Source organism: Petaurus breviceps, unplaced genomic scaffold, assembly GCF_028583685.1.
Source record: "Petaurus breviceps papuanus isolate PSGF00001 unplaced genomic scaffold, PetGlider_PUasm1.0 151, whole genome shotgun sequence".
NCBI lineage: Eukaryota > Metazoa > Chordata > Mammalia > Diprotodontia > Petauridae > Petaurus > Petaurus breviceps.
This window is the reverse complement of record NW_027185712.1, coordinates 19063876-19123672: the sequence shown is the minus strand read 5'-3', so window position 1 is coordinate 19123672 and position 59797 is coordinate 19063876. Positions and strand designations below refer to the sequence as shown.

The 59797-nt window shown below is 39.6% G+C and overlaps 1 long non-coding RNA gene across 2 annotated transcripts; it reads right to left on the bottom strand.

Annotated features, from left to right (window-relative positions):
- Nucleotides 1-6481: 6481 nt before the first annotated feature.
- On the bottom strand, nucleotides 6482-55526 carry LOC138153784 (uncharacterized). Of its 2 annotated transcripts, XR_011166452.1 has the most exons (4): nucleotides 55263-55526; nucleotides 20005-20185; nucleotides 16694-16815; nucleotides 6482-8350 (listed from the first exon to the last, which is right to left on the bottom strand). It is a non-coding gene; the product is annotated as an uncharacterized lncRNA (long non-coding RNA). The 2 variants fall into 2 exon arrangements; XR_011166451.1 differs by lacking the exon at nucleotides 16694-16815 and having other exon boundaries at nucleotides 6483-8350; nucleotides 55263-55516.
- Nucleotides 55527-59797: the final 4271 nt, after the last annotated feature.

Below are 59797 nucleotides of genomic sequence, written 5' to 3'. Positions count from 1 at the left end.
AGAAAGAAAGAAAGAAAGAAAGAAAGAAAGAAAGAAAGAAAGAAAGAGAGAAGAGAATATTTTTATTGTTGCTTGCTTTTACCGTGAAAAATATGCCATCAAATGAAGAGAGTTTAAGCAGAGAACCACCGTCCAGAACCCTCCAAAACCTGCTTCTGGCTTATGCCTTTCTTTTTGGAGCATTTGACTGGGGCACATCTATCTCATGCCTCATACAACTCCCTAGACTTATCTACTAAAGTCATAAATGCCTAACTGGGTGAAGGGATTTCTTGACTTTTTCTCCTTTGACCTTCAGGTTCTAGGATTTAGAGCTTGGTGAGAACTTGGAGATCATCATTTCAGTGGATGGAGGAGGGAAAGGGAGGTCATCAGTCTTTGATCTCTTTGGGGTATATACCTAATAGCAGTATCACTGTGTCAAAGGGTGTATGCGGTTTAATAGCTTTTTGGGCATAGTTCCAAATTGTTTTCCAGAATGGTTGGACTAGGGATGTGTGTGTGAGTGTGTGTGTGTGTGTGTGTGTGTGTTTGTGTGTGTAATAAAGCTGCCAAAAGAAAAATAGCAACACTCTCCTCCCTTCACTGAACCCCAATCTCAAGTCTTAGTTCAAAATTCATTATATTGATATCTATTTCTTCTCCTTTAAAAAAATTCTACCTTCTGAATTTATAGCACTTATATTTACCTTCTCCCTCTCTCAGAGTAAAAAAAAAGTGAGAGAAAAACAGTTTATAAAAACTAACCAATACATTGAAAAAGTCTGACATTACCTAGAGTGTTTGACTTCTGCAAAGAAGGGAGGCTGGTGCCTTCTCCTTTCTCTTTTTGGGGGCCAAGCTTGGTCACTACCACTTTATTGGCTGTGCATTTGCAAAGTTGAAGCTACTTACCAGTTAATTATCATCCCTGGGTGGATCTGCAAGCTGAAAAAAAGCCCAATGTGGAGCTAATAGTTGTTTTTCAAATTGAAGATGTGTGAAGTCTCTCCTTTGATCTGTTACTATGGCAACCATCCCAAGTGTCACTATTGATGACACTGTCTTCCTGACTCAAAGTTGTCCCGAAGCCTTTGTTCAACACAAGTAAGCTCTCTTTTTCAGACCTGTGGTTCTCAGTTCTAATTAAAGCTTGTCACAGGCTAACAACTGAGTTCAATGACCTGCCCTTATACCCCACTTCTTTCCCTCCCCAGAAAATTTGCACCCCCCCAAAAAAAAAGAAATGGAACTTGAGTGAAAAAAGAATCCCCTAACAAAGCTGGGGCTTCTTGGGTGGTATTTCCAGAGAAACTAGAAAGATTGAATCTGATTTTTTTAAAAATAAATTTGTATGTGACTTTGAATAAAAGATATTACAAATTTTAGAATGAGAAATATAAATAACTATTCTAGTACAAGTACTCATTACATTTGTGGTCTATAGAGCATTGATAATTGAATGGAAATGTAAATAGATTCCTTATTCTCGTTGGTGTTTAAGTATAACCTGATTGTCAAGGGCAAGATAGGCATACAAAAACAGCTTCTTTCCTGATGGGTCAATGTTTTTCTTTCCAACATCTGACTTCCTAACAATGGGTCAAAATTATGATGTGGACTAATCACAGCTGACTTCCAACACACAGGGCTTTCTTTATCTAAATGTCTTCCAGAGAAATTACTGCTGAAAACAATTAACCACTGCATGGGTATCTATTTATAACTGAATTAAAATGATTACAATATGGGATGTTAAAAAAAAAGAAGTCATAATTAATTCTTGCGTCTTAAGCCACTGAGTAGAGGAAGGGAGGCAGTTATGTTGGCAGAAACTCTTCTAATTAGCAACTGCTGGCAGAAAGAAACCAAGGAAAATCTCTCTACACATGTCTACGTGGCAGAAGAAAATAAAAAAAAAATTTTTAGGAGAAATTAAATGGTATTTTTGGTTCCCAGAGAGTGTCTTAACAAAAAAAGAACATATTATGTGCAATCATCAACAGATTTTCTCACACTATGGTAGAGATTGAGGTCTTTGTTTTCTGTTGATATGATGTTTAGCCAAATTGGTTAATTAGTATTCCCATGAGAGTTGAATAGATCTGACCATGTGCATGGTGCAAATTCTATCTGATTGATAAGCTTCTCTTTGTTCCTCACTCTTCAAAATTACCATGAGTTCAGTCTTTGAGCTCATATCTGAATAAATTTGATATTCATCTCATCTTGGACTTCTCTTGATCTTCAAGTAAGAACAGAAAAGATTTTTAGACAAACTCTGCCAACAACTAAGTAATGACCTAGTGTTTATAAACAACAATGATTTTGTAGATTTTAGTATCTGTTACTTTCTTTTCACCGAGGAGGCCTCTACTTTTTTAATCCAGGCCCTCATCACTTTCCCATATGACCTATTGCAATAGCTTCTGAATTATTTGGGGGCATCCAGTGTTTTCTCTTCTCCAGTCTGCCTCCAAACAACTGTCAAATTGATATTTCTAAAGCACAGGTCTGATTGCATCACTTTCTCTGTCCATAAAGTTTCATGGTTTCATATCTCTTCTGGAACAAAACACAAAATCCTCAGTGGGTTGAACTGGCTCATTTGTTATTACCGTACATAAATTCTCGTCTCCTCTCCATGTCTCTGAAAGGGGTGAGCCCTGTCGCTGAAGCATCCTGTCTTCACCTCTTAATTCGTTTTCCTCCCGGGATCTTTACTTTCTCTTGAAGATTCAACTCAAGAACGGGTCATAGGGCTTGGCTTGGGTGTGTTGTATGGCCATTTCTCCTGGTGCACAGGCCAATAGGGATGCTTTTCCCAGGCCGTGTGGATACACCCAGCCTAGGTTCTGTGCTGGTTTATGGTACTATGTCCTACATGAGGTCATTCCTGATCCCCCTGGCTGTCAACACTCCCTTCCACTGGGATTCATCTGGTATGGAATTGTAAATGCTGTCCATTTATTTGTGGACATTTCATATCTCCCTCCCCCACCATAATAAAATGTAAATTCTTTGAGGGAAGAGACTTTCATTTTTGTCTTTGTTCTTCCCCCCAGTTCTCAGCACAGTATCTGGCATATAGTGTATATTTAATGAATGCTTGTTGAATTTTCTGTTGAATGAAAGTCTTCCTTGTTTGACCCTGAGAAGATTTAAGTGCCCACAACCTGCTCCCCTCCTCTATGGCTCTTAGTCCAGTGCTGGGCACATAATAAGTGTTTAATAAATGCTTGGTACCTGTCTACCTGTCTCCACTATCTGACTGTGCTCCACACCTTCCTTTCTTTACAAGTAACAACCAAGATTCATCAGTGAACAAAAGAACAAAGAACAAGAGGGAGAGTGGACACAGGCACTAAAATATACTTAGATCATTAGCCAATGGAAAATTTCTAATGGAGCAGTTTAACATATGACCATATAACAAGAAATGCCATTTACCCAGCTGCTCCTGAGTAAATAGTTTTGATCAGTACTTTCTAAAGGCTTAGGTTGGGGTCCCTCATAAAATCTGAGTCAGTCCCATGGGCTAACCGGTCCAGTATTCTACTTCTCACAGTGGCAAAGAGGATAGCTTTAATAATAATACTAAGTGCTTGTAATCATATAGCACTTAAAAGCCTTGTGTGAAGACCATCACTTTGCTGTGACATCAGAGAAAACCACCATATGTTCACATTTGTTTTGTTTAAGTTCATCTTGAAGGCATTTATTTGTTCATTTATTCATTTATCAAGAGCAAATATTTCTTTGAAAACATTTTTACTGATGCCTTTTTATTTTTCCTTCACATTTATTTCCAGATAGATACATCCCTAGGCCAGTGAGCTATCTCTTGTAGCAACAAAAATGAGGAGGGAGGTGGAGAGTTTAACCAAACCAACTGATGTCCGAATAATCTAAATGCATACATGATATTCTACATCCAAAGGCTCCCCACCACTACAATGAAGGGGAAGGTACATCTTTCTAACACTTCTCAAGCACCAAATTTGGGTCATTATAACTACAAAACAACACATCAATATATATTTTTTCTAAGTACCAAGAAGTGAGATTGGTGTTTACTTCATATCTTCCTGTCATTTGTCCTAAAACATCTTTCAAATTTCTAGGGAGCCTATGTTTGTATTTAAATGTGAGCGGTTGCATGGGACAGTAAAGAAAACACCAGAGGATCTGGATTCCAAAGAACTGGGGGTGAATCCTGACTTTTCTCCTTAGCAGCAGCATGATCTTGGACAAGCCACTTGATTCTATGAACCTCAGTTTGCTTATCGGCAAAATGAGCAGGTCTGCTTCCAGAGTGCTTCAGATGATGAATCTGAACAGCGTTTATCCCTTGGTTGCTAAACATTTTCCTTGAGATACATCCTTCCTGTTTCCCAGTAGGAACACCTGAGAAAAGTTGAACTGACCAAGCAGGACTTGGCTACACTGCTTGAGAGAGGAAACAAGAAGGGATGAAGGGGAAGAGGCCCAGGCATCACCTGGGCTCATCACTCAGGGCCCAGGTAGGCTCTCAGAGGTCATCTGGTCAACATTTTCACATTACAGATGAGGAAACTGAGGCCTGTGGAAGAGAAGGGCCTTGATCAAGGTCTCACAAGTAATAAGTTTCAAAGATGGAAGTTGAACCCTACTCCTCTGGCCCCAGAGCAGAGGTATGGTGGAAAATATTTAATAAACATGCTCTCTAGAAAAAAATACCCAAATAATTATTAACATTTTCTCTATAACTTCCTTAAGTTTAGACAGTCAAGGAAATGATAAAAGTAAATCTTGATTTGTAGCTTATTCATTGCCTAGGTGTAAATGTTGATGCTGAAAATTTAACAGTCAGCTCTCCAGAACTCTTCTTGAACTATTTCCAGCACAGCCCTGCCCCAGAGTTACTGCTCTGCCTGACACACCAAAATAACTCTTTAGGCAAAGGGACTGTTAACCACCTATTGGTAAGTTTAACTAGACCTGACAACTTAGGGCAGTTTAGATTGTTCATAGGATGAGAAGAAGACCTAGACAAGCCTCCAAGTTTCAGAAAAGGTGCCAAAGCATTACCTGGGTTTCCCTGAAAAGAAATTCTCTTGATATGGTCCTATTCTATGCCATATCTATCATTTCAGAGAGGTAGGGGTGTATATGTGTGGCATGTGGTTTGTGCATGTGTGTGTGTGTTTGTTGTGTGTGTGTGATCTTTTGCCTGGGTATTGGGGTCCTACAGCAACACTTATCCCTGATTCCACTTTCTGGTAAGTCTGTGCTAAGAAGATGTTGCAGGGTTAGCCTTAGTTGTCTCCATCACTTAAATTGATGTAATATCAAACAACTACTATTATGGATTTGGATACCAAGGACAGTATAAAACAGAATGTAGAAAAAATCCTCTGTGTTGGGGACATTACAACTGCAAGTCTGATGGATTGGAAGACCCCAGAGACAGAAAGAGAAAGGTCTGAAGTCAGAAGGATGTGAGTTCAGATCTAATTTCAGACTCTTACTTGCTGCATTACCCTGAACAAGTTGTTTAACCTCTGCTTCACCACAAGCCCTCCTGGACTATTCCCCAGCTTTTCAGTTTTGGAGCCGTGATCACATCGGTACTACCATGGCCACTGGAAAGGGTGTGTTAGTCTACTTCTCTTTGCCTCTATTGACCTTTCCTGTAACTTTCCAGTGGAAGATCCTGCTTCCTGGTCACCTCTCCCTCCATACATGTCATCTCCCTGTACTGGAATGTAAGCTCTTTATGTCAGGAGTGATCATTGCTTTTCTATTTGTATCCTCAAATCTTAGCATGATGCTTGGTACATACCGTGTTTCCCCGATAATAAGACCTATCCCGAAAATAAGCCCTCCCCTTACTGTGTAAGATTCCTCTAAAATAAGCCCTCCCCCGAAAATAAGCCCTATTGAGATTGCTACTGTAGAGAAGGTGATCCCCTGCGCTACACACTACGTTATGGTACCCTCTGTATGCACCGTTCCCCCCCCCGGGTGAAACGCACGCTGCGCTCCGAGCTGCATCCAATCAGAGCTGCAGCAGTGAGAGCGTCATCCTGTTCTTCCCCAGTGATTTGCTTGCTGGCGCCATTGAGAGCAGTGCCGTGGAGGAGAGCTGAGGCAGGACAACATAAGCCCTCCCCTGAAAATAAGCCCTCTGGTGTTTTTCTTTCCAAAAAAAATAATAAGGCAGTGTCTTATTATTGGGGAAACACGGTAGTAAGCACCTAATAAATGATTTTTCATTCATTCATTTCATTTCATTCAGTAATTCATAGAAAAACTATATGACAGAACTTTGAATAATTGTAATACTGGAACTTGGTACTGGAGTGCAGATAAGACATTTCTTCTTGGCAGAGAGGTGAACTATGGGGTTAGAGTGTCACATACATTATCAAATATAGACATTTTTCATCAATTATTTTTGCTTAACTATTTTTTGTCACTAGGGAATGTTACAATGGAAGGGGAGGGGGAGAAGATGTTATATCCAGAAAATAATGCCATGTTAAAACAAAGGTATCAATAAATATTTTTTATAAGAAAAACCATATGGATTTCGGTAGCCCAGCTAGAAATTTTGTATATCTAACAAAAATAAATTGTATAAGTACACTTAGTGTTGTTAATTGTAATACGAAGACTACTTAACGGGTATTTCCCCCTATTAAGGATGAAAAAGGAGGCAACTGGTAGACCCTGAGTTCTTGGTTCTCACTTTATCATCCCTCTGTGAGCATTTTGACTTTCTGCATACTAATCGGATAACTAACCAACTGACCACAACCTGGATAAGACATCTTCAGCAAGTGGGTACCTCTTGAATTTTTTTTCAGAAAAAGAAAAAGATTTAATTGAATTAGATAGTACATGCAATGAAGACTTACATGTTTCCAGTCTCATGCAATAATAAATATTTCTCATTAAATCAGCAGAACTTGCAAGGGGCCTGAGGCCTTTGTGACGTGAGGGTTCCTTGATGAGATCCCATATTGCTGTGGTCATGACAGAATTCTATTTGCATCAGAGAAGGAGTCAGACATCTTCTCACTGGAAAGGATGGAAACGTCTGCAGAATTCTGACTTCTATTTACACTGATGAGTCCCCACAGAAGCATCCAGCCTCATCATGGTATTGGCAAATAATTAAGGTATTCATGTCATTTGCTTTCACTGCTTTGGCACCTGATATTGCTTCAGCAATCGACTTTGCATAAAAGGCAACCTTGCTCCTTCCTGGCAAAGGGGCAGCCAAAGTACTTTAAATATCTCCTCTTCTTTTGGCCTTCTCTCCACCTTCCCTTCTCCTTCCCCTCCCTCTTCTGATCAGATCAAAAGAATTCTTTCTCTAGGCCTAAATATACTTTGTGGCTTTGGAACCAATTCTTGTTTGTGTCCTGCTCCACTCTCTGACTTGAAACTTGAACATGGCACTCTTAGAATGACTAGACAAGCAAGCAGGCTGAAAATGCTTGGCTTGTTTCTCTTCAGACACGGTGACGACAGCTAACAGCACTTGAGAGTCCTTGTTCCTATGCCTTAATTGGGGAACTATTCCTTGTATCCTATACTGTGCATTTCTATTGGGAACCGTCATGGATGTTACTGGAGCAGGATCCCTATAGTCCAATTGGACTTGGACCTGGAAAATTAGGTCTGTCCAATTTGCATGCTGTCATCCTGAGTAGGAAGACTTCTATATCTAGGCTCCCTGTTTCTATATTAGACAAGTTGTGGAAAATGGGATGGATAAAATTTTATAGCATGGTCCAGTTCAGTCATGCTCATAAGAAACATGACCCTATTGTAAGAGTTTGTCTTTCTTCCCTCCCTTCCTTTCTTTCTTTTTCTTCTTTCCTTCCTTCCTTCCTTCCTCCCTCCCTCCTTCCTTCCTTCCTTCCTTCCTTCCTTCCTTCCTTCCTTCCTTTCTTTCTTTCTTTCTCTCTTTCTTTCTTTCTTTCTTTCTTTCTTTCTTTCTTTCTTTCTTTCTTTCTTTCTTTCTTTCTTTCTTTCTTTCTTTCTTTCTTTCTTCCTTTCTTCCTTTCTTTCTTCCTTCCTTCCTTTCTTCCTTCTTTCCTTCCTTTCTTCTTTCCTTCTCCCTCTCCCTCTCTGTCTCTGTCTCTCCCCTCTCTCTTTCTCTTTCTCTCTCTGTCTTTCTCCCTTTCCTACAAAACTATAAAGCTTATCCTTAAATATTAACCATGTGAAACCTTTGTTGACCATGCTTAGAGTTTTCCTGATCCAAGCTTCAAAGTAGATGCTAAGCTCTTCTTCATCTTTAGTAGTATACTAAAGCAAAATAGACCAATCAATCATCTTTGCTTTGAGTCTGCAGTCTTCAGATGGCTGATAGTGCCTAGATAGGGATGAAAAACACAACAGTTATAAGACATTGAGAACCCTGTCTTATCACCCTGGTGCAAGAAGATTCTCAAAACATCCATGCTGACCCAGGATTCCAAAACTGTTCCATATAAATCTAATCCCTGAATAGCTGGATTAGAGGTTAATCAATGCCTCACTGACAAAAGCCTGTTATTATATGCCCTCATATTGTCCTCAGGCAGATCTTGTCATTGGACTTAAACCGAAAGTGCATTTGAAAAAAAGATCCTGATCTTCCAGCATCTGTCTGACATAATAGCATTATATTAATTACAATGTTTTAAGGAAATTTTGTGTTATGTGGCTTAGGTTCAAATCATAGCCTTGTCACTATCTGTGTGACCTTGGGAAAGTCATTTAATGTCTCTATTGCTCACTTTTATCACCTATAAAATGAAAATTACAATCGCAGAAACTCAAAATTTGAAGGGAGCTCAAGGGTCATCTAATTTAACCCACAAGTGACTAAGAATTCCCTGCTCCTCATTCTTGAAAAGTAACTATTCAGAATCTATTTGAAAGCTTCTCAGGGATGGGAATTTTGAGAAAGCCCATTCCACCTCTGGGCAACTTGAATTATGAATTAAATGTTCTTACATGAAGCTTAAATCTGCCTTTGCCACTTTCAGTACTCCAAATTCTTTCCTATCAGATCATCTAGGGGAAGTCTGAGCTCCTGTCTCTATGAAAGCTCTCTTCTCTTGGGGGAACATCTCTGGTTTCTCCTGTGGAATAGTCTCCATTTTCAGTACCATTCTTGTTCTCTGAATGAGCTTAAACTTGTCATTGTGTTTTATAAAGGTAGTATCCAGAACTTAACAATCATTCTAGATGTGGTCTCATTGAAGTAGAGTGAAGGAGGGCTTCTGCTTCCCTCATACAGGACAGTATGACTCACAATTCAGCCTAATGATCTCTAGGCTTCTTTCAGATCTGAAACCAATGGAACAAGAAATATTTACGTAATAATTTTCCAGATTAAATTGTTTTCCAAGTTGTCCTGCAGAGTCAATATTTGGTACAAACTTAGAGCATGTAATATTATATTTGAAACAGAATTCATTATCCATTTCTGCTCTGGGCAGTTCTCCAGCCACCACCCCAGATAGACAACTGACTTAATGATTCAGAGAGAAAGGCAAGTTTGGAGTCAGGGTGGAGTTGGGAAAGGAGAAAACATCAGGAATGGGTTATTGGATGTGGTACCTCTGCATGGTGGTACAGTGAATAGAGTGCTGGGCCTAGAATCAGGAAGACTCATCTTTCTAAGTTGAAATCTAGTTTCAGACACTTGTTAGCTGTGTGACCTTGGGCATGTCATTTAACCATGTTTGCTTTGGTTTCCCCATTTGTAAAATAAGCTGGAGAAGGAATGGCAAACCACTCTAGTATCTTTGCCAAGAAAACTCCCAGTGGAATCACAAAGAGTCAGATATGACTGAAATGACTGAACAACAACAACCTCTACATAAGGGTAACTGGTTTTTATCAGGTGACTAGAATACTTTTAACCCATGTATTCTTCTAGATATATGTAGACTGGCTCTGAGTCATGGCATTGACCCATAGTTCAGTCGATAGTGACACAAAGGCTCGGGGGGGAGGGGAGTTTTGGTTCATGAAGCAGCAAATTAAAAGATTCAAAAAAGCAGAAGGAAAATGTGCTTGGCTTTCGGCTATCCATCTTACTTTCTACCATCTTTCTTCTGAAAATTTCCAAAATTATAATCATATCAATGATGGCACATATTATCATAGTCTCAGAATCATAAAAGACCTTAGAGATCATATTGTCCAATTCTGTTATTTTGATGATGAGGAAACCGAAACCCAAAGGAGAGAAGATATTTATTTGAGGTCACACCAATAGTAAATTGCAGAGTCAGGATATGAACCCAAGTCTCTTACTCTACTGTAACAAGCTGCCTATATAAATTCTCATTCCCAATCTCCCTTCACTAGAGGAGGAAAAAAATACTCGTGTTTTTCTGTCTCATATGAGTTGCCTTTCTATATTAAATCACAACTGTGAGTCAGGGAAGGTTCTTTATGTCTGCTTTCTTGTTTTCATTGTTCTGTGGGGCAGGATGATGTGGAGTGTTTCTCTTCTGATGATTCAGCTTTCACTGTTGGAAAGGCAGTTGTATTCCCAGGGGAGTGCTAGAAAGAGAAATGCCATTTCCATGGTGCCTCTGACAAGGGACGCGGTCCTACACTCTGCTATTGTGCTCTTTGATCATGCAAAGTGGGTGTGCAGCAGAAAGAACTCTGGGTTCAGACTCAGGAAACACTGAGTTCAAATCTCTACTCTCAAAACTTACTAGCTAGGAAACTGCAGGCAATTTACTTAACCCCTGTGAACCTCAGTTATTTCATTTGTAAAATAAAAATAGCTTTTGTCAGCAGTGATCTCATAGGGTTATAAAGAGATGTAAATAAAATAAAGGGAGTCAGAAAGACCAGAGTTTGAATTCTTCCTCAGGCTCCTGTTAGCTTTGTGAATTTTCTAGGGGCGGTTAGGTGGTGCAATGAATAGAGTACTGGCCCTGGAGTCAGGAGTTCCTGAATTGAAATCTGGCCTCAGACACTTAACACAAAAAGTAGCTGTGAGACCTTGGGCAAGTCACTTAACCCCAATTGCCCTCCAAAAAAAAAGAAAGAAAAGCTTTGTGACTTTGAGCAAGTCTCTTAAGCTTTCTGCCTCAGTTTCCTCATCTGCAAAAAAGGGATAATAATATGCAACTTGCCTCAAAGAATTGTTTTGAGAATCAAATAAGTTATGTAAAGCACTTTGTAAACCATAAAGCACTATATAAATTCTAGTTATTATATGCATGTCAGTAATTATATAGACTAAACCTTTAATTGAATCCACTTTCTCAGTGGGCTTTCATTATTGATATTAGAATTCAACGATGTCCGCGTTGGTGAAAGATGAGGTTTATCTGAGAGGCATAGATCTTAAAGCTACAGAGCCCTGTGGGACAAGGGGGGCTAGTGGGCGTGATTTGGACCAGCAAAGGATGCTGAAGAGAAGTGATAAGGTTTGAAGGAGGAGAAACAGAAGAGAACAGCGCCATGAGAACCTGGAGAGAAGAGGGAGTCAAGGGAAGAGAGAGACCGTCACCGTCAGAATCTGAAGAAGTCAAGAAGGGCTAAGAAAAGACCATTTATTGGCCTGTTAAGAGACTTAATAACTTGGAGAGAGCAGTTTCAGTTGAATGATGAGGTTAGAAGCCATCATGAGCAAATCACCAATTAAAGAGGAAAACAGAAGGACAAAAGATATAAGAAAAATGATGACGATCTCTAAAGAGACACTTGTCTCTTACTAACAATAGAGTCACTACATTTGAACTCTAATGTCAGAGTTCCCAATATACTACACCAGAAAGTTTACATGATACTGAAGAAAATAAAAATGGGAAGAGATGCTTAATTAGATAGAGTATACACAGAAAGTCTGTGTTGGAGGCAAAGCAATTCTGGTGTCACCAAGGTATTGATTTTCAAGGTTCTTAAAAAAAGTAGAGGCTACCAAAGGCCTGGGAAAGTTCTGAACCTCATTACTGCCTCCAAAAGCAATGGAGAGAATACCAATAAATTGCTGACCCTTATGCCTACTTCCCAATTTCTACATAAGTTTTATGAGATAATTATACTTTTTGCCCCATAATTTAAAAGTTTATTAAATACAAGATATCACTGTACCCATTATTTGTTGATTATTATCTTTTTTTTTTGAGGAAGGTAGGGCAATTGGGGTTAAGTGACTTGTCCAAGGTCACAAGGCTAGTTTGTGTGTGTGTGTGTGTGTGTGTGTTAAGTATCTGAGGCCGGATTTGAACTCAGGTCCTCCTGATGCCAGGGCTAGTGCTCTATTCACTGCACCACCTAGCTGCCCCTGTTGATTATTTTTTTAAAGTATTTGATCTGATAAAGAAATGCTACCTTAAAGACTCTTCCAACAAGATATTTCTCATACATATGCTCAAGTCAGATAAAATTTCTTGAAAGATCTAACAATGATAAATTTTTTAGATGTCACTGTGATTGCCAATATTGAATCAGGCATAAAATAGGGAGACATATATTCACCAAATATATTTGCCACTGTCTTGGAGAATTTCCAGTATAGACTCCATATTAGTGAGGGAGTCCTTAAAAATGGTGGGGCTTTCTAGATGCTCCTGCCTATGGATGGCAATATATTATATCAAGTCTCAATTTCCATGTTTTAATGCCTGCCTTTTAAATGAAGAGCTTCCTAAATGAGGTGATTAAAAAAAGAATTTGGCTTAATGATGAACATGGGAAAAACCAAGTGGATGGAGAATGCCCATTGTCTAGATTGTATGCACAATCACACAGATATAGCATACACCTAGTTCATCAGTATATGCATATATATGTATATACATGTATATATACAAACATATATGTGTATACTTATACACATATATCTGTGTATGTTTATATATAAATATACAAAATTTTATATATGCAATATTTAAATATTTTTATATATGCATCTATCTTAATTGCCTAATCTAAAATATTTTCTTAATCCCATCCTTTTCCACCTTTCTAGACATACACTGCAAATGAAAAATTAGCTTGACCCCGGATTGAAGAAGAAAAAGAGAATGGGCTAGGTTGCTTTTGTGAAATGACCTTGTCAAGCTTCTCCTTGACACATTGGCAACAATATTATGCCAATAACACTGTATATAATCAATCCACAGAATACCGCAGTTGCCAAAGAATTAAAGTTGAGAGTCACACAAAAAGCGATGGAGATTTGCATGGTATGATACATTACACATAAGAAACTGATCAGAAGGATCAGCATCAAGAATGTCATTAGAGAGATGCATGCTCAAAAAAAAAAAAGACAGACATCATGATATAAAAAGAGCGAGAGAGAAACTGCTGGACTACTTATGTGTTTCATTGGTATTCACCCAATGTCAGCTAGTCTAGGAGAAACAAACTCCTATGTTGAGTGGTTCCTCTAAGAAGAATTTATAGGAGGGCATGAACAAAGGTGGCATAATGTTCCCTGGCATGAATAGGTGCTTGTTGTGCTCCTGGAGGGAGTGCTGATGTCAATGAAATCAAAGACTCATTGAAGAAGAAGATATTTTGAGATGGACTATAAAGGGGAGAACCTAGATCAAGTGGCACAAAGGGGAACTTTCATGTACATATTCTCTACATATATACAAACATATATGTGTATACTTATACACATATATCTGTGTATGTTTATATATAAATATACAAAATTTTATATATACAATATTTAAATATTTTTATATATGCATCTATCTTAATTGCCTAATCTAAAATATTTTCTTAATCCCATCCTTTTCCACCTTTCTAGACATACAATGCAGATGAAAAATTAGCTTGTGTATATATGTAGAGAAAGGAAGGGAAGCGACAAGCATTTATTAAGGGTTTACTATGTGCCAGGCACTGTGCTAAGCAATTTGAAAATATCATGTCATTTGACAGACCAAATTATAGATCGATTGATCCATTTAGGAATGCTCAGGAGAGAGAAAGGATTTCCAGAGTTGTTGGACCATGGGAGATAATTTGACAGGGTAGAATGAGGAGGACATTTAAAATTTATGGCATAAGATCAAGGGTAGAAATGTGAAGACTGAATAACAGGAAAATTTGACCAAGTATATTTCAGATAAGCAAATGGGCTGAGTCAAAAAAAAAAAAAGAGTCAAAAGAAATTGGGTCATCTGGTGTCTCCTCATGAAGAATTTTGGGGCAGTATATGAGAATCTTGGATCTGGCTCACTCTGTAATTGGTAACATACAATCACCAACTTATAAAGCATCCTATTGAAAGAGCCTCTGTTCTGGAATTAGTGAACCTGAGTTCCAGTTTTGCCTTGGATGCTTTTACCTGTGTGACTTTGGGCAAGGCACTTAACGTCCCCCAGCCTTCGTAAAAGTGAGGGGATCTTTGTCAGAGCTCTAGATCTGGAGCTCTATAAAAACTTAGACATCATTGAATGGAAACCTTTCATTTGACACTCAAGAGGAAACTGAGACTTTAAATTAAAAGAAATCTTCTTGAAGTAATATATGTCAGTGATGAAGAGGAATTTGAGAAGATAGTCTTGGACCTGAGAAGCCAGAAGGAGGCTATCATTGGCTTGGTATAAGTGATGAAGGTGGGGCCTAAGCCTGGGTTGGAGAGGTGCAGGTGACTGGAATGACTACTAGGAAGGGAGCAGAATGACAGCGGAGAGAGAAACAGAGGTGAGTTAATGGTGACTCCAATGTTTCTTGCTGGTGCTTTTAATAACTTGACCCGACTGATTGCCCTAACTGAAGACACATTCTCCATGAGATCAGAATACAATCTGCACCATTGTTTGATTTTATAAGCTAAACCTGTGTTTGTAATAGGAAACTGAATGTTAGTGACTGTGAGATGAATCACATTAGAACTTGATATGCCTCGTGGAAGGGACTCTTTTAAGGATCACTGGACGAGAACTTTGGTTTCTGAGGCTATGTGTTCAAATTCTACCTCAGACCTTATAAGGACACGAGTCTAAGGACATATTTTTAGCAGAATAACCTGGAGGAATCACATATTGCATGGGACTTAGGGCTGGAAAGAACTTTAGAGGTTATTTAGTCCAACATGTCCCTTTGCCAGAACAGAAAAATGAAAGCCTAGTGAGGTTGAATGAGATGCTCCAGGTCCCACCAGGTGGCAGAGTGGGTATTTGAACTCAGGTCTTCTGATGCCAGAGCCAGAGATCTTTCCATGGTATTGTAATGGAAATGCAAATTTAAAGATCTTCCCTGCCCCTAGGCTAAAGTGCACCTGGAGCCTGGGGTGGGAGGCTTGTTTTTCAGTAGATACTTTTTGATTGGCCTGTGGGTCCAGAAGGTTGGTACATTCTCTGAGCCAGGAGAAGTCTATATAAACCCTGATTTGAGGCTTTGTTTTGGGGCTCACTGTGAGAAGTGTTCTGTGATTTGATCAGATGAGACTCTGGGAAGCTGTTGTTGAGAGCACCCCGGCTTTGGAAAAACCCAGATGTTGATTTGGTATGGGTGTAATGGTTGGACAGTTTGGAAATCTTGTCTACTTGATCTGTTTCTCTGTCTTGATAATTCTGTCTGTATACTCCGAAGTTCAGGGTGGTGATCTTTTTCCCCTGAACTAGGTAAACAATACATATTTGACATTAAAGTAAGCTTGTTAACCCATTTTGCGTTGCTTTCCTTTAACAAAGCAGATCTAAGAACCTGTGTTGGCAGACACCCTGGGGACGCTGGGGTGCTTGCTGCTACAGGTACTGTGTACTTAACCCATCCATCAGACTACAGTTTGGGATTAGAGAAGAATATAATGACTCTATCTCTGATGCCAAAAGAGAAAAGCTGCTTTATGAATGAGGACAATAGTCATCAACAAGGCAGGACATGGGAAGGAAGACAGACCCTACTATTGTTTTCTCTCAGCAATGACGGTGGCTTGGTCACATCTCCCTCATCATCTGCAATCGCACCATTGCTGCAAAGTCATTAGCAGGGCGTACTTCTGCTGTTTCTCTTTCATCCTCTTAACTTTGACAAGTCCAACCTGTATCAAGATATCTTTTAAAATTGCCTCGACTAGAATCCCACAAAGGATGTTAAAAAAAAAAACGTCATGGTCTAACCCAGAGGTGGGGAACCTATGGCTTTGAGGCCACATATGGCCCTCTAGGTCCTCAAGTGCAACCCTTCGACTGAATTCAAAGACTTAGAGGGCTGCCTACTTGTGGCCTGCAGGCTGCAGGCTCCCCACTCCTGACTCAGTTCAGTACTCCACATTGTTGTTGTTCAGGTCGTATCTGGCTCGAGTAACTGGAAAACATTTAAAGAATCTTAATGTTATAGTTCTATTTTCCTTTGACTTTTCTGAGGGTTTATGGAATTCATAATTATTTATGAAACCATTAGACTAACTGCCTGGGGAGTAATATGGAAAGTAAACACAATGAATGACTTTTCATCTAATTCAATTCAATTTAAGAATATTTGTTAAATGCAGATTTATCCAGCAAGAGAATAGGGACATGGAGATGAAAAATGACAGTTCCTGACCTTAGATGGAGTGTAGTCTAATAGAATTTCTATGGATTATATATGAATAAGTATAATCTGAGGCAGAGAAAGACAAAGAAATGGAGAGAGACACAGAGAGAGAGAGAGAGACAGAGAGACAGAGACAGAGACAGAGAGAGACAGAGAGAGATTTAGAAGATGAAAACATCCTTGTCACCTGAGGGGCAGAGGGGGATCATCAATAATTATGTGGAGAAGATGGCTCCATAATCTGTATGAAGAAAGGATTCCAATGGGCACAGGTAAGAAGGGTATACGCTTCAAACACAGGAGGATGTTCTATGTGAATATAAGGAGGAAGAAGAGAGAGGTTGATATTAAAGAACAGTCAGGTGGAGAAATACTTTGTAACTTCTTGACAAAATGCTGTAAATACCTCTTTGCACAAGTCAATTGATGTTAATAGATTAAATGATAGTGAGACACTAATCACTAAATCAATTAATATAGGAAAGGTACTAACTGTAACTGGTAATTGGTATTTGGAAGAACACATGGGAATGAGGATTCAAGCTTATAACTTCTGAAAGACTCCACCCCCCCACCCCTTCAGGGTTACTTCTAGAACATTAGGGAAGATACAGCTCAACACCTTCTGGGGACTAGATTTGCTAGTGTGAGTGTGAGTGTGAGTTGAGATAAGGGCTCCCCAAGTTTATAGAGATAACAAGTGCATTTTTGTTTAGCCCAAATGATGACTTGTTTTTGAAGGAGGTAAGTCTGGATTTTCAGCAAGACAGCAAGCTCTTTGGCATCAGAACTTTGACCTGAATATATTCTGAAGACCAAAACTTTTCCTATAGAAATATGGGTACATACAGGGAATGTGTGGGACTAAAGCACTTGAGAGTGCCTCATCTCAAGATGTTGAGAATGAACACTAAGACATTTTAGAATGTAATCTATTCATAACTGAAAAACTGAGTCAGCCAGTGACCAAAGAGAAAAGCTCTGGGAGATTAGGAGGTCTGAATTACACAGCTGTTATGTGGTTTCCATTTTATGCTTCTCTAAAATGGGTTTATGAAAAAAAATTAAGAAAATGAGTTTATAAACCCATTGCTCAAGATTCAAACTTGGTTTGTAGATTTTCAATATTGTCTGATGTTCTTATTACTACTATGTTATTATTGCTAATAATAAAGAAAAGGAAGCTCTTTGATCTGGGCATATTTAGATGATTTTTAAGCATAACTAAGAAAACATAATGATTATTTTCAGTTTGAGAGGTAACTCACCCCATTTGCAAGGTTCTGAACTCATGTCAGTAGATGACTAAGTGTAATAGAGTGAGACTGATCTGGGACTGCATTTGTCTTAAAGTTGCAGCTTCAGAGATTTTTCTGTCAATCAAGACTTATACTACAAGAATTAAGCTCTAATTGTAGAATTTTAGTTATCAACCCCTGAAATCAGTGCTCCTGATGACATGGATAGCTGCATATTCATGAAAGTTAGTCCTGTTACCATTAATTTCACACCTTACCTCACCTTTTTTATATTTGAATCTGGTGTTTATCTGCCATGACTCCATTTTTCTTCCTTTTTTCTCCTTCAATATTATGAAACACCTTTCTTTCAAATTTTCTGCTTAGTTTTTTATGCATTTTCATAATAGCTCCTGGCTGGTCTCCCCCTTCAGAGAAGTACAACTGGTCTACTAATGACGAACTCTATTTCAGGCTAGGGTCTCCTAATACCTAGGCATCACTTAGCTTGCCAAAGTAATGATCCTAATGAACAGTTCTGGTCATGTCACTACCCAGCTCAAAGCCTTTGATGACTCCACATTGCCCATGGGATAAAGGAAAATCTACATATATAGTGTGGCATTTAAGATTTTCCACAGTCTGACTCCAACCTGCTTTTGCATACTTATCACACAAACTTCCTTCATCTACTTTATGGCCCAGACCAACTCAGCAATTATCATTTCCAGAATATGGTCTATACTTTCCTCTTTTTGCTACCTAGTTCTAGAATGTCCTGCCTATTCTTCAAAGTCCAGTTCCAAAGACAACTCTTCAAAGAAGCTTTCACTGATCTCTTAAGCTGTAGTGATTTTTCCCTCTTTGAAATCTCATTGAACTTTGTAGCACACCCTGGCTTGAATTGTAGGAAGCATAATTCCCTGTTAAGATTGTAAACTACTCGAGGGCAAGGATGGGTATCTTATCAGAATCTTTCTATCTTCCTTAGGGTCTGTCAGTCACCACATTCCAATAAATGCTTACTGAGTTGAATTGAGTGGTGGTTGAATTGAGAGCTGGGAGCTTTTAGTAGTGTGGTCTGAGACAAACATTACTGTTCTCTGTTGGCTCCTGTTCTGAATTTAGTAGTGTTCACAGAGTTATCCAAAGAAAAGATATGACAAACTCCATTCTCTCCTCAGGATGTAGTCCAAACTAGACCTGAGGTTGATATATTTCAGATGGGGGTAAGTCCACAAAGACTAATGAAATCAGTGAAGTTTGTTCTTGGCATTCTCCTGATTCCTTTTCACTTCTCTCCCTATAGAGAGGGGCCTATGTCTCCTTATGACTGGTCCTTGCTCTCAGCTAGCTATTACTTTTGAAAAGCATCTGGTCAATGTAGCCTTTTCTTGGGGAAAATTAGTATTTCATAGGGGATTCCTGTAAGTAACCTGTGGTAGAGCCTTCTGAGCTCATATTGGTCTGATCAGCCACAGTCAGACACCCAGAAGATGAGGTACAGGCTCTGGGAACCCCTTGAGCTCTCCTTGAATCTTCCCACTGTACGGCATTTGCCTGAGACCATTAAGTCTTTCTTTTTTTTTTTTTTTGGAGGGCCATTGGGGTTAAGTAACTTGCCCAAGGTCACATGGCTAGATGTTTTTGTGTGTGTTAAGTGTCTGAGGCTGGATCCAAACTCAGGTCCTCCTGATTCCAGGGCCGGAGCTTTACCCACTGTGCCACCTAGCCACCCCCTGACCATAAGACTTTCATTGTGACTCTGCCCAAACCTTTGCTACTAGCTTGGCCCTCCATTATTCAGCTAGCCCCCCACCCTTGATCCTCCCCAAATATCTATACCCAAATCAACTGTTATACCCTTGAACTGGCCTAGCCCACCATAGTCTGTTGGCTCCAGGTAGCCTCCAGCAACTTCCCACCCTTAATCACTCATTTACTGGAGTCTGATCTCATTGACTCCTCCTAAAGAGCCTCCCCAAACTCATTACTGGAGTCTGACCTCATCTGATTCCTCCTGAAGACCCCTCCCTAAACTCATCCTCTAGACCACCCCTAGATTCTTCCCACAATCTTTCTGTATATAAGACCCCATCTTGCCTCCCTGTGGTGTGAGAGCACTATAGAATTTTCTAGCCTCCATGAGGGACTTCATTCTGTGACAGATGATACTGTCCTGCTTGCCCAATGCAAGTGTCACAGATACCGAGGCTGCCTAAGAATCTACCCAATATGGCAAACTTTTAATAAACTTTACTTTCTTTGGCTAAGAGAAGACTTGAGTCGAATTCATTGGACAGGATCCGGTGTGTTGGTATTCTGGGGTCTCACGTACCCCCAGCATAAACCTCATCATTTTATGATGACCTTCTTCATTGAAACTTGCCTCTGGCATCGTGATGTCATTTTGGTTCTCTTCAATAACAAAGGAAAACAACCTGAAAGCAAAAAGGAAAGTTTTTGAAGTAAAAAAACAAAAACAAAAACTGCACTGTATCTTACAATATAGTTGTTGTTCAATCATTTTTCAGTTGTGTCTGACTTTTTGTGACCCTATTTAGGATTCTCTTGGCAAAGATGCTGAGTAGTTTGCCATTTTCTTCTCCAGCTCATTTTACAAATGAGGAAACTGAGGCAAACAGGGTTAAATGACTTACCTAGGGTCACACAGCTAGTAAGTGTCTGAGGGTGGATTTGGACTCAAGTCTTCCTTAGTCCAGGGTCAGTACTCTATTCACTGCACTACCTACCTACCCTTACAATGTAGTAGGCACTTAATAAATGCTGATTGATCTATAAATCAATTGATTAATTGAATTTCAGTTAAGATAAAGGTCCCTGAGGGAGCTGTTTTGGCCAGGATAACTTCCTGGCTGACCATACATCATGCCATGTCAGTAGACACCTAATCAATCTGCTTACTCCAGAGGTCAGTCCTGATTTTAAATTCATTATTTAATATAGAATCAAATAGGGACTCAATAATGTCATCATTCATAAAAAAAATTGTTGCCGTTCAGTCACTTTTCAGTTGTGTTCAACTCTTGTGACCACATTTGGGGTTTTCTTGGCAAATATTCTAATCTACTTCTACCTTGGAATTCACATCTGGGGAGTACCCTCTGCCCCTGCAGCCCCTTCCTAGTATCTCCATTTAAGGAGGGCACCCAGGCCAGCCATCTTTGCATTTCCCACTCCTACAGACTTCTCAGGCATACAGTTGGTACCTTCTCTTCCCCTCCCTCCCTTTTCATATTTCTTTTTTAGGCTATCTTCCCATTAGAATGTAAGCTCCTTGAGGTCAGGGCTGTCCTACTTTTTGCTTATATTTGTACTCCTAACACTTAACAGAGTGCCTAGCATACAGTAAACACTTAATAAATTCTCATTGACTGACTTGGTGATTGGTTTTCCTGACTCCAGGTCCAGCCTACTGTCCATTGTAATACGTAGCTGCCTCTGCCTCACATAACTAAGATTCTTTGCAAACCAGTCCTTTATGGTATGTCAGGAGAATATTAAAAAAGAGAATACTAAGAAATTGAAGGTTAGAAGAAGGAAGGAAGGAAGGAAGGAAGGAAGGAAGGAAGGAAGGAAGGAAGGAAGGAAGGAAGGAAGGAAGGAAGGAAAGAAGGAAGAAAGGAAGGAAAAAGGAAGTAAAAAAAGAAAAAAAAAAGGAAAGGAAAAAGCATTTCTTGAGTACTTATGATGTCCAAAACACTGAGCTAAGTGTTGGATATACAAGTAGAAAAGTAAGACAATATATGAGCTTAAGTAGCTCACAGCTGGTCAACAGTTTTTGCTTGTGGTGATGAGAAAGACGGCGCCTCTCTCCACAATGATTTCTTTCCTTAATGATGGCTGTGGGGGCTGGTCTGGAAGCAGGTCTGGTAGTTTGCGGGGCACTTCTTTTACCAAAGCTCTTGGGTTTGGAGTCCTAGGATGAGCCCATCAGGGTTTAGAGAGAGATGGTAGTTAGGGTGGTGGTGCTTTAACTTGCCTGGCACACACTGCCTCCTGCCTCTCCCCAGGTTGCTTAGGCTAGGCTGCTTTGAGTAGACAGTGACGACATGGAAAGCACAGGCTCTAGGTTTCCAGAATGCATGAAACTTTTTCTTACGTCCTTTAAGCAAGTTGGACACATTTCATTTCATTCTTTCTCCATGCTGTACAGCATAGGAAACTTTGATATCATGAAAATATATTTATAAATGGGGACTTTCACAGTCAGACCCAGAACTCTCTTATTGCAATCTTTCCTGTTACAAATCTCATTTAAAACTTAGATGGAAAAAACGTGAACCAGATAGCCCAAACATCTCAACTTGGAAATGACTTCTTTATTTATTTTACTATTTATTTAAAAATGAAAGACCAAATTCATGGAAGGGAGAGATGAATGGCATTGGTCGGAAGCCAGTGTTCTACCACATAGCTCGCATTCCCTCTATCTTGTTGCCTTGGCCTCCTCAGAGCTCAGTTTGTCTGAAGAGCTAAGTTGTATGAGTAAATCTTTTTAATCCTTTGCTTTGATTATGTTATCACCTTCTCACAAATCTACCAGGCACTCATTACCTTCAAAGTTACACCAATGTACTCCTTTTCTGTTTATATCCTTTATCATTGTATTCTATTCTTTCCCTATGCATTAGACTCTAAAAAAACACTTAATTTTGTACCTAATGACCTTACTGCTTATTAATGTGCATTGTGATTTTCTATATTTACACCTCACCTTGTCCAAAGCCAGCAAATTTCATGAGGGCAAGGTCCATCTTATTTGAGCCTTGTGTAGCTTATATATGTTTTGTCTGAACCTAATTAAAATAAATGCCTGTTACATTTCTTCTCTGGCCAGCCCCTAATTGCTAAAGCAGGCACAACTCTCCCTGACTTTATTTCTTTTGCTGGCTATTCCTCTACACTGCCTTGTAATGACTCCCTTTTATAGTAATCAATAGGTGTTCAATCAATGCTCAGTAATTGATTGTTAGATTTAAACTATTTCTTTCTTGTTGGAACTCAGATTTCTATTTCCTTTAAAAGAAAAAGGCATTGATTCCCAAAGGGATCATACAAATGGGAAAAGGGCCCATATGTACAAAAATATTTATAGCAGCTCTTTGTGGTGGCAAAGAATTGGAAATCAAGGGGATGCCCATCAATTGGGGAATGGCTGAACAAGCTGTGCTATAGGAATGTAATGGGATACTATTGTGATATAAGAAAGGAGGAGCGACGGACTTCATAATAACCTGGAGAGACTTAAATAAACTGATAATGAGTGAGGAGAGCAGAACTAGGAGAACTTTGTATACAATTACAGTCACATCATATGTTTGACGACTAACTTTGCTTTACTGGGCTCCCCTCAGCAATGCAAGGTTATAAGAAACTCCAAAGGACTCATGATGGAAAGAGATATCCACATCCAGAGAAAGAATTATGGAGTCTGAATGCAGACTGAAGCAAACTACCTGCTCTCTCTTTTGTTTCGTTTCATTTTGTTTCCTCTTCCTCTTTCATTCCATTGCTTATAATTCTTCTTTTCAATTTGACTAATGTTTAACATGAAGCTACATTTAGAACCTATATTAGATTGCATGCTGCCATGGTGGGGGGAAGGTGAGGGAGAGGGAGGGGGAGAAAATTTGGAACTCAAAAACTAATAGAACTGAATGTTGTAAACTAATGGTAAATAAATTTTTTTAAAAGGCATTGGAAAACAAAGATAAATTTAAGGCACTCTTGTGTTCCTTACTAGGCATAATGTAAGTATTTGAACAGTAAGGGAAACTGATCCAAGCAAATAGTAGTAAATGTAAACTAACCTACCTTTACTTAACAGACACACAAATTTTCATTGTTAAATTACACCCTGAGTTATAATCTCCTCTTGGCATCCCTATACCAAAGGATCTTTTGAGAATTAAGACTAATCTTGAATCTTTGTCTCTTTTCCTGGGTCACTATTGCTTTTTTCCTACTTAGTCTTTGAAATCTCACTTTATTGATATAATGGAAAGATTTGGGTTCAAATCCTCCCTCTGATTCTTACTAAATGTGTAATTTTGGGCAACTCACTTAACCTCCCAGGCCTCAATTTCTCCAGTTTTAGAACGAGAAATTTAAATTAGATTGCCTGTGAGGTCCCTGACAATTCTAGTCGCATGATCCTTATTGCAATAGATAGGTTCATATAAAAATTTTATTTAAAATTAACTTTTGTTAATAGAATCATATTTCCTTATTGACTTACATTATCAATTCATAGAAGCTTTTTCTTCATTTCCATTGTTCGTAGATTAGATTGAATAGATTAGTGTCAGAAAAAAAAATATTTCTATCATACACCAGCCTCTCTTCTAAGAAGTTAATTTATTTGGCAAGCAACACTTAAATGCACTGTGGGGATTAGCAAAAATTAAAGAATTCTTATGACAATTGTTGTATACTATTGTTGTGAAAAGGATAGAGAGAAGTGGGCTAGACCAGTGCTGTAAAACTTAAAAAGAAAGGGGGCCACTGACTGATACACAAGAATTTCCGCAGCAGACACATTGACTTAGAAAACCACATATTAACTTTATCTATGTTCTACTACATTTGTATTTATTTTCTTATATGTTACCCAATCACAATCTTCTTTACAAAAAGGTCAGCAGTGCAGTGGGTTGCTTGTTTGATATTTCTAGTCTAGACAATAATGCAGTTAGGTGGATCCAAAAATTACTTGAATGGCTAGACCCCAAGAGAAGATATCAATCATTTAATGTCAGCTTTGATGATGGTTGAGAGTTGAAGAACCTCAAATATCTGTGCTTAACTCTATGCTGCATTTTATCAGACCCTAATAAAGACCTAGATACTATGCTCACCACATTTCAGATGACCCAAAACTGAGAAGGAAAAGCTAATCCACTGGATGATGGTGCCAAAAGTTCTTGACAAGCTAGAGTATCAGACTGAATCTAATATGAGTAAATTGAATAGGAATAAAAGGAAAGTCTTGCACTTGGGTAAAAAAAAACCCAACTTCACAAGTACATTATGGGAGACATATGGCTAGAGCTGAAAAGAAGTCAGGGGGTTTCAGTGGACTGAAAACTTAATCTTTGTGTCAGCTATGTGATATGACAGACAAAAAAAATGCTTGTTGGATTTTAGGCTGCATCAAAAGTGGCCTACTATCCAGGAATAGGATAGACCTGCTGAGCTCTGTCCTGGATCACGCTTTCAGTGGAGTGATTATTTTCATTTCTGCATGCTGTATTTTAAGAAGGGAGGGAGTTAATAAACTGGAGAGCATTTGGAGAAGGGCAATGAGGAGGGTCTAGAACTTCAACGCCATGTTATATGGTTGGTCTAGGAGTGTGAAGATTTGGTGGAAATGGAAATGATCATCATCTTCAAGGCTGAAGTTAGTACTAGGTCACCCAGGGCATTCTGGGTCATTCGCCAGTTGTTTTGAGCAGCTCTGCCACACTCAAATCCAATTCACACCAAGTCAAGACGTCCTCCTCATGATGTCATTGGTTCTCCTTGAGAACAAAGGATGAAAAACAACAACAACGAGAGTAAATGGGTGGAAGTTTCCACAAGGCCAATTTTGGCCCAATATTAGGGAAAAAAGGCTATTCCTAATGATAGATTAGATCTATCCAGAAGTGGAATGGGCTGCCTGGGGCAGGTGGAGGTTCCCCATTAAGAGAATTCTTCAAACAAAGACCAGATGCTCCCTTGTCAGAGGCATTTTAGGGGGAACTCTTGATCAGGTATGGGTTGTATTAAAGGGAGAGAAGATGCTGGTATTGTTCTATTTATTTTCTGTGGAACATGTAACCAAGGCTAACAAATTGCTCCATAATTAATTCTTCCAGCAGAGGAAGCAGCTCTATAAAGAAGGTCCCAGGGCTGTAAATATAGCAGGGCAATTGGGGCTTTGCCCCAAAGTGGAAGATTTAAAGGGAAAGTGAGAGAGGACCAGTGATTGCTTTCTAGGGAAGAAGGCAGGGACAGGGCCTAGGGGTATAGTTGTGGGGTGGAGCTGTGACAAGGAGGAGCTGGTGACTGGACCAGGAGAGTGGAAGCTTCTCCCAAAGAGGTTTCTAGGTCTTGACCTGTCCCAGGGGTAGAGGGGAAGTCCAGGCCCTGGCCCAAAGAGAAGATTCCTTCAAGGTTTACAAGGGTAGTAGTCATTTTTGCCTTGCATCCTGGAAAGAGAGGAAAGCCCAAGAAACAACAGCAGGCTGGGAGTTTTCCCTGCTCTCATCCATGACTAGCTTTGAAAGAGACTGGGGAAGGCAGGGAAAAGGAATTGGCAGTTCCACCATTGAGGGAGAAACTATGCCCAGATCCTGAGGAACTTGACTTTCCCAAACTTTCTTCAGGTCTAGGAGTTGTATGTGGAGGCAAGGAAGGGGACAGTTTGAAAGTGTTTTAGGCTGCCCTGTGAAAGAGGGGAAAGGGCTGCTAGGTGGCAAAGTGAATAGAGCACCAGCCCTGGAGTCAGGAGGACCTGAACTCAGATCTGACCTCAGACACTTAACACAAAGCCATGTGACCTTGGGCAAGTCACTTAACCCCAATTGCCATCCAAAAAAAAAGAGAAAGAGGGGAGCCTTTCAGGGATCCCAGAGCCCTTGTAGGGACTGACATATCCTGGGGAGTAGGAAATGCTTCTTTAGGCCTGGGACCTCCCTGGTCCCTTTTATCCCAAATGGGAAGTTTGAGAGCCTGGGAGGGGTTTGAGGGCCTGCTGGAAGGCCATGCCTTGTTGGAAATATCTGTACCTTCCCCCATTCCTAGGATTTTTTTCCCCTTGAAATTTTGCCTTCTCAAGCCACCAAAATTTGAGAAAGGAAGGAGTGGGGGTGGGAGTGATGGTGAACTTGAAGGCTAGGGTGTACCTAGAAAGAATTAGAGTTCCCTTCCATCTTAGCTTCTTTTCCTAAATCATAAGACTAGAGATCAATGCTCTGGAAGGGTCTGTCTTTCCATGATAATTAAAATTTTCAACAATTTAGTTGAATAAGCATAGGACCAGGCTCTGGGAAAACTGATTTCTAGTCTTCTCTGCCATTTACTCTGGATTTCTGTTTCCTCCCTGTAAAATGAGGAACTTGTACCAGGTGGTTTCTAAGGTCTGTTCCAACTACCCCATTTATAAGATTTGTGTTCCATTTCATTCCATCAGAGCTCAGTCTTAGTTTGGTAAAGTCTTGAATGAGCCTTCCTTTGTGACCCTGGGTGAGTCACTTCCTATCTCTGTGGATTATGTTTTCTCTGCTTTAAAACAATCAAGGCACTGGACTTCATGACCCTTAGGGTCCCTTTCATCTTAATCATGATTCTTTATGAGTTGGGAGGTTAGTTTCAATCTCTTTTCCAGCCCCCTCCTCCCAAGTATCTGTCAACTAGAAGAACAATTTATATAATGACAACAATATTGTAAAGACAGACAACTTTGAAAGACTTAGAAACTCTGATCGACATAATTACCAACCACAATTACAGAGTACTCATAATAAAACATGGTACCCACCTCCATAAAGAGAGGTGATGAACTCAAGAATGCAGATTGAGGGTTATGTTTTGTTTTTGTTTTTATTATATTTTTGAACAAAACCAATGACATATATATATATATATATATATATATATATATATATATATACATGTAATGGATTTTGTTTTTCTTGCTTTCTCAATGTGGAGAATACTACAGAGAGGTGTGAGAGAGAGAATTCAGACCTGATAATAAAATAAAATTTAATTTATAGAAACAAAATGGTGGGAGGGGAGGGAGAAAAAAAGTACATAGAAGAGAACAAAAGAAAACTTAGAGGGAAGCATAGTAAAGCAGGGTAGCTTTGAAAATGATGCATAGGTTTACTTACACAATTTTTCAAAAACAAAGAGTGTGAAATGGAAATTCATCGTTTTATATAGAATAATCTTTTTATGTTTTGCTGTGTACATGGAAATGTCCTTTTTGTCCTTTTTGTATTTAAGTTCAAAATGAATGAAAATTTAAAAAACCAAAAAATTGGGCAATTAAGAAGGCATTTTCTAATTTGATACAATACTATTCTATTCCTAACCCCAAATAATTAAACCTCCTGTACATTAAATGTGAAGAAAAACTGACCTTAATATCCATAATAATCAGTTTAAACTGATTAAACCAAGAATAATCAATTTAAACAGGAAACAATCAAATGGCTGGATTTCATGGTAGATGGGATGGTATAGGACCTCCAGCAGAGGCCTTGGGGTGTCAAAGTGTGTCTGCCTACTCAGAAGTGATGGAAGCAACCACTTCCTCTAACTGAGGGTGCCTTTCTTACAGATTATCCCAGGTGCAAAAAACTCCTAGGTTTGGCTCTATATGCTCCTAGTTCCAAGGTGTTTTGTCCTTCCCCTTACTATGTATGAGAGACTCTGGGACGTGTTATTTAAAAAGGGCATTCCATAGGAAATTGTACATCTTTCTGTCTTCCTCTAAAACTATAAACTCTAGATTTAGATACACAAGAAGCAGACTGTTCTACAGAAAGGAATAATTCACATAAAGAATGTTGCTTGTTTTAATTTTGATTGACTCTATACAGAGACTCCCCTTCCCCTCAACAAAATGTTTGTATATGTGTGCATCCATAAACATCCATAGAATTTCACAGTGAAATTGAAGGAGACCTTCTAGGTCCTCTTGTCCAGCTTCTTTACAGAATCCCATGACAAAGGACTCACTATTTTGTAAGACAGCACCTTTCAATTTTTGAAATCTCTGCTTGTGAGAAAGGGCAGCTAGGTGGCAAAGTGGGTAGAATACTGGGCTTGGAATCAGGAGGCTTCATCTTTCTGAGTTGAAATTTGACTTCAGATACTTACTAGATGTGTGACTCTGGACAAGTCACTTAACCCTATTTGCCTCAGTTCTTCATTTGTAAAATGAGCTGGAAAAGGAAATGGTAAACTACTGTTTGTTACCTTTGCTAAGAAAACCCCAAAAGAAGTCACAGAGAATCAGATGTGACTGAAAAAACTCAACAACAAAATTTCTAGAAAGTTCTTTCTTAAACTGAGTCAAAAACTTTTCTTCCTGAAATTTTCACCTTTTCCTCTTCTGTCCTAGTTTTCCCTGCTCAAACAACACAGACTGTCTACTCCTTCTCCATGTGCCAACCTTTTATGTATCTGAAGACAAATAAATCTTCCCTTCTCCAAGTGGAGCATTTGGCAACTTCAGTGATTTCTCTTGCAGCAGTTTTCCCCAGACCTCCCCCACTATTCTCATCACCCACTTGGGAGGGCTGTCTTGTTGGTTAATGGCCTTTTTGAAGGTGAGGCACAGATATGATCCATCAGCCTAGAACAAGAACTGGGGAGGGCAGAGTCCACTGGGATTCCTCTTGGTCTGGACACTCCACATAGATCAACATAGGCTATGATCACATTAGCTTTGTAAGTAGTTATATTATATTGCTTGCTCATTCTGAGTCAACTAAAATACCGAGACTTTCAACTCCATTTTCTCCTACTATACGCATTTAAACTACTAACAAGCCGTCTCCCATACTCTGCACTTCTAGAAATCCCTGTTAGAGTTTGTATTTATTCATATTAAATTTAATCTTGGTTTCAGCTCAGGGTTCTATCCTGTCAAGATCTTTCTGAATCTCAATTCTATCATCTAGCACATTAGTCATTCCTTTCAGCTTTGGAACATCCACAAAACCAAAAAAAAAAGATAAATATGACTTCAGTGTCTTCATCTGGGTCATTGGAAGGATAGGGCTTACAATTTAGCCTTTGTTTTTTCCTCACTGATTTTTCTTTAGAGGGCATCCTAGGTTAGCCTTCTCTGGGAGGGCAAATGAAGGACACTCTAGAAAATATGGATTTTTATGTGTGCATTTATTTTCAATGTCGTTAAATTCTGCTCTCCATACCAATGGATATTTATTTTGTGATAAATCAAATAGAATGTGTGATTGTGAAGGCTTAACACCTCTTGTGAGGCAGTTATAACAGTGGGCCCAATTTTTCTAGGATAGGGGCTCTATTTTTAAAACTTGCCAAAGGAGCAGAAATGCCTGGCTTTGACAGAAAGCAAACCTTTTTTTCTTCCCTTTCCTACCACTATCTTCAATTTGGGCTATTAGGATGTTAAGTCTTTGATTGGTTTATGTCTGTTTCCTCAGCACCTTGAATAAAGCCTGGCACATGGTAGGTGCTTAAATACTTATTGAGGAATTGGTAGATTGAAGATTACTTGATGATGCAAACCATTAGGTACAGGGTGCCTGTGACTCAGCAACTTGATATTGAAACTAGATTGTGGGAATGGACACAGGGTAGAATTGAGATGAGAATATGGTAGAACAGACACAGGATTGAAGGTGAAACTGGGTAAGCTCAAGAAATCAGGACTGCTTGCTCAAAAGGAGAACAGCCTTGGAGAAGCACTTGGCAAGATGAAGAGGAAGCTAGCCAGGAAGATTCAGGAAGATCTGGAGTCAAATTCTGCTTCAAAGTCACTTAACTTGCCTCAGCCTCAATTTCCTCATCTCTAAAACTGGGGATAATACTAGCATTTTATCTCACAGCCTGTTGTGAGAATCAAATCAAAGAACATATTTTAAGTAAGGGGCCCATAAAAATGTCAGCTTTCTTATTGACAAAGAAAAGGGGTATAGGAGAAATAGGTCTTGAAGAGCCTTAGGCATGCTGCCCACTGTCATCTAGCTCAACTCATTTTCTTGATTGCTCCCCCTCCCTGTCAGCAACGTTGCAAATTTCCCCCTATAATCCCTCCAGTTCCAACTTCATGTCTTCTCATATACAGGGTGTCCCTAAAGTCTGGACACATAGGAGGTCTCATTAACTGCATGTTTTCAAGAAATGAAATGAAAGTAATTTTTAACAACATTTTATGTTGTTAAATTTAATTAGCATAAATGAGATTTCATAGGAAGACATAGGAGACACAGAGGAAATCTCATTAATTACATTAAATTAATCTAATTAATATGGAAAATAGTCTCCAATATCTAATGAAAGCTTTTATTCCATATGAAATTGTCATGGCTAAAATGTATGCTAATTAACTAAAATGTTGTTGAAAATTTCATTCATTTCATTTCTTGAAAATATGCATAGTTAATGAGATTTTCTATGTGTCCAGACATTAGGGACACCCTGTAGAATGTGTTACTGAGTAGGGACAGTTTTTTTAAAAAAATTTTATCCCTAGCACTCTGTCTGTCTGTCCTTGTATCTCTCTGTTTCCCCTCTCTGTCCCTGTCTCTGACTCTCTGCTCCATCCATCTCTTTTTTCTCCTCTGTCTTTATTTCTCTTTGACTTTGTCTTTTCTCTGTCTCTTTCTCTCTCTCTCCACCCTCCCCTCCCGCCCCATCTTCTGTCTCTCTTTGTCTTCATGTCTCTCTTTCTCTCTGTGTGCCTCTCTCTGATTCCTTCAGGTTTTATATATCTGAACCCAGAAATATTTCAGTTATTGATTCTTAAGAACATTTCTGATTGTATTTGCACTAGCCTTCAAACCAATGAAAAGACAGGCAACAATAAGCACAGCTGTAGCATGTGTACAACCTATTATGAATCAGCATAAAGAACTCTTTTATGAGGTAATGAATACAAAAGAAAATAGAGGATTGTTTTATAAGGGCTAAACAAAGGACTAGGAACAGCAAAAGTAATTATTGTTTTTCACCCAATTCCTGAAGAACAGCATTTATTTCAAAGGAATTATAGAATATTTCAACTTAGAAACGTTTGTTCCTTGATGAAATGAACAAATTAGTCTCTTTGTAGTATTCAAAGACCAGGAAGAGATATTTCATCTTAGTTTTGCAGTGTGGGGAAGACCTGAAAGTGGCATGTTAGAATAGGGAATGAATGTGGGCAAAAGGGACAGGAGACAGAGGGCTCTCAGAAGTTCTGTGGGCACTGCCCCTGCAGACTTTTGCCTTCCACCTTTAGCAGAGGATTGAACAAGTTTCAAGATGTTTCAACAGCAGTTTTAACTAGAAAAATCATCATTTTATCTATTGGACAAACCATAGTCCCTAAGGAATTGCTGTTAAAATTGTGGAATAAAGACACTCACTTGTTCACACCCATACATGCACTGGATTTTTTAGAAGTGGAAGGAGACACCTTGGTGGTAATACAGTCTCTACCTCTTTCATTTTGCAGTTGTGGGAAGTGAGATCCCAAAGACAGTTATTTGACTTGCTCACAGTCCGACCAGGATTCAAACCCAGGCCTTTGACCTCCAAATTCAGGGCTCTTTTTTTTTTTTTCTTTTGGAGGGGGGAAGGCAGGGCAGTTGGGGTTAAGTGACTTGCCCAAGGTCATATGACTAGTAAGTGTTAAGTGTCTGAGGCTGGATTTGAACTCAGGTACTCCTGACTTCAGGGTCAGTGCTCTATTCACTTCACCACCTACCCACCCCCATGCCCCCTACCCCAAGGCTCTTTTAACTGTATTATGTGGCTCATCTCCAGTTGTCCTGATCTGTATCCTGCCACTGGAGCCAGATGGCTCTGGAGGAGAGAGTGAGGCTAGTGACTTTGCACAGCCTTCCCTCACTTCAATCCAATTCACTTACAAGTCATGGCATGATCTTCCTGATGTCATGGTCCTCTTCAGGAATGAAGGACAAACCACACACACACACAATTGCATCCCACTGGCTTTCAATATTGTGCTACATGAATTAATGATTGGCACCCTAGTTCATTCTTTTCTTTTATGTTGGGCTACTTTTATAGATTCTTAAATATCCCTTTTCTTGTCTAATCTATTATACATACGCTTAGCAGGGCAATTCTCCTAAAACACTGCTTTGATCATGCCACTGTGCTCAATAAGACCCTAAGGGGCTCCCTATGGTCAGCAAAATGACATTCAAGACCCTCTACAATTTGGCCCTGACTTTGTTCAGTAAGCATTTACCAAGCCTCTGATGTGCTAAGGACTTATGTAGACTTGGTGATAAAGATAAACCCCAGAAACATTCCCTGACATCACTTACATTCTACTGAGTAATATACAAGTAAATGCAAGAGAATTTGAGGAGGGAGAAAGCATTAATAACCAGAGAGATTAAGAGGGGCCTCCCACAAAAGGTGGCTCCTGAACTGAACTTTCAATGAAACAGAGAGATGCAGAAAAGTTAGGGGTGAAAGGGAAGTGTGTAAGGCATGAGTGGGAGAGGGGGAGCTTGTGTTAAAACATAGAGGAAAGAGATAGGAGCCTAAGCTTGCAAACATGCTAGTTTGGGCATCCTAATCTCCCCTCCTCACCTTCTCCAGCCCTTACCCTCTAAGCACATTATTATCCTCAGTCCCTTAAACACTTTATACATTCCCACTTCCATGCTTTTCCTCATACTGCCCTAAACTGAAATTCCATGCCTACCCCAAATGTACTAATCCAAAGTCTACCCACCCTTCCAGAACCAGCTCAGGCCTTGTCCTCCAGACTAAAGTGAGCTCTCCCTTCTCTGAAGAAGCTATAAGAAGAAAAAGGGCAAAAGAACCTGAGAAGCACTTCTCTACACACCTGCTTATCAGACAGGATCATTGAAATCACCCAGAAAGAAATTCAAGGTAAAGGACAGTGGGGAAGACTCAAAACAGACAGCATCTTTGTAGCCATGTTTCTTCCCATAGCCTTTTTTTATTTTTGGAGGGCAATTGGAGTTAAGTAACTTGCCCAAGGTTACACGACTAGTTTGTGTGTGTGTGTGTGTGTGTGTGTGTGTGTGTGTGTGTGTTAAGTGTCTGAGGCTGGAACCGAACTCAGGTCCTCCTGACTCCAGGGCCAGCGCTTTACTCACTGTGCCACCTAGCTGCCCCCATGTTTCTTCCCATAGAAGGAGATTCAAGCACATGCAAAGAAGAAGCAGAATTCTAAGTATTTTCTCAGACATTAGCAGGGGCAAAGAGTCCTGTTAGCATCTCTAGAAGAGACTGTGGAATGGTAGTTATTGAAAGATGGAGGGAAGTGGAGGATAGAATAAGAAGGTAGATAGAACACCAAGGTAGTCACATGTAGACGTGATGTGGCCAATCAGGAAGGTCACTGCCTTCTTGGAGCATGTAATTGAGATGATAAGCCTGCCAAAATTCATCCAACCTACCTGGGATCATAGATTAGTTGGACCTAGTGAGGGAAAGAATCTTAGATTGTTGATTCATGTAGGGAATAAATAATGAATGCCACCAGTAATAAAAAACCAACAACAAACCAAAAGCAACATAGACTTCTCTATTGACCTTGAGGTTTCAGGAAAGAAACTAAAGGCTTTTGGGGCAGCTAGGTGGTGCAGTAAATAGAGCATGGACCCTGGAGTCAGGAGGACCTGAGTTCAAATCTGGCCTCAGACACTTAACACAAAAACTAGCTGTGTGACTTTAGGCAAGTCACTTAACCCCAATTGCCCTCCAAAAAACAAATAAATAAATAAAATAAAGAAACTGAAGGCTGTGAGGAACATGGGGATTAGCTCCATGTCTTCTTTAAGAAGAGGTCATCAGTTTCTGAAGAATAAAAGATATGAGAAATAAACAGCTAGCTAAAGAGTACATCAGATTGGGATTTATTTTTCTGGATTACAATTTAGCATACTCAAATGGTGAGCTCCTGGAAAGGAACCAAGCATGTTTATAAAGGTCAGAAAGGCTGTGTTTAGCAGAATGTTCACCAAGTTGATCTGGACATTAGAAGGGAAGGGAGAAAATGCTTGTAAAAAACATCAAATTGCATAATGTGGAAGACTGTGAAATCAAAAGAATGATACTGAAGGAGAGTTGTAGTACTAAAGAAGGATGCGATTTTCAGGACAAAACAAAATGGGAAAAGGTGAGGAACAGCACTTGGGATCATAGTACACGGCATTTAGAATTAGAGGAGATCTGGGGGGGCTAGGTGGTGCAGTGAATAGAGCACTGGCCCTGGAGTCAGGAGGACCTGAGCTCAAATGCATCAATACCTTCATTTTGTGGATAAAGAAATGGCTTTATTGAGTATGAATAATAAAGTACACTTCAAAGAAAATAAAAATAATCTCATAGGTAACACTGAAACTTGGAAGGGAGGGATTTGTGGTTGTATATTATACTCTAACACTTGAATGGATCTGTGATCAATTAACTTGAATGGAATTTCATTCTCATGACCCTAAATTATATAGGTTGCGACCCATTCATCCCTGCCCAGTCTATACGAGTTTTATCCTTATCCTCCCATAGTTTTTCATAGGGAGTCTCCTAAATGTAGTGAGAGTTTTTCTAAAATCATTTTGAGCTTTCAAGGGTACTGTTAGATCACACGGATTATACATTAGTTATTTACTCTTGCCATGTGAACAATCCATTTTATTCATATGTTTCTTTGATGAAGCTTCTGCACTGCTTCTCTTTAAATCTTTGACTAGAATATTTCAATGAAATTGCAAATCTTTATCAAAACAAACATATTTAAAAGAAGAGAAATAGCCATGATTTCATTGTGGGACTATAGTAGAAACTGAGTAGCCAGAGAAATGTTATCAACAATGGTCTCCTCTATGCCCAAAGGTTGGTAAAACTGTGCAAACCGTTTGATCAGCAAAAGAACTACTAGGTCTGTTTCCTAAAGAGATTTTTTAAAAAGGGAGAAGGACCCACATGTATAAAAAGATTTATAGCAGTGATTTTTTTGTGGTGGCAAAGAATTGGAAATTGAGGGGATGCCCATCAATTGGGGAATAGCTGAATCAAGTTGTAGTATATGAACATAATGGAACATTATTGTGCTATATGAAATGATAAGCAGGCAGATTTCAGAAAAACCTGGAAAGACCTATATGAACTGATATTGAATGAAGCAAGCAGAATCAGGAGAACATTTTATACAGTAACAGAAACATTGTATGATGATCACCTATGCATGACAGCTATTCTCAGCAATAAAATGATCCAAAACAATTCCAAAGGACTCATGATAAAAAATGTTGTTCATATCCAGAGAAAGAACTGATGGAGTCTGAATGCAGATGGAAGCATGCTATTTTTGCTTTCCTTGTTTTTTTTTTACTGTCTTTTTTTTCTTTGGGTCTGTTTCTTCTTTCACACCATGATATATGGAAACCTGCTTTACATGACTGCACATATATAACCTATATCAAGTTGCTTATCATCTTAGGGAGGGGGGAGATGAAGGAGGGAGGGAGAAAATTCAGAACTAAAAATTTTTAAAAATGAATGTTATAATTTGTCTTTACACAATTGGAAAAATTAAATATTATTTAAAAACCCAACTGGTTTCCTAATAAAGGTTATTAAATTGTTAATGAGACAAAATGTAGTAATGATGAGATGGGAGAGGATCCACTCAACTAGATATCTCATGGAAGCCTTATCTGGCTAGCAGTAGAACATCTGATAAAATCTTAAAATTCCCTTGTTGACAACTTTTTCTCTGAGAAAGAAAGTGAAGGACTGCTATTCTGGAATTAATTAACTAATAAAGAAGAACCAGTTGTGAATGTGGGGAAAAAAGCATAAGTCATACAAGAAATCAATAGTCAATGAAGGAAGTGATGGGCATAGTCTAGAATAGGTACATACCCTAAATTTGGGGAAGATTTACTTTAAGAAATTGAGTGATATGGGTATGTTGCTCAAGGACAGTGGGAAGACTGAGTCAAATTTATAAGAATACAAGTCATTCCCCAATTGATAAATGGTCAAAGGATATAAATTAAAGATTTATATTTCATAAGTGTATGAAAAAAATGCTCTAAATCACTACTGATTAGAGAAATGCAAATCAAAACAACTATGAGGTATCACATTTTACCCATCAGCTTGGCTAAGATGACAAAACAGGAAAATGATAAATGCTGGAGAGGATGTGGAAAAATTGGCACACTAATGCATTGTTGGTAGAGTTGTGAACTGATCCAACCATTCTGGAGAGCAATCTGGAACTATGCCCGAAGGGATATAAAAAAGTGTATATCCTTTGACCCAGCAATACCACTTCTAGGGCTGTATCCCAAAGAGATCACAGAAGTGGGGAAAGAACCCATTTGTACAAAAATATATATAGCAGCTCTTTTTGTGGTAGCAAAGAATTGGAAATCAAGGGGATACCCATCAATTGGGGAATGACTAAACAAGTTGTGGTATATGAATGTAATGAAATTCTATTGTGTTATAAGAAATGAGTAGTTGATGGACTTCATAATGACCTAGAGAGACTTCTAGAAGCCGATGCTGAGTGAGGAGAGCAGAATCAGAAGAACATTGTACACAATTACAGACACATCGTATCTATGACAACTAACTCTGATAGAGTGGACTCCTCTCAGCAGTGCAAGGTTATAAGACAACTCTAAAAGATTCATGATGGAAAGAGATATCCACATCCAAAGAACTACAGAGTCTGAATGCAGATTGAAGCAAACTACTTGCTCTCTCTCTTTTGTGTTTTGTTTTGTTTCATTCCTTCTTTCTCGTTATTCACTCCATTGTTTATAATTCTTCTTTACAATTTGACTAATGTTTAATGTGAAGGTATTTGTAGACCCTATATCGGATTGCATGCCTCCAACGGGGAGGAGGTGGGAGGCAAGGGAGGGGGAGAAAATTTGGAAATCAAGGGATTGTGGAACTGAGTGTTGTAAATTAAAAAGTAAATACAGTTTAAAAAAAGAAATTAAATAGGAAAAAAGAAGAGTGGGAAGGTTTTGGAAAACTCTCATATCATCACTGTTGATCCCAATGAATAAGAAGAGAAATTCGTTTTAAAAATCCTCGTGGCTTCACAGGAAACTGTGTGATGAATTCATCTTTTCAAAGAACACATGCAAATGATGGAAGAAGGGGTACATAACCAATGAGAAATAGAAAAGAATGGAATAAGCATGCAGAAATATCCTTTAACAGTACTAAAGGTCAGAATGAGTGAAGGTTCACAGAAAATACTAATGACCAAAAAAGAGGGAATTGAAACAGTTTACAGAAAGAAAAAGAGGAAGATAAAGATAGTCTCCTTGCTCCAGAGAAATGGTTTGATGTCAATGGAAGCCAGAGAGAAAGCACTATTTATCAACTCATATTACTTCCAATTTCTCTATTAGGGAGAAGTACCTTAAAGCTGGAGAGATGAGTATAAATCCAGTGAAAGTGGAATGGAAGTCTAAGTAAGAAGTAAGTAAGAAGACTGAAAGAACTTATATTATGTTCACATTCCAGTTGCAGACAAATTACTTCCTGCGAAGACCTTACAGAATCATTCATAAGAATCTCTGAGGAATCATGGGACACGGTAGAGGTGCCAAAAGACCGAAGAATGTTGTTCCAAATTCCAAAAAAAAAAAAAAAAAGGAAAAAAGCCCTGGCTAATGCAAATGATAGACTAGTCAGTTTTATCTTGCTTCCTGGGTGTAGCAGCAAGCACCCCAGCGTTCCCAGGATGGCTGCTACCACAGGTTCTTGGATCTGCTTTGTTAAAGGAAAGCAACTCAAAATGGGTTAACAAGCTTATTTTAATCAGTCAGACATATATCGTTTACCTTGTTCAGGGGAAATGGTCAGCATCCCGAACTTCCAAGCATACAGGCAGAATTATCAAGACAGAAACATCAAGTAGACAGATTTCCAAACTGTCCAACCATACCCAGTCAACATCTGGGTTTCCACATCTGGGTTTTTCAAAGCCGGAGGACTCTCAACAACGGCTTCCCAGAATTCAGATCAAATCACAGAACACTTCTCAAAGTGAGTCCCAAAACAAAGCTACACATCAGGGCTTATATAGCCTTCTCCTGGCTCAGAGAATGTAACAACCTTATTGACCCACTGACCAATCAAAAAGTATCTACTGAAAAACAAGCCTCCCACCCCAGTCTCCAGGTGCACTTTAGCCTAGGGGAAGGGAAGATCTTCCAAATTTGCATTCCCATTACACTGGGAGAATCCTAGATTGGATTATTAAATGGATGGTTTTGAGCACTTATCTTAGAAAGTGATGATCAGTGGGAGCCAACATGCCTTTACCAAGAAGAAGTCTTGGTAACAAACTAACCTTCTTTCCATTTTTGATAGAGATATTACACTAATGAAGTGGCGGAATACAGCAGGCGTAATCTAAATTGATTCAGCAAGACATTTGATCTGGTGTCTCACAAAGTCTTTATGGACAAAGTGGAAAAATGTGGGCTAGCTGTTAGATATTTGGGGAATTTATTGACCAGTTTCACCCCAAACAGTGCTGATTAATGCATTCATGCCAACCTGAAGGGAGATCTCTGGTGGCATATTGGGCCTTAGTCTTTGGCCTGGTTCTGTTCAACCTTTTTATCAGTGATTTGGATGAAGACATAGAAAGCACAATTTTCAGATGTACAGAAGATGCAGTACTGGGTGGGATAGCTAATATATTAGATGATAGAATAGAGGTTCGTGGATTCCTCAACAAATTGAAATAATGATGTCAGAGACATACCTTGATCTAAAACTAGGACAGTTCATATCAGAAATAGTCAGGACATGACAGTCAGACACACCCATAGGGGCATGGTAGTTTATTTGTAGAGTTCTTAGGGGGAATGTAAGTACAGAAAATCAAGGCAGACAATATCTGAAAGCCAATGACTCAAGAGGCAAGGTTGGAACCTGCTCTGAAGCAGAATTCTTGGCAGGTAAAGAGTTAACTCGTGAAAGATCTGACGGTAGGAAACAGAGACTTGATAATAAAGACTAGGATTCTGGGAAGGTGGTCAATAGAGGATGTCAGTAATAGGGAGAAGACATGGTCTCATTTCTTAGAAATAAGGTACAAGGCAAAGGCTTGGTCAAAGGGAATAAGACCAACAGTCTAGTTACTGGAACCAGATAAAAGGTCAGTAACAAAACTTTGACTGGATCACTAAGCAACTGGTCCAAGACTCAAAATAATTCCTAATCCAAGAGTGGATCTCAGAGTTGGGAGTGCTGTTAACCTTATGGGAGGAAATTAAATGGCCCTGCTATACAGGTTACAGTGGGACAAGGGCAGAAGGTCAAGTAATTAATGGTTGGAGGGTCAAAATCAGCAGGGTAAAATTTTAAAAAGTTAAATATGAAGCCAAAGTTTTCATAAGATTTAGAGCTGGAAGGAGCACACACTGACCAAACCACAGGTGTTTGAAATGTTGAAATATATGTAACAAAAATAAGGGAATCAGGGTATTGATAATAATTTAAATATAGCCCCCTAGAGAGGTCTAATGGAGAACTAAGTTTGTGCTAGAAATCCTTCCTATACCATGGACAAACTCGATAGTGGCATACTAGCTCACTCCCATGTCCCCAAATTCCCAACCCATGACACCAACTGAGGCTTTTCTTATGTAGGCTGGAAGTTGACTCAGTGACTTCTCTGATTAGTTGAGCTAGAGGGGATGATTGTTTTGGTTTAAATGTTATCTCTATTAAGAAACCAAGGGGCAGCTAGGTGGTGCAGAAAATAGAGCACTGGCTCTGGAGCCAGGAGGACCTGAGTTCAAATCCAGCCTCAGACACTTAACACTTACTAGCCATGTGATCTTGGGCAAGTCACTTAATCCCAACGGCCCTGCCTTTCCCCCTCCAAAAATAAAAAGCAAAGGGGGTGACTAGGTGAGTAAAGCACCGTCCCTGGAGTCAGGAGGACCGGAGTTTGGTTCCGGCCTCAGACACTTAGAACCCACACACACACACACACACATACACACAAAACTAGCCATGTAACCTCGGGCAAGTTACTTAACCCCAATTGCCCTCCAAAAAAAAAAAAAATTTAAATAAATAAAAAGGCAAAAAAAAAAAAAAAAAAAAAAAAAAAAAAAAAAAAAGAAGAAACCAAAAGGAGTTCCTCCCCAGTGTGTTTCAGTTTGTGCTGATAAGGAATGGATTTTCCTATGTTTTTAAAGAGGGGTAATTCCTGAGTTCTAATCTGGTCTCAGATACTTACTAGCTGCGTGACCCTGGGCAAGTCACTTAACTCTGTCTCAGTTTCTCTACTGTAAAATGAGCTGGAGAAGGAAATGGCAAACCACTCCTGTATCTCTGCCAAGAAAACCCCAAATAGGGTCAACAAAGAGTTGGACATGACTGAAACAACTCAACAATGACAATAAAGGCCTCTACTCTATCCCCAACCACAACTCTTGTTGAGGGGGAGTAATAGCTCTATTTCCTGAAGGGTAAAATAAAAATTAAAATGAAAAAAAAAAAACCCTCTCACTTCCCCCTTGTCCTCTCTGCTTGCTGTCATTAACTATCTAGGTTGGACTAGATGGTTCTTGAAACCCTTTTCAGATGTCAGATTCTACAATGCTTGGGGTCTGGTATTCAAACATTCAACTTCATTTCGTATATATTTAAACTAAAAAGGTGGGTTATTTTCCAAAGCTACTTCCTTCGTCGTACCGGTTTTCATAGAATCATATATTTAGAGCCAGAAGGGACTTCTCACCCCCTTGTTTTGCAGATGAGGAAACTGAAGGTCAGAGAAGTCACATCACTTGGCCAGGAATGTACAGCTATTATATGACAAAGGCGGGATATGTTATCTTTGTGTTGTTTCAGTCATGTCTGACTCTTCATGACCCCATTTGGGGCTTTCTTGGCAAAGATACTAGAGTGGTTTGCCATTTTTTTTTTCTCCAGCTAATTTTACAGATCAGGAAACTAAGGCAAACAGAGTTAAGTGACTTGCCCAGGGTCACACAGCTAAAAAGTGTCTGAGGTCAGATTTGAACTCAGGAAGATGAGTCTTCCCAACTCAAAGCCCAGCACTCTATGTGCTATGTTGTCACCTAGCAGTCAAATCTGAATCCAGTTGTGTTTAACTCAAAGTCCAGTATTTGGTTCACTATATCATCTCTATATAACTTAAGTCTTTCTTTTTAAAGAGATTCCTAAATTTAACCTCTTGTTTATAATGAAGAGCACAAAACTGAGAGTCAGAAACCTGGGTTCTAGCTTCCGTTCTGACAGCAACTAATTGCATGACTTCGCATGACCTGAACCATGTTTTTTATATCTGGACAGGAGTACGACGAGGTAATCTCTGAGGTTTCTTCTAGCATTACATTTCCATGATAAGTGTGAAAAGGCTGTTGAAATCTAGCAATATAAGATATAATTATTTCCAAGGTTGGCTTAGTGGTTTTCTATGAGGCAAGCATTCAGATTCAAAGCAATTTCCCATGAAAATGACCATCTATGATATCATAAGCAGCTGTTGTTGCTTCTCTGATTTCTATAGCGGAGGGACGCCCATCAATAGGCGCACACACGAAATTATCCCACACATGCTGAACGAATTCTCTGAGGTCTCCCACAAATACATAGGAATTGCAGGTGTACCCTGTTGTTGTTTTTTAATAGATGTGCATACAGAGACTTGTAAATGGAACCACATTTTAAATGCAGTAGGGGAGCTTGGTTTAAAAGAATCCAATGACGAACCCCTTTTTATTTAAGGCTTCTCATATATAAAGTACTTTGCTAGGAGCTAGAAGAGATAGGATTAAAAATCAGACTGTTCTTGGTTTTGTGGAGTGTGCAATTTAGTTTCTTTTCAGTATACCTGGATTTGTGATTTTAAACACATTAAATATGCTGAATATTTAAATATCATGAATCTGACTTCAGATTCATGAGTGGAAAAAATTTGGGTTCCTATGACCCATCATTCTTGGTCAAATTCTCTTCCAAAGATCAACAATGGAATAGTTTTTATTGGGAGAGGAGGGAAGAACTTCTTTGGGAGCCAGCCCCCCCCCCTTACATTGTTTATGTAGAATACCACCAACCACTGGGAAAGCTGGGAACAGCATCATTTAAGAACTTTGATCAACTAGGTGGGGAACCTGTGGCCTCAAGGCCACATGTGGTCTTCTAGGTACTCAAATGCAATCCTCTGACTGAATCTAAACTTCACAGAACAAATCCCCTTAATAAAAGGATTTTTTCTGTAACACTTGGACTCAGGCAAAAGGCCACACCTAAGGACCTAGAAGGGCACGTGACCTTGAGGTCATTGGCTCTCCACCCCTGAGCTAGGTAAAGACTAAATGGGGCAGAATTTTTTTTCTCAAGATTTGGCACTTTTTAAAGTTGAATGGAAGGAGAAGCAGCCTCCAGTTAGGAAGGATTGAGAGGTTGAGAGAAAGGAGGACAGAAGCATGCAGGAGAAAGAACTTTTTTTTTTAACCCATTAAAACTGTTAACTCTGAAAAAATGTGAGAGACAGGAAGAAAGGGAGAAGGTAAGGAAATGACACACATTCCGAGTCATTCTATCAACAGCAGAGAATATGCAAATTGGCCATCCCCCCTAAATAGCTCCATATAAGTCCCACTTACCCCATGGGAAGTGTTTGGGATGTGCCAACACTTCTCAGAAATGTGTCTGTTTTAGTTGTTATTAATTAATGTTTACATGGTACTTTGGTATATTCTACAGTTATTTTTTCTTAGATCTGTCAAATTTGTCAGCAAACTGGTGAGTTGTTATCTAGAGGGTTCTTGGGGGGATGGGGAGGCACAGTATGTCGCTGTGGAATATAAAACTCCTATTGTCAGTCAGACCAGGAACCTCCAGTGAACTTTGGAAAATTGCTCAGTTTCCTGGCTCATCATAGGGTTTAAAATATGCTCTTTGAAAATCTAACCCCATGCCTGTTGTCTTCTCAGATGTCCAGCCATTTCTATACCATTTGCAGTTTCTCTACCTTTTATCACAAGCTGGCTTGACTTCAAACATCTGAGTTTGTGCCAAATATTTCTGTAGCGCAACATTTCCTAATGATGCTTTGGCTCTACCGAGGGGACCTATGTCCAATTGTAGAGGTGCACTCTGACAGGTTACAGCTGTTTGTAGCAGTAAAACAACCAAGCCTTCTCTGGCTTTAACCCAGGGCTGCATAAATCATGGAGGCGAGCTCCATGCTTGAAAAGAAGCCTCAGCCCAACCCGTGTTATGATTATCCAGGAATCATCCAAATTTATATATTCTGCCCTAATCCTGTTGCAGATACAAAGTGTTAGGAGCCAAAGGGAGGAAAAAAGGAATCCAGGCTTTAACCAGCAGTATCCAGGTCTTCTGGTGAGGTAAATAGGATACCACTAGAAATTTACTTCCTCTGATCTATTATATTTTCTAGTATGTCACTAAGTAGGTCTCTGTAGGGGAGAGATGGAGTTTAATCAGTAGTGTTTAAATCTCAGTTATGCCATCCTGATGTCTGGCAGTGTACCCCATACTATGGCGTAATGCTTTCCCACAGATGGTGTCCTTTTCCTGTTCCAGAGGTCTGGGCCTTGGGATGCAAATTTGAACTGGAGGATCTAGGGAGGTCCAACTGGTCCCTTTAAGGTCCTTGTGTAGCTAGAAAAGGAATGTCTTCCTCTGCCCTTAGGTGGGGATGGACAATTTCCTCCTGACTCAAAAGGAATGCAAGATGGTACAGTGGGCAAAGTCCCAGATTAAAGGACTGTATTAAAGAAGTGGGTGACCATTTACTGGGGTATGGTTTAATATTATGGCACATGAATGCAATGCAATACTATTGCACCACAAAATGACAGATATTAAAGAAGTAGAGAAACCTGAGAAGACTTGTATGAATTGATGCAGGATGAAATGAGCATAGCCAGGAGAGCAAGTTACACAGTGATCACAGCAATGCAAAGGGACAACAACCTGAAAAGCCTTGAGAACTCTGTTCAGTGGAATGACCGATCAAGACTTCAGAAGATTGAGATGACAAAGCACACTTCCCACCTCTTGGTAGGAAGGGGATGTAATGAGGTACAAAATGTGACACTCGTTTTCAGACATGGCCAACTGGTTGGTGTGCTTTGCTTTAAATAGATAGAGCACTGGGACGGCTAGGTGGTATATTGAATAAAGCACTAGCCCTGGAGTCAGGAGGACCTGAGTTCAAATGAGGCCTCAGACACTTGACACACTTACTAGCCATGTGACTTTGGGCAAGTCACTTAACCTCAATTGCCCTCCAAAAAAAAAAGCAAAAAAAATAGATAGATAGATAGATAGATAGATAGAGCATTTATTAAGTGCTTACTGTTGGAGATACTAATAAAAGCAAACAAAATAGTCCCTCTCCCCCTTCAATCAGCTTATTTTCTAATGGGGGAAGACAACATCTAAAGAGAATCTAGAAAGCAGCAATCATGGCGAGAGCAAAGGATACCAGCATCAGTGCAAGGAGGCTGGTGAGGAGGCAAAGAAGACCAAATAGAAAGTTGAGTCAGGACTGTAGTGAAGGTGTCTGGGACCATGCCATGAAAAGGTGTTCCAGACTGAGAACCCTCCAGTCAGGAGAGGAGGCCTCAGAGCAGAGGTATCTCCAGAGTGGGAAGGCTACTAGGGGGAAGATGGGGATGATTTTTTTTTATTATAAGGGAGGGCTTCTATTTTTGCGTGTGTGTGGAGGTGGGTTAGGGAAGGAAGTGCATTAGTAAGTAGTGATAGAGAGGCAAAAAAAGAGAAGAAAACTAGCTGTGTGACCTTGGGCAAGTTACTTAACCCCAATTGCCCTCCAAAAAGAAAAAAAAAAAGAAGAGCTGAATAAAACTTTTAAAAATATATAGAAGGAAATTAAAAGAAGTTCCAATCACACAAACAAACCAGGAAATTTGATTATGTTGTTATTTACTTGTTTTTCATTTGTGTCTGACTCTTGGTGACTCTATTTGGGTTTTCTTGGCAAAGATACGGGAGTGGTTTGTAATTTCCTTCTCCAGCTCATTTTGCAGAAGAGGAAACGAGGGGTACAGGGCTAAGTGCCTTGTCGAGGATCACACAGCTAGTAAGTGTCTGAGGCCAGATTTGAACTTAGAAAGAGGAGTCTTCTTGACTTCAGGCCTTGCGTTCTGTGCTATGGTGCCACATAGCTGCCTATTTGTTTATGACTTTGTTCAAATTAATATACACTTTTTAATTTAGAAAAGAAAGAATTTAGATTTAGATTAAATTTCAGCTCACTGATTGGGTGATCTTGGGAGAGTTACTGTAGCAGCAAGCACCCCAGCATCCCCAGGGTGGCTGCTAACACAGGTTCTTGGATCTGCTTTGATAGAGGAAAGCAACTCAAAATGGGTTAACAAGCTTACTTTAATCAGTCAGATATGTATCATTTACCTAGTTCAGGGGAAAAAGGTCAGCACCCCGAACTTCAGAATATACAGACAGAATTATTAAGACAGAAACAGATCAAGGAGACAGATTTTCAAACTGTCCAACCATTACATCCATACCAAATCAACATCTGGGTTTTTCAAAGCCGAGGGGGGGCTCCCAACAATGGCTTCCCAGAATCCAGATCAAATCACAGAACACTTCTCAAAGTGAGCCCCAAAACAAAGCCTCACATCAGAGCTTATATAGCCTTCTCCTGGCTCAGAGAATGTAACAACCTTATTGACCCACTGGCCAATCAAAAAGTATCTACTGAAAAACAAGCCTCCCACCCCAGGTGCACTTTAGCCTAGGGGCAGGGAAGATCTTTAAAATTTACATTCCCATTACAGTCACTTAGCCTCTCTGTGCCTCAATTTCCTCTAAAATAAGAGGGGATAGACTAGACATCCTCTAAGATCTCTTCTAAAATAGGTGAGCCTTTAAGAAAAAAAAAGTAAAGAAACTGAAAAAGAAAAAAAATTGGGCTGATTATTCATTTCAAAACATGATTATTTTATTTTTTTAAGTTTTAAATTAATTTATTTTTAGTTGTCAGCACTTACTTTCACAGGATTTTGAGTTCCAAAGTTTCTCCCTATCTCTCCCCTTCTGCCACCCCAAGACGGCATGCATCCTGATTATCCTTCCCCCAATCTGCCCTTCTTCTATCACTGCCCCTTCTCTTATCCCATTCCCTTCTACTTTCCTGTAGGACTAGATAGATTTCTATACCCCATTGCCTGTATATCTTACTTCCCAGTTGCATGTAAAAACAATTTTAAAACATGATTCTTAATTTTGAGTCTGGGTTCTCATGAGTACATATGAAGTAAGATGCAGTCTATATAAATGTGATTTCTGTATACTTTTGGGGAGCACATTTTTGATATAAAAGGTATTGTAATATAGAAACCACAATCATTTTCAAAGAATTCTGATAACACGGTATCTGACAAAGAAAAATAATTCAATCAAAAATGTATCCAAGGGGATGCAGCAGGAGTTCTTCACTTTTCTGAGTCATGGATCCCAGTGGTACTCTGGTTAAGGTTAAAAACCCCTTCTCAGAAGGATGCATTTAAATGCATAAAATAAAATGCATAGAATTACTAAGGATACCAATTTTATTGAAATATAATTATCAAAACACTTTTTAAAACAAGTTTATGAACCTTAGTTCAATAACTTCTGGTTTTATAAAATTGTATAAGGTGTTATGGACTCTGTCACTAGGGAGTTTGTAATCTAGTTGAAAGGACAAAAGAACACACAAAAAGTTAACTAGCAATATAAAGCTGCATGTGCCCTTTACCTGTATTAATGAGATTGGAGTTTAGTACTGATGTGCCTGGGAAGGCAAGGGTAGATATGCTCACCTCCACCATCTTGTTTATAATGACCCCCACCTCAGAATGTTGGCCAACAATGGGAAGGACAATATGCAGCAACTTTCTGTGTGATCACACAACAAAGGAAAAGAGATACTGGAGGTCAGTGGTGGTAGACTAAGGGGATGCAGTTTATCCAGCGGTGAGACACTAGGTTGGTTCATGTAATAAGGATGATGGGTAACAGATGGACTGCCTGCCTTTTAGGGTAAATCCCCCAGGACTACAAATGGGAAGGAAGAAGGCTCAAAGGGAGGAGTCAGTGGTCAGGTTGTTCAGCCAGAAATGGTAACGGTGAGTACATGATCATCAATCTTGGTGGAAATGTTCTTTTCAAAGACAGATCTTTCCTGTTTGCTCCTCCAGTACAGATTCTACCAGTATCCTAGATCTCTTTAAAAGGATGATATCATAGGGCATCAGTAGGTGAAAAGAATCCAGACACTCCCTTTCTTCTCAATCTATGCTACCACACTTTAGAGATGTAAAAGTCTCCCCTTTTCTTGGTTCCCCAAAAGTGCTTCCATATAAATATAGCAATGTCATTTTTGTGACATCCTCATTAAAGAGACATAGCATGATGCTGTGGAAAGAATGCTGGATTTAGAGTTGGAAGACCCGGGTTCAAATTCTACCTATGCTAGTTACTACCTGTGTGATGTGGGTAAGTGATTCACACTCTCAGTTTCTTCGTCTTTAAAATGAGGGAGTTGGAGGAGGGGGTGGCTAGGTGGCTCAGTAAATAGAGCACAGACCCTAGAGTCAGGAGGACCTGAGTTCAAATCTGGTCTCAGACAATTAATACACACACATACACACACACACACACAACTAGCCGTGTGACCTTAAGCAAGTCACTTAATCCCAATTGCCTTACCTTCTCCCCTCCAAAAAAGCAAAAAAAAAAAAAAGAGGGAGTTGGACTTGATCAGCCTCTGAGGTCCATTCCAGTTCTAAATCTATGATGTTTTCATCTCAATCTTTTCTCATTTCTGAAATTATTTTAAATCTGACCTCTTGGAAAGAAGAGAACGTAGGAACTACGAAGTAAAAGAATGTCAGGTGAGGAGCAGCGTGTAGAGGGAGAAGTTCTAGACTGGGAGTCAGGACCCCTGGGTTCTGGGTTCTGCCACTAATGAGCTCCTTGACCATAGGCAAGTGATTTGCCTGTCTGAGTTTCTTCACCAAATGACAAATTTGGACTAGATGAATTTTAAAGTCTCTTCAATTTCAAAAGTCTATGATTGTGGGCAGGTCATTGCTCTCTGTGCTCAGAAGTGAAGAATGTGGATAAACACTTGCATTTTATGTGTGTATCAGAGGCCATGAAGCATTGCAGACCTGCTCTGCCTGTGTTAGGGATAATAAGGTCCTCCTAGATCTCAGTTTGTCCGAGGCCATGCTCATTCAATGCCTGAGGGCTAGGTGAGAGTTGAGACAAAAGATAGCACAATTTGCCATTACCAGGGTCCGGGTATAGAGAACCAAAGAGTGTGAGAAGAGTGTTAGACTTCTAGGTGGTAAACTTGGTTCACTGCATGTGTGGGGCCAAAGCAAATGTTCCATTAGCTGAGAGGGAACAGGTACTCCCTTGGAGTCAATAGCAGGTCAGATGGTCAGATAAACATTTCCTGGAGACATTTCTTATGTTAAAAACATTTTGGGGCAGCTAGGTGGCACTAGTCCTGGAGTCAGGAGGACCTGAGTTCAAATCTGATCTCAGACACTTGACACACTTACTAGCTGTGTGACCTTGGGCAAGTTACTTAACCCCAATTACCTTGCCTCTCCCCTCCAAAAAATAAAATAAAAATATTTTAAACCTTTTTTTTGTGTGTAACAGGGACCAGAAAACGTTGCAGAACTGCCCTGCTTACTTTTGGCCAGTGCTGAAGGACTTGCACACTTTCAAGATAATAAAGTAATCCCCTTATTGGCCAAAGAGTAAAAAAGACTCTCTGATGTTTCTCTCCTATATATTCCCATCTTCATCATTCTGGGGTTGGATAAGAATTTATATTTTTGGGGTGGCTAGGTGGCACAGTGAATAGAGCACTGGCCCTGGAGTCAGGAGGACCTGAGTTCAAATCCGGCTTCAGACAAGACACTTAACACAAAAACCAGCTGTGTGACCTTGGGCAAGTCACTTAACCCCAATTGCCCTTCAAAAAGCAAAAAAAAACAAAAACAAAAAACTCATATTTTTGTAGTGCTCCAAGGTTTACAAAATATTTTCCCCACAACAGCCCTGTCAGTCACATAGTACAAGTATTATTCTCTCTATTTTACAGATGGGAATATTGAGGTTCAGAAGGTGAAGTTTCAGGGTCACACAACTGTTCATGGAGGAGCTCAGATCTCCCTGACTCCCAATCTAGTGCTTTTTCTACTCCATCACACAGCCCCCAAATGGTCCTCAGTCCTGGGCAGTTGCTTTTTCCTCCTGCAGGAATGGTGATATGATGCTAAGGCAGGCAAAGGGAACTAATAATCACTTCAGACCATCCACAACGTCTTAAATATTGACCTTCTAAATGTGAGATCCTTGTCTGATGCCCAAAGAGTGTAAATGCTACTGGAGGAACTAAATCTTAGCATTTTAAGTCTTGCTATTCACAAAATCAGTCAAAGTAGTTGGCAGTTAAATGGGAAAAATGATTCAAAAGTTCTCCGTGAAGAAGCAAATCGTGGAATGGGGACTTTTGTAAATCTTGTGCTTGTGACAAGCATTTTCAAAAGATCACTATTAAAATAATTGTCAGTAATATGCCAACATCTATTTCAGAGGAGGAAGAAATGGAAAAAGTCTAGAAAAAAAGTTAGAAAGACCTTCCAAATGGAATTATTGCATACTTTGGTCCTCAGTGCCTTCAGTACAAAGGTGGGAAGTAGTGAGGATGGTGAAAAGTACATTGGAAAATCTGAATGAAGAAAGAAATCCATGGAAGAATTTTCCACACCATGGATTCCCTACATAAATTAAACATGGGTCCAAACCAAAAAATAAAAGTAAAAAGTACAATTTAGCCCTTTCCTCCCTTTTTTTCACCTCCTTTCTTCCCTCTCTTTCCTCTTTACCCTCTGACTGTCAAAGTAGATAAGTGAAAAAGGGCTGGTGGGAAGGGAGCTATCCCTGGTTTTCCCCCCTTTATAACCCACCCATACCCTAGGATTGGCAGAACATAGAAGAAAAATGGCAGTGAATGGGAAATGAGAAAAAAAAATTGTGGCCAAAGTAAATAGAACAATGGAAGAGTCTGGAATGCTAGGACAGGAAGCTTGCTTTTTCCATTTGAAGGGAAAAGGCAACAATTCTAAGGATGCCTTTATTCACTGGCCTCCTGATTGGGAAGCTGGATCCATCAATTGAATGACCTCATTTGGACAAAAACCAATACTAGCTCAACAGGAAAAATGTGTTCAATTCTTTGTTTTCAAACTTCTAATAAATCATTTACATCTTTGTCCATGAGATGACGACAAGAATAATCAGCCTGACCCACCCTCAACATTTATCTCATCTTTTCAGTTCCTAACAGTATTATCTGGAATAGGCTTGGAGCTGGTGTGTGAGGAGTTTTAATGTGGACACACACAAATAACCCTCAGATTCTCAGCAATATATTTATAGTTTATTCTTTTCAGGTAATAATGACATGAGGAGGCAGTGTGACATAATGGATACAGGGCTGGCCTTATAATCAAGATTTGGGTTCAAGCCTTACCTCCAATACATACAGTCTGTGTGACCCTGGACAAGTCACTTAACCTTTTCCTGTCTCAGGCAAATCTCAAAGACTAGTTGTTTATCTGCAGTAGAAGATGGAGTTTCTTCATGGAGAGTTCTGTACCAAAAGCCAAGACACAGGAGGCTAAATTTCTGTTGAAGTTATTGAGGTTCTGGGACTTCCTCTTCTTGTGCAGAAATAAACATTGTATCTCAAAGAGGCACTATGGTGAAAGCTAATATTGTAAAATCCTGAAAATGCACTTCATTATTTAGCACCACAAGTATATTTAGACATTCTTACACTTTAACTATCTGGAGGCTCATCAATGTAGATGGCTCCTCTGCCATCGTAGATTATAGCTCCCATTTCTATGGGCTGCTTAGGTCAATAAATGAACAAGCAAGTAAGTAAATAGACGAAAAATCATCACCCAGCAGTCAAACTGTCGGTTGATATCTCTCCACATTTGGCTAGCCTTGCCACCAGAGGACAGACACATTTATTCCATTGTTGGGTCCATATTCTGAACTTACTTATCTTTTTTTGAATATTTATTTTACTTTTAATTTATGGGATAAAATAAGCATTTCTATGACATAATAAAATTTAAAAGCTTATTTGTCTTGGTAGGCCCTTCCAAGGCTTTTGTGCCACTCTCAGCACCCTCATAAACCCAGGATCACCTCCACATCATAATGAAACATCAGGGTATGACTTTAGTGGAGGGTGGGATGGGACTGGAACTGTGATTGGTGGTGCGGAGTTGAACCTAGCTCTTCTTGATTCAAGGTCAGCTCTCTCTCCATTTTGCCATACTCTTTGTGGAAGAATAGATATATAATTTAAAAGTAATTGGGGTTAAGTAACTTGCCCAAGGTTACACAGCTGGAAGAACATAAAAAAAAAAAATAGAGCCTGGGGCAGGTAGGTGGTGCTGCAGTACATAGAGTACTGGACGCAGAGTTAGGAAGACTCATCTTTGTGAGTTCAAATCTGGCCTCAGACACCTACTAGCTGTGTGACCCTGGGCAAGTCACTTAACCGTGTTAGCCTCAGTTCCTCATCTATAAAAAAATGAGCTGGAGAAGGAAATGGCAACCCCTCCAGTATCTGTGCCAAGGAAACCCCAAATGGGATCACGAGGAATTAGACACAACTGAAAAACGACTCAACAACAACAGAACAGGGTCTAGAACAATACTCTACAAAGCAGAATGAAAGTATTCCCATGAGGCTATGGGAGGATACCTGGGAAATGGTGATGATGCATAATTTGGAGAGGAAAAGATGTGTTGGATCCCACCCTTTTCATGCTATGCAACAGCAAGGCTTGTCTCCAGCACAACCCCACCACTCCTTTCACCCTTTATCACCCAATACTCTTCCTCTTCCCCTCTTTCCACAATCTCTGGTATTATAGACTAGGTTCTGCTTTCTCCTTTGCCTCAGGGCAACCTAGCCATGACCAGGGCACCACTGGAAAAGTCTCCCTCTCCCTTGATACCTTGCTTCCAGGTCACCTCCTGACCACGGCAGGTACCTCTTGGTTGGTTTTATGATTTGGGACAGTAGCTGGTCAGTAGCCTTTTCATTTTTGATAGGACAGAGCAGGTTGCACAAGATGAGCAGGAATGACTGGCTTGCAATCTGTACTACACCACCTCTCATTAAATCATCTTTCATCCCAATCCTACCCTCAAAACTTTCTTCTGTTGGTTGCGCATCATGATCCTTTCAGTAATCCAGGTGCAAAATCTTTGTGTCGTCCCCGATTCCTAACTCTCAGAATTGATGCTACACATCCAGCCAGCTGATGAATCTTGTCACCTCTGACCCCTGCTTTCTACTCACACAGCCACTCTCTAGACCCCCCTCACTTCATCCCCAGACTTTTGCAAGAGCCTCCCCATCAGTCTCTCTGCCCCAACCCTCTCCCCTGGGCAATCCCCGCTCCACAGTTGCCAAAGTGATTTTTCCTAATGTGTAGGTCTGACCTTGTCACCTCCCTACTCATTAATCTTCTATGGCTCCCTTAATAGGGAGTTAATTAATTAGAGTCAATACTCTAGTAGAAATATAAAGTGCTTTATCTGAGCTGGAAAGTCCCTCACAACCTGAGCCCAACCTGCATTTCCACCCACTTTACACATTACTCTCTTTCCTGAACTGTCCAGTCCACCTACCTGTCTCAAGCTCTGGTCCAAGTAAACAGGTCTTCTTGGGTTTCCTCAAATTTATACAGAAACACAACCAAAATATTAAAAATAAAAGAATAGGAAATTAAAGCATGATGCTGTCCATTAATAATAACAGATAGCATTTATATGGCACGTTAAGGTTTGCCAAGTACGTTGTCTATGTTATCTCCTTTGATCCTCACAATGACCTTGCAATGTAGGTGCTATTATTATAATACCCATTTTACACAAGAGGAAACTGAGGCTGAAAAAGATTAAGTGACTTGCCCAGGGTCACACAGCTACTACATGTTTGAGGCAGGATTAGAACTCAGGTTTTCTGAACTCCAAGTCCTGTACTCTTTACACTGTAGATCAACAAGTTGCCTCATTAAGTGAAATCACTTAAAGAAAGGAGGAAGGGTTTTATTCTAAAACATTTCTGTGAGGCTAAAATCAGAGAAAATACACTGTTTTTGCATTGAGTGCAGTGAATAGCGACGGAGAAACAGTAGTTTTGTTCACTGAATGGTATAATTTGTTATTTGATTGCTGTATTCTTTATCATTCATTTTTTAGAAAACATCTTTAAAAAAGTAATCTGTTGAGCGGCCAGGTGGCTCAGCGAGTAAGAGCACTGGCTCCAGTGTCGGGATGACCTGGAGATTGAATCCTGGGCTCAGATACTTAGCACCCACCCAGAAACACCTGGCCGTGTAACCTTGAGCAAGTTACTTCACCCCAATTGCTTTAAAAAAAAAAAGTAATCTGTTATGTAATAGCCATTGACCAAAATGGCTGAATAATTAATGACTGACAAGTAATTATTAGGCATAGGGCAGCTAGGTGACACCATAGTGCATAGAGTGCTGGGCCTGGAGGCAGGAAAACTCATCTTCCTGAGTTCAAATCTGGCCTCAGACACTTACTTGCTGTGTGACTCTGGGCAAGTCACTTAACCCTGCTTGCCTCAGTTTCCTCATCTGTAAAATGAGATGGAGAAGGAAATGACAAACCACTCCACTGTCTTCACCAGAAGAACCTCAAATGGGGTCATGAAGATTCAGACACAATTTAAACAACTCAACAATTATGCAATGCATAGAGCACCAAGACTGGAGTCAGAAAGATCAGAGTTCAAATCCAGCCTCAGATACTTACTAGCTGTGTGACCCTGGGCAAGTCACTTAATACTGTTTGCCTCAGTTTCTCACTCATAACAGGGGGACATACTGGAGAAAGAAATGGCAAACCATTCTAGTATCTTTGCCAAGAAAACTCCAAAGACAAAGTTCATGGGGTCAAGTCGAGTTGGACACAACTGAGCAACAGCAATTATTATTTATATAAAAATTTATTATATAATAATAATTTATATAATAAATAATAAATAAACCCTTCCTCCCAGAATATAAGCAAGATTTTTTAAATGAAGCATGTTAATTAAAATATTATTATTCATACAATTTGTAGTCAGAGCAAAAAAAATTATACTGTTAGCAAATAAAATTATAACTTAAAATGTGGCTTATTTCATATTTTTAATTTTTATTTTGTGTTTTATAATGTACATAATATATCAATACTGTATAATATGTATATAATTTATAAAGAAATAGATAAAGTAATAATTAATAATCATGCACATTTGAGGAACATATTCAATGCTTTTATATGATAGTGGTTCACAATTTCAAAATTAGAGACCAAAATTAGAGCCATAAGATACATTTCTTCCCTGGTGCATCTGGCCAGAAACAGTTGGCCCTATTCCTCCCCTTTGGTGATCTTTCACTCTTTGGGTAATTGGAATACAGCTTGGTGGGTGGGGAGGAGGAGAGAATGCAGAGGGAACAGGGCCTCTCCCCTGAACTCTGAGAGGGTAGAGGTTGATGCTAATGCAAGCAAGACATGCAACCCTTAGGTCCTGAGAGAAAAGGGAGATAAATGATACTGACTCACCATAATCCTGGATGCAATTGAAGATAGAGACTCTTTTGAACTACGCAAGAAGGGAGTGCTTCCACAGTTCCCTGAGAGTTCTTTGTCATGAAAGGACAGAGTCTGTGGAATCCAGCTGTACAAATGAATACTTTAGGAGGAATGGAAGCACTCTGGTACTGAGGTTGAAAACATGATTGATAGAGAAGACCTCTGAAGTGGTTGTTCCATGTGGGCCAAAATCTAGAGAATGAGTCCCCTTGGGAAGTTAAGCCCCACCATCTGTAGAAGTCAGCAACAGAGCTAACCCACAAAAAGGAATGCAAGAGCTACAAAGACTATGAAAGACAGAGTGGCATGAGAGAGGTCCTCCCCAACACCACTACAAAAAGGTGGCATTGGGGAGGACCATAATACTGGGAGCTGAATTACAGGTGGCAGTGAGTGGAAAGAAATAGATAGCAGTAATTGATGCCAACTGAATGGTGAGAGCTGCTTAAAAAAAATCCATATATCACAAAGGAGGGGAACCAAGTTATAGAGGATAAACCCACAGCTTCTTCCCTAGCCAGAGTCCCACCCAGGCTGGTATTCTAAGTCACAGAGATCATCCATATCTGGGTCAACAGATTACCCATGAAGGGGACTTGACTTCTTAGGCTCAAATGTGAGCATCTGTGTGTCCATTAATTAAAAAAATAAAACAATTTTATATGTTGAGGTTTGTGATCTCAAGTATTACCTTTGGAGGAAGTCCAGATACGAATCTTCACAGATTTCTTCTAGATTTGGTCAAGAGACAGAGGAGTGAGATATCCCTAAGGACCCAGGCCCTTCATTATGTAGAGAAGCCTCTGATACAAGGGTAATATGAGGCCAATAAAACAACTGTGGACTTTTAGATTGTAGTGCTATTAACTATGGACCCACCCAATCTAAAAGACAGAACCAAGAAAATAAAAGCATTTATCTATCAGCGGTCAAGTTTTCTGTTAATATCAAGTTTTAGTTTACTACTCCTTTGATCTTTTCCAGTCTAGAGTTGGACCTCCTTTGCAGAACTATTAAAAGGGGACAAACATTTTGAGAAAATGGCTCATGGCCAGTGCTTAGAGGGGGAGGGGGAGCAGCATGGGAGAGCAAGAGAGGACTTCATTCATTAGCTTTAATTCTACTGCTCTGTTTCTGAGCAGAAGCAAAGCATTCTGAAGCACCTCCAATTCTCTCTTTTTTTCTCTCTCTCTTTGTCTTGTTCTTTCCTTTCCCCCTCTGTTTCCTATTTCTGAGAGCCCCAAGTGGCTTCTGGGTAAGGGGAACAGAAGAAAGACATGTAGAGCTGTTCGGGGAAGCGAGAAAAAACCCATTACCAATTTCTTGACTACATCTGTGAGGGAGGGGGAATGTCAGGGTTTCTACAATCAGCAATTGTAGAAAATATGGATTCAGGGAAGGTAGATTGGCCCTAGCTCAATAATACAATACACACCATTGTGCATAATAATAACTCACAATTCTATAGTAAAAAAACACTTTCCTCACAATAGCCATGAGTTAACAATAATGGCCGCTAGAATACATATAATGTTGTAAGGTTGGTAAAGTATTTTCCATATGTTTATCTCTGTTCATCCTCACAGTACAGGTGCTATTATCACCACTTTACAGATGAGGAAATTGAGGTGGCTTGTAAATTTCTGTGGTAGGATTAGAACTGAGATCATTTATTTATTTTTTATTTTTTGCCTTTTGGAGGGCAATTGGGGTTAAGTAACTTGCCCAAGGTTACACGGCTAGTTTTTTTGCATAGGTGTTAAGTGTCTGAGGCTGGAACCGAACTTGGGTCCTCCTGACTCCGGGGCCAGCACTTTACTCACTGAGCCACCTAGCCGCCCCAGAACCGAGATTATTTATGCTACCTAGCTAGTAGGCCATGTATATACTATTATGCCCATTTTCAGAAAAGAAACATAAATGGTTAACTGACCTGCCAGTGATCAATCACACAGCTAAAAAGTATCTGAGGCAGGATTTGAACCTGGGTCTCCTGACTCCAGATCCACACTTTCTAGTATACCACGCTGCTTCTCAAGCAATAAAGTCTCAAAAACATTTTTTCCTCTTCCCCATCCTCAATTCTTTACCTGACTAAAACCCTGGTATTGGCAGAACACAGCAGAAAAAAATGGGAGCAATGGGAAATGAGAAAAAATGTGGCCAAAGTAAATAGAACTGCAGAAAGCCTGGAAAGCAAAGCAGGAAGCTTGATTTTTCCATTTGAAGGAAAAAGGCAAAAGTTTTGAGAACTCCTTTCTCCATCTCCTAATAGGTAACAAATGTCCTTTGTGTCCACGCATAGTTGAGCTCTTTGGGGTGGATAAACTACCAAGTTCAGACTGAATGGGGGCATCTTGGTAGAGAGAGGGACAACACAAGGAACAAGGAAAAACGCGACCCTGTGGAAGGTATTCTGCTCTGGGTTCAGAAGGCCTGCGTCTGAGTCTCAGCACTGATACTAACTGCACGACTAAGTAAATCACCATCTTTTCGAGCCTAGTTTCCTCATCTGTGAAAAGGGAAGAACAGCACTGAACTGCCTAGCTGACATCGTTGTTATCAGGGACATGCTCAGTAAACCCTGAAACTATTTAGAAACAAGGGACAAGAAGAAGGGGAATGGAAAAGAGTCAGCAAAGCCTGAAAAGGCATTCCAATAAGAAGTGCAAGATGGGAAGGAAGATTAGAAAAACAAAAAGATTATAAAAATGTATTGTTATGAACCTGGGAAGTGGGTAGAGGAAGAACAGAGAAGGCCTCCTGGAACTTTCAAGAAGGAAGTATTTAAAGGTGATTAAATAAAGTACTTGAACTTTAAGTACTCTTCAAATGAGCAGGTTAGCCCATCCCCTCAGCATTGTGTTCAACTCTGGGACTCCAAACATAATTTTCAACAAAAGCTGAGCCCTTTTTTCTGATAAAATATATAGCTCCCCAGTCTCTTTGGGACATAGGAATCTTTGGATTGTTATTTGTGTCCATGGAGAAGAAGAAGAGGTTGCCAGGGGTTCCCATTTTTTTCTCTATCACTTGATTGTTCCCCTTAACCCTTAACAAGCAAAAGAACTTTTCTTGGACAAGTTAGGGGGATTAGATCCATGCGTTAGCAATGGCAAAGAAAGGGTCGCGTTCCTAGGAAGAGGAGTTTATGACTTTTACTGACTACTAAGCTTAAGAGTTTCCAAAATAAATACATTTACTAAACCAAAAGTTATCTGAGATCTCACCCACTCCATAAATGTAGCATTTACACATCAGACTCAGTCCAAGTGGTTGGTAATCATACCCAGAGAGCTACTTATTCCCCTGTTCTCACAGAAGGTCTTTCCTATTCAGACATAAAATTCAATTCAATTCAGTTCAATCCAATCTAATCCAATTCAATCTGATTTACTAAGTGCCTGTAATACATTCAAGTTTTGCTGGACCCTGTGTAGGAAAAGTGGGGAAGGGGAGTGGGGAAGCCCTGTTTAAAAATGTCTTAAGACAAGGTTCTAGCCCTCATAATCTTCACAATTCATTTGATCAACTAAGTCATAAGCTCAAGAAACTGAAAAACACCATTAGGCCATATGACAAATGAGGAATGGTATAGTCGGTATGTGTTTTAAGAGTTCTGGGAGGGACTTGTAGCCTGAATCGTTTCATGGGCTTCCAGTAGCAAACTACTCTATATGACTAGAGAAAATGAAGAGGCCTTGAAGTGGGGCTTAAAAGGATAAAGAGCACTTGGACAAGTCAACATTTCTGAAGCCTCTACTAGGTGAAAAATACTCTGCTGAATCTTGAGGAGGTTACAAGATGAATGGGACTTCAGTTCAAAAACCTGAATGTTACAAGCCCTCAGTTTCCTAATGAAGATGGCGATGAGAAGTGTTAAATAACTGGCCCATGGACCAAACGTGGCTCATAACACTCCCAGTGTAGCCAAACCAGATTAAGATATAATTGGGGAAATATGAAATGAAATAGATAAAATAAATGAAGTAAACAGCGAATGAATGAAATAATGAAAATACAATGAAGTAAAAATAAATAAATGAAATAAATAAAAATATAATAAAGCAGATAATGTTAATATATGATTTTTCTAAATCAGTATGTGGCCTTCAGGGATTTTTATCCATGGTTTAATGGCTCCTATTTTTATTTGATCTTGACTACTGGACAAGATGGCTTCTGAGGTCCCTTTGAGCTCTTAACCTGTGTTCTGTGCTCATAACAAGTTAACAATCTAGAGAGAAAAATCAGAAGAAAGAGGTAAGATAGGCAAGGGGTAATAATATCAGCAAAAAAAGTCATAGGAGAAAGAAACGAGTGCAGTGACTGTGGAATTAGTGAGGAGCCTGACTTGGCTGTAGCAGATGGTTCATGGTAGGAACCAGCATGAAATGAAACTGGAAAAGACACTCTTTGGAGGATCTGAGAGGTTTCCTCTTCTTTCTTTCTTTCTTCCTTTCTTTCTTTCTTTCTTTCTTTCTTTCTTTCTTTCTTTCTTTCTT